At 35.5% G+C, this 72,089-nt stretch overlaps 2 protein-coding genes and 5 long non-coding RNA genes across 17 annotated transcripts; 4 read left to right on the top strand and 3 right to left on the bottom strand.

The window, feature by feature from the left end:
- Window positions 1-16,716: 16,716 nt before the first annotated feature.
- LOC118483811 lies at window positions 16,717-18,071 on the bottom strand. Its single transcript, XR_004871727.1, has 3 exons — window positions 17,974-18,071; window positions 17,395-17,460; window positions 16,717-16,792 (listed from the first exon to the last, which is right to left on the bottom strand). It is a non-coding gene; the product is annotated as an uncharacterized LOC118483811 (long non-coding RNA).
- Window positions 18,072-23,390: 5,319 nt separating this feature from the next.
- LOC118483812 lies at window positions 23,391-24,745 on the bottom strand. Its single transcript, XR_004871728.1, has 3 exons — window positions 24,648-24,745; window positions 24,069-24,134; window positions 23,391-23,466 (listed from the first exon to the last, which is right to left on the bottom strand). It is a non-coding gene; the product is annotated as an uncharacterized LOC118483812 (long non-coding RNA).
- Window positions 24,746-31,106: 6,361 nt separating this feature from the next.
- On the top strand, window positions 31,107-33,524 carry LOC110894542 (zinc finger MYM-type protein 1-like). Its single transcript, XM_022141763.1, has 3 exons — window positions 31,107-31,116; window positions 31,198-33,035; window positions 33,111-33,524. The coding sequence occupies exons 1-3, from the start codon at window positions 31,107-31,109 to the stop codon at window positions 33,522-33,524; spliced, it is 2,262 nt and encodes a 753-aa protein (XP_021997455.1).
- Window positions 33,525-33,841: 317 nt separating this feature from the next.
- On the top strand, window positions 33,842-40,775 carry LOC110920122 (mannosylglycoprotein endo-beta-mannosidase). Its single transcript, XM_022164359.2, has 11 exons — window positions 33,842-34,170; window positions 35,305-35,443; window positions 35,717-35,944; window positions 36,026-36,084; window positions 37,016-37,064; window positions 37,156-37,386; window positions 37,463-37,632; window positions 37,804-38,008; window positions 38,762-39,430; window positions 39,505-39,732; window positions 39,797-40,775. The coding sequence occupies exons 1-11, from the start codon at window positions 34,031-34,033 to the stop codon at window positions 40,583-40,585; spliced, it is 2,907 nt and encodes a 968-aa protein (XP_022020051.1). The 5' UTR covers window positions 33,842-34,030; the 3' UTR covers window positions 40,586-40,775.
- A 1,448-nt stretch (window positions 40,776-42,223) lies between these two features.
- On the top strand, window positions 42,224-47,138 carry LOC110920099. Of its 10 annotated transcripts, none has more exons than XR_004871730.1 (8): window positions 42,224-42,404; window positions 42,489-43,037; window positions 44,031-44,098; window positions 44,169-44,273; window positions 46,192-46,296; window positions 46,378-46,429; window positions 46,530-46,595; window positions 46,684-47,138. It is a non-coding gene; the product is annotated as an uncharacterized LOC110920099 (long non-coding RNA). The 10 variants fall into 10 exon arrangements; XR_002581638.2 differs by having other exon boundaries at window positions 42,489-42,670; XR_002581641.2 differs by having other exon boundaries at window positions 42,489-42,571.
- A 1,188-nt stretch (window positions 47,139-48,326) lies between these two features.
- LOC118483813 lies at window positions 48,327-51,092 on the bottom strand. Of its 2 annotated transcripts, none has more exons than XR_004871734.1 (3): window positions 50,936-51,092; window positions 49,275-49,359; window positions 48,327-48,478 (listed from the first exon to the last, which is right to left on the bottom strand). It is a non-coding gene; the product is annotated as an uncharacterized LOC118483813 (long non-coding RNA). The 2 variants fall into 2 exon arrangements; XR_004871735.1 differs by having other exon boundaries at window positions 48,327-48,656.
- Window positions 51,093-59,365: 8,273 nt separating this feature from the next.
- Window positions 59,366-60,335, top strand: LOC110904894. Its single transcript, XR_002572835.1, has 2 exons — window positions 59,366-59,714; window positions 60,084-60,335. It is a non-coding gene; the product is annotated as an uncharacterized LOC110904894 (long non-coding RNA).
- Window positions 60,336-72,089: the final 11,754 nt, after the last annotated feature.

Raw genomic sequence — 72,089 nt, forward strand, 5'->3', positions numbered from 1 at the left:
GAATTAGGAGGTTATTGTTAAGCTATACTACTTCTGATTATCTCATTGATCGTGTTTACCCAACTGTTGCAGGATTAGAAGCTTTTCAAGACGAGAAGCCAAGGAAGAAGAAAGACTGTGGTAAGAAACCGACTGTTAGCTATAACAAGTGTCCGCCTCCAATTTGGGAAGGGTATTCTCCTAGGAAACCAAACGAGGAGCAACTTGAGAAAGCAGTCAATATAAAGCTAAAAACCGACACAACTGACGTTTTACCCGATAACATTGATGTCACGTTTACCTCGTCCGATACCGATCATGAGTCTGAGTTAATTAAAAAGGTGGTCGATTAGGTGTTGGATACTGATGAGGAGTCTGAGTCAAAATCTGAGTCAGGAGGGTCAAATTCGTCAGTCAACAGTCAAAATTCGTCGGTTAAACGGTCTTACAGTATAGAATTTTTGTTATCAAAAGCAAATTTGGATGATGAAACATTTGAAGTTGCATACACTTTAAATGATTCGAACAAATTATACTATGACAAAGAATTTCCAATAAGAAGTGTTCGTTTTGACATGATCAAAAAGGTTTTCAAAATGACAGAAATCAATATTTCTGAAATAAAAGATTTAAATCTTACTGAAAAACCTAAAAAGTACACTTCAAGAGTTCAATAACGTCTAAACAAGAAAAAGGGTTACAATTCTGGTTCTGGTTTTCAAAAGAAACCTAACCAAAATCGTAGCTACAAAAAGAAAGGTTTAGGTTTTGTTCCACCAGAAAACTATAAAAATGATAAAAATTCTAAAACAAAAACAAAATTTGTGTCAGGTGGAAGCTCAGATGAGGAACAGAAGAAACCGTTCTGGAGACAGTCAAACCAGGAGTTTCTTGCTGAGAAGAAGAAAAATGGAGCTGAAGTGTTTTATCAAAGAGAGACTCGTACCTGTTACAGATGCAATGAAACTGGTCACATTACATGGAACTGTTCTGCAAATGCAAAAACAAAACAGGGAGTTTCTTAGAAACTAAAAGAAAAAGTTGTTGATGTTGAACCACCAACCGATAGACTTAAATGTTTTGAAAATTCAAAATACGAGGTTGGTGAGTGTTCGAAGAAAAATTTTTATAAAAAGAAAGAAAATGACAACCAAGTGTGGGTTGCTAAAAAGGTTGATGTGAATGTCGGCGATGAATCTGGTTCCACAAAGCCAGAAGAGCCACATGTTGAGGAGAAAATTTCAGTGAATGATGAAGAGTTTCCATCACTGAAGTTTGAGGAAGTTAAAAAGAAAGTTGGAATAACTGAGATTTCAAATCAGTTTTACAATGTGAAAAAAGATTTTGATGTCGAGAAAACATTCAACGGGAATGTTAAAAAGATATTTGGGAAAATGTTAAGTGGGAGAGCAAAGGGGGTTAAAGATTTTTATGCAACTAAAAAGGCAACATACAACCCCACTTCGCAAGAGTTGAAATCCATCAAGTCTGAGAAGACTTGGATGGAAGTGTGTTTCCCATGATAGTCTAAGGACTACGCCGGAGATCCCAAGTTTATATCGTGGATCAGGAATCGGCATCATTCTAGTGTTTAAAAAAGTTTGTTTGAAAGATTTTGAATAGTGTTTGAATGTTTACAGGTTGAAGGACTACGCCGGAGCTTCCAGGTTGGTAATTGAGAAGCAGGAATCGGCATCTTTCTGGCTAATTTTACAAGTGGTAAAGAGCTACAAGTGATATTCTTTGGGTTTACCTACAAGTGGTATTTTTGATCTACAAGTGGTATTTGTGGTTATACTCTGAAGAATTTACATTTACAAGTGGTACAGTGATTCTGAACTGCAAATGATAAATCAGGGACATTAAGTTGTACTTGATTTATTATTCATATGAGATTGATAAACAAGATGATGAACCACATCCCCATGCTTTATTAGTGGTAAACTTAAAAGTGGTACACACAAACTTATTTTCCGGAAAAATCATTTCGATTAAAACAAACTTAAGTGTTTTGAAATCTAAATGAGAAAATGGTTTGTTGAAAGGGGGAGTTCAGATTGTTTATGCCGAGTGAATGGAGATTTGATGTGATTCGATATCAGTTGTCAAGTTTCTGTACAGTTTGTGTTGATTTCTATGTTTTCAAGTGGGTAAATAGTCTAGTAGTTTTCAAATTTCCTTTGAAATGTGTTTGCATTTTAGGGGGAGTAGAAAATTTCAGAAAATCCAAAAACATTAGAAAAATTTGAAAAAGCCAAAAACATGATAAAATTCAAATATGAGTTTCGTTGTGAAAAAGAGGAAATGATAGTACATCAGTGAGCTATCACAACATGCTAAAGAAATGAAAAGATAAAATGTGATAAACAGTCTTACTGTGGATATGTCAGTAGATTTTTACACATTTAGTAGATTGTGACGAGATATAAATCTAAATGTTCAAACTTGCTTGTTCTGTGGGTTAACACAAACTTGAATATATAGGTAACCCCTGAAATCTTGTTTGAAAGGTCCCTTATTCTGAGATACTAGGTCTTTATACTCAGTGATATCTGGGGTATTATCCCGGGACTTCTGCTGTATGGAAGTACTGACCTAGTCCCTGGATAATGCTTTCCGTAAAGCTTTGAAACATAAGCGCCGCCCTCAGCAAGCTGATGAAACAATAAAATTGATAGTCGCTGCTGTTGAAATTAAAAGATCCTCTAAAGGGGACACACCAAAAGTCGAAGCCATCATCTCTCTGCGTATACGGAAGTATCGACCTGAGCTCTCACGGCCCTCGCATCTAACCCTATACAGATATCAGCTGTGGTATACTCACCTGTAAGACTGAATATTGGGATCTGGATACGGGAGTATATTCAAGTAGTGGGACACACGGATAAGTTTAAGTTCTTAAAACATTAATATCGTATCTCGGATCAGTTGAACTTTGTGTGAAAATTTCAGTGGACCGATATACTGACAATCTAGGTAAATTGTTTAGAACTGAAAATGAAATCAGCTTAACGGTGTTAGTGACATGTCTCAAAAACTGATATGATCCTCTTACACGAACTCACAAAAATTTGTTTGTAAATATTTTTTCTCTGCATTTCATTTCTTTTCATTGAAAAATCCAAAAAGATTTTGTGTGTGTTTTAGCATAAATTTTGAAAAATTCAAAAAGATTTTCGACAAACTGATGTTGGAAAGCTGATTTTCAAAATTCCGAGTGCTAAACATGATGACATTGTTGTGAGGGGGAGTGCTTTTAATTGTCAATATATGTTTTTAAACCAACAAATGATTCATCATATGTGAATGATCTGAGAGAGAGTCTGAGTTGGTGCAGGGGTATATGTTTGAAAGATATATGTGTGGAAAATTTACTTTGAGGTAGAGCGTTTGCAGGAATAGATGAAAAGTTGTGACATGTGAAGGCCAGACAACGATCCTGAAGATGTTGCTGAAGAACAAAGGAATACCAGCAAATCGAGAGGGGGAGTCTGAAGACAGAGAGAGAGAGAAGCTCAAAGGACTGATAAAGACTGAAGTCGTTGAAAACTCGACACTTAAGACTCGTCAACATCTAAGGGGGAGTCTGTTGGTGCAGTCATCTATCGTCTTCGTCTTATGTCGAGTCTCATTTATGATGCGGATCTGAACATGTGTGACATCATCATGTGACATCATATTGATGACATCATCATTGTGTCATCACATAAAAGACAAAAATCAATGTGGCCGTTTAACTACATCATTTGCATGTTCTCATATAAGACAAATCAAAGAGTGGCCCAATAGAAGGTTGCCATATGAAGGCCCAATAGATGGATGCCATTTGAAGATCCAATCGCATGTTTGGCTGCCGTTTGAATTGAAGATATCCATTTGAAGTTATGTTGACCGTTTGAAGTCATGGCAGTTTGAAAGTTCAACCGCTTGAAGCCCACCGTTTGAACAAGACCGTTTGAATCATGCATCCGTTTGACTAGTTCCTTCGTTTGAACAGTGACCGTTTGAAATGTTTTCAAACGGATAGGTTAGACTATAAATAGGCTTCATGTATTTTTCATTTGAAACGGTCAGGAAAGTTGTACCGAAGTGCTGCCGGTATTGTTTCTCGTTGTAAACACTGTCATATCAATGCAAAAGAGTATTAAAGTGTATTTTCAGCTGTTTTTCACATTCGTTTCTTAGTTTCCGCCTCTGAAACGAACTAGAGCTCTTCCGACCGACTCATTCGGGTCGAAAAACGATCCTACATAAGTACAACACTAGACTGGGGGGACTTGAAGGGGTAAGGTCCCAAAAACCCCATAAAAAGCGCTAAGGACCATACCAAAACCTTACTGATCAACCTCGTACCCTGCGCAGCCGCGTACTGGTTTCACAAAAGAGATTTAAAGAAACAGTCAAACTATCAAACACTTGCGCGCCCAAAGGAAATCATAAACCTTTACGCTTCCTCCCATAAACAAAGGATAAAAATCCTAAGATGAATACTCCCGCCTTTATATCCAGACTTGGATATTATTTACCCAGACTTGGGATTTATTTATTCACCTGTCTCCACACGATAAGGTGCCACACCAGATTACAGCAGTAATCTTCTAGAAGAAATACAATCGTGCACCACCAAGACGGTTACAACCGTCTGGACACGTGTCACCATCTCATGCATCCCTGAATTCACAACGGGAGCATGCAATTGGAGAGTAATCGCCACTTAATAACTTTACACGTGGCAAATTCCCAGCCTTCGATCTAAGTCACGATCCGTGTGCTCTCACACCGGATCAAGAAGCTTGACGGAAGGGAGTGTAACCGCTTACGGGGTTAGCATCTTCCGTCAACTTTTCACTAACGGGTTTTCCCGCCTAAAATGACTCCCGGCTATAAATATGAGAAAGAACCCAGGTATGAATCCAAGTTACACACACTCACAAATACATCTTCTTCTTCATTACCAATACTGATTCTCACACCGGAGTCGGGTCAAGGAGAGAACCCCCTTTCTCCCCTTGGCGAGGCTAATGGTGCTCTTTTTTGCAGAGTTATCGGAGAAGAAGATCAATCGGATCTGAATCAATCGAGTGGAAACCAACCTTTTTATGCAGATTCAAACCCCCTAGATATCTCGGTTCCGACCATTTATCTAGTGTTTCTTCAACCCCCATCCTTGGGAAGGAATAAAATTACTAAATAATTAAGAAGTGTAAATACGAAATAGTTGTCTAACTATTTCCTAAAAACTTAAACCTTAAGCCAAGGCACGGCCGTCTGTCTAATAGAAGTTAGCATGTGTAGGTCGTCACGTAGCAGGTTGATTGGGAGATACTATTTCGAGACGCACTTCTGTGAGTTCATGTCCCCCTTTTCTCTTAACTGTTTTCAGTTTTTATACTTTGGGGGTGAAATACATGTTACTATGATTACGAATACTTTTTACATGGTATGGTTAGCGTAAGGAGGGTTACTACTTAGATCATGTGAGTGAGTAGGCTGAAACTGGAGGCCATTAATCCTCATTGTAGGACCGAGGGTCATTAGCGGTAGATCTATCTGGGTGTAGCGAGCCCAACTCCAGGCCCAACAGAACGGACCTCGGGGTGACTTTGTACCCAACGCAAAAATCTGCTAGGTTTGAGTCTTCCTACTGCACTTCACACATATCAATGGCCTTGCAAACCATTGGTGATCTCTTTATTTCCTTATTTGCTACATACCAGGGATTTTTATACTTACAAAGGTTTTACATGTTCACTTTACATAAACTCGCTCAACTTTTGTTGATTTTTCCAACTTACATGTATTTCTGGGAATTAGGGATCTGGCGAGGTATGCTACGTTTTCACGCTGCGTAAGGAAAATGAGGTCATCTAAGTTTACGGGTTGTGGCTTTTACCTGGACGAGTCACAAGTCTTAAACTGTGTCTATTTCATGTTTGTGGTTGTGTCTTATGAACAATGTTTTTATTTTGTTATGTTGTAATCCCGTTGCATGTGTCGACGTTTTAAAACAATGTTGTGGTACTTTTATTTTAAAACATGAAGTAATGGATGATTATCACGGTTTTACTTTCATATAGCTTTCTTGTGATTAAGCTATGGTATTAAGAAGTCACACCAAATAAACCCACACTTCCGCAAAGCCAGGGTGTGACAGAAAGAACTATACAAACGTTAGTAGATATGTTGAGGGCTTGTGTCATAGATTTTGGGGGTAACTGGGACGACCATTTGTCGTTGGTAGAGTTTGCGTATAATAACAGTTATCAGAGTAGTATTCAAATAGCGCCATATGAAATGTTGTACGGTAGAAAGTGTAGGACCCCTGTGTGCTGGGGAGAAATCGGGCAGTGGGAGCTCGCTCCTAAAGATGTTGTGGCAATAACGAATGAAAAGATTGATCAAGTACGGGCTCGTTTGAAGGCAGTGCAAGACCGACAAAAATCTTATGCGGACAAAAGAAGGCGCCCTATTGAATTTCAGGAAGGAGATCGAGTGTTCCTGAAGGTCTCGCCATGGAAGGGTATAATACGGTTCCGCAAACGGGGTAAGTTAGGTCCTCGGTATATTGGGCCGTTCAAAATTTTGGTTCGTATTGGTAAAGTGGCATACCGATTAGAATTACCTCCGGCTTTAGATGGAATCCATAACATTTTTCATGTGTCACAACTAAGGAAATGTCTCGCGGATGAAATGGCGTATGTCCCACTTGATGATATTGAGCTGGATGAGAAAAATGAACTATGTTGAAATGCCGGTGGCTATCAAAGATTCCAAAATAACGCATCTACGAAACAAAGTCATTCGACAAGTTCTAGTTCAATGGCAACATCGGAAAGGATTGGATCTAACATGGGAATCGGAAGATGAAATGCGAAAGCACTACCCATCTCTATTTGGTACGTATTAAGGTTTCGGGGACGAAACCTCCTTTAAGGAGGGTAGACTTGTAACACCCCATAATTTTGCAAAGATAGAGTATTTGATATCTAATGTTTATATAATTAGTTAAGTCTTAAAAATATAAAGAAAGCTTATAAGACTTGGAAAAAGGTTACAAGTGACAACAAAAGATAGATTGGGGGTTGAATGTGTAAGACTTGATAATTAACATAATAAAAATTAAAAACCCAATACTTGGGTGGGGGTATCGCGACCAGAAGGAGGAAGAAGGGGAGAAACCCTATTTGTTCATTTGAGGTCAAAATTCAGCAATTTAATGGTGGTTCTTGACACAAATCGAATGCATGTAACCAATTACTCCCTAATCCAAGTATTGTGAACATAAGGTAAGTTAGAGTTTCATGTTTTGATGCGTCTTGATGAAGTGGGTTTCGCCAATCCGTGAATTAGTATGAAATTGATGTTTATATATGAGTTAGAATCATTAATTAGATGGTGTATTATGCTTGAATTTGATTTGCAAAAGATTTGGGGGAAAACCCACTTGTTCTAGTAGGATGATGAATATGTAATTTGAATAAGTGGAATAATTTCTATGAATAAATGTATGTATACTAGAACATTGTTAGATTATTATGTGTAGGATGAATGATTTGTGCAAGAATGGTTGAATTTATGAATTATGATGATATCTAGTGAAATCATGCATAGAATACTTATACATAATGCTTAATATGTTGTACGCACACTATGTGTTTGATGAAATGCCTCAATGACAATCTAAGTAGTTTTGAATGAGATATGAACAAATGGTTTTGTATGAGGGAATTGATATATTGCCAATTGTGATATAAAATAGGAATGGTACTTGAATGTAAGCGTTATGGTGCAAGTGAAATAATCTAAATAAGAATGAATTATGTGTAGGATTGAAAGAAGAAGGAGCTAGTTCCGGTTCACAACCAAAGGCTCAAGATCGAGGTAAGTTGGTTTACTTACAAACTTATGTAATGCTATTAATTGTATAATTATTGCTATAATTCCATGATTATTGTTAGTCCTATAATTCGTTAGTTTCTAGTTGAAGTATAGAAGGTATATTTCAAGTTGTATGAGAACTCAAAAGTAGGTTCCTTATTGATTCGTGATTAACGGGTCAATTGGGGTTTGAATAGGAACGTGTAAGAAAGGAATTTATGTTGATGATCCGTTATGCACGGGTTACTTAGAATGAAATGAGAAAGTAAAAGAATGGTACCATGCCGAACCGTTACCAAACGGGTCGAGCAGTAAGAAGGAAAAAGAATGACAAAAGAAAGTTATGTATTATGTTGACCCGTTAGTTATAGGATTAATGAACTTGTGACAATATGATTATTCAAGATTTAATCTTATGGCGAATTCATGGTTAAGAATGTTAGAGTTGAATATAGTTTCATGTGATTATTCCTAATGCCCTTTTATTGTTGAATGATAGGTAAATCATCTACTTAACGGCCGCACTTTGCTCGGAACGAACACGAACCGCGACGCCTTCGACACGCTTCCGAAAAATTTAGTGAATGCACGTGGGTCAAAACATTTTGGTTATGTAGTAAATTATGTTTAGTACTTAAAAACTCTAAACTTGATGTTTTAAGTTATTTTGTTAAAACTTTAGTTGTAGTGGATGTTTTGAAAGGTCTTGAAAATGTTATGGTTTTCATTATGTTCTTTTGGAAGGCGTTGTAGGATTAATTGTTTGAATATTGTAAAAACAGGGGATTGTTTATATTACGAACGGGTCATGCCCGAATTTTGTTAAATAATAGTATAATAATATTACTTTTTCGTATTAAGAAATTTGGGCGTTTAAAAAGACTAAAATACTCTTGGGTAATCAGATTTAACAAGAAAATCTAACTGGGTTAGGGCTAAAGGACAAGACATGTAACAATTTTGCCTATAAAGGGCAAAACCTATCAAAATTCGTTGAAAATGACACCGCCTGAAAAAGATATAAAGATAAAGAACAAAACGTGTAATTTTTCCTAATCTATACTATATAATAAAAGAAACCATTTTTGGGACACTTGTTATCATATTAGGCCATGTCTTATAGATAATTATTATTTAGTTTAATCTCTTATTGATAATTATTATTTAGTTTAATCTATTCTAATTAATTATAGATAACTCGATCTCCTACTAAATATTATTTAGTTTAATCACCAAAACTAAACTTTGTGATAATATATTATTTATTTTTATTTTCATTATTAAAAAAATTATTATATTGATTTTATTACATAATTTTTAAACAAGCTGTATGTAACTTTTAATATTACTTTATATATAAAACTAGGATTGCGACCCGCTGCAATGCGGCGGAGATTCTTTAGTTATAACTAAGTCAATCTAGGACCCGCACGTTATGTTAAACCCGTCAAACGGGGAAAAAACAGACGATGTAAAAATGTTCACCCACACACGCGCGTTGCGTCGTGTTAACTCGCAAAATTTAGAACGAAACATAAAAACGTTAAACCAAAGACGCACGTTGCGATGTGTTAAGTCACAAAATTTAGAACCAATCATAAAGCGAAAAATTTGCGGAAAATGAAAACTATAAAGGATCAAAGTTGAAAGTACAAAAAGTTATGAGAATAGATTACAAAAGATAAAAAGTTTTGGGTTGAAAGTAAAAAAACAAATAGTTTTGGGTTAAAAGTAATTTATGAAATACTTTTGGGTGAAAAGTAAAAAAAAAAATCAATTTTTTTTGGAAAACCCCCAAAGCCAACGTTACGACAACCATATGCATAACCATTTTTTCTTTGAAAACCCCCCAAAGCATACCGCGCGTTGCGGCGGGGCGTAAAACGATGTGTCAAATAGTACTAATGCCACACAACCATCATCGACGACCAACACTGACTCGACCTAGGATATGCGTGTTGCGACGAACCTATCAACATAAAAAATTAGAGGTAAAAACATTGAAACACACATGCACGTTGCGTCATATTAACTCGAAAATTTTAGAACTATACGTAAAACGAAAATTTGCGAAAGATGAAAAGTATAAGTGACAAAAGTTGCGAAGTTAAATTGCAAATAATTAAAAGTTTTGGGTTAAAGTTAAAAAAACAAATTATGTAGGGTTAAAATTAAAAAGGTAAAAACCTTTTGGTTAAAAGTAAAAAATTCAACTTTTTTTTTGGAAAACTCATAAAGCACAATTTACAAGTTGTTATGCACAAAAAAGTTGCAAAGTTATATATGGAATAATTAGATTTATTACGGGTGTTTTAAAATATAATCTATTTTATATTTTATTACTCAAATAGCTGCTTATTTGCATCTTGAATAACATGTTTGACTACTATATATTCTTTTCAATAATCATCTCCGTAATCACCATATCTATGGCGTACCGAGTATATCCATTAGTTTTTTTTTAAATATAATTTTCTTATTATTTGGTTGATATATAAAATAATATTTATTCAACCCGTGTAATACACGAGGGTTATTAAAGGTATAATTTTTTTGTTATTTGGTAAACAATATTACATTTATTCAGCCCATGTAATACACATGGTTTTAAAGATATAAATTTTTTTATTGAGTTAATTACATAGTTTGTCCCTGTGGTTTGCACAAAGTAACATACTTAGGTACTAATAGTTTAAAATCACATTCTAGGGTATTAACCTTTCATTTTATAACGTTTGGAGGTATTAACGTTATTTGTAGGTTTAAAATCACATTCTATTAGTACCCAAGTATGTTATTTTGTGCAAACCACAGGGACTAACTATGTTAATACCCTAGAAGTTAATATCTCCAAACGTTACAAAATGAAAAGTTAATACCCTAGAAAGTGATGTTAAACTATTAGTGTAGGATCGTTCTCGGCCCTGTTTGAGTCGTTCAGAGAAGTTCGTATCCGAATTAAGAGGCGGAAACTAATAATTCGGTGCTATTGAAGCTGTATTCACTTTAAACTTGCTGTTTTATTGATATTGAACTCGATTACAAGATTTGACAGCATTTCGGCAGCATACCGGAACAAACACCTTCAACTATGTGTTTTTGACTCACTTTGTTCGCTCATAATACACCCACTATATATAGTATAGTTGGGTTCGCTTATATGGACAACCATATAAGCGAACCAGTCCCATGTACATATAAGCGATCCATACAAGACCATAAGAGCGAACCTGACACTGCCTAATGAGCGAACCTGATCTGATCAAGGACATATGAGCGAACCTAGATCTATAAACATGAATAAATCTATTACAATCTAGGGTTTCTAGGCTTCCGTGTCATATCTGATTTCTTCATCTCCCCCTCGGATGTTGACGGAGTCTTCATAGAGTCTTCGCACAAGTCAATCTACAATCTTCATCAGTCATCAAATTGCCTCTGAAATATCTGTCACTTCAAGAACCCTCGTTCTCTATCTTCATCATTGATAACCTCTTCTCTTTCAACTGTTGACATGGTGTCTTCAGACTCCCCCTCTCACACAGCTGGGATCGTAGTCTGGAATTCAAACTTTCACTGATTCTAAGATCGTAATCTGGCATTTCAATCACAGAATCGTTATCTGGTTCAAGACCTGCACAATCTCTACCAAACCATAAGTTTCTACAAAGATTAAAACTTTTCAACAATTTAGAAACTATGTTGAATCAAAACAATAATGATTTTGCATTCAAGAAATGATTACTGGTTCTTATCAAAACAACTTTACCATCTACACACAAACACTCCCCAAACCAGTTCTTTAAGTTTAGCACTTTGAATTTCGAAAATCAGCATCTCAACACCAGTTGTCGAAAATCTTTTTGATTTTTTTTCAAAATTTATGCTAAAACACACCAAAAATCTTTTTGGAGGATTTTCTGAATGTAATAAAATGCAGAAAATGAAATATTTACAGACAATATTTTTGTGAGTTTGTGCAAGAGGATCATATCAGTTATGAAACATATCACAAACACCGTTAAGCTTGATTACATGTTATGTTCTAAACAATTTACCTAGATTGTCAGTATGTTTGTCCACTTAAAATTTCACACAGACTTCAATTGATTTGAGATACGATATTAATGTTTTAGAAACTAAAACTTAATTGTGTATCACTCCACTTGAATATACTCCTGTATCCAGATCCCAAATATTCAGTCTTACAGGTGAGTATACCACAGATGATATCTGTAAAGGGGTAGATGCGAAACCGTGAGAGCTCAGGTCAGAACTTCCGTTCAGCAGAGAGATGACGGCTCGACTTTTGGTGGGTCCCCTTTAGAGGATCTTTTTTACAACAGCAATGACTATCAATTTTATTGTATAATCAGATTGCTGAGGGCGAGCTTATGTTTCAAAGCTTTTAGCAGAAAGTATTATTCGGGGACTAGGTCAGTATTTCCATACAGCAGAAGTCCCGGAATAATACCCCAGATATCACTGAGCATAAAGACCTAGTATCTCAGAATACGGGACTTTTCAAACAAGATTTCGGGGGTTACCCATATATTCAAGAATAGTTACCCACGAATTAAGTAAGTTTGATTTAGGTTTATATCTCGTTTCAATTTACTAAATGTGTGAAAATCTACTGACACGTCCGCAGTAAGATTGTTTATCACATTTTGATTTTACAAATCTTTAGCATACTGTGATAGTCCACTGATGTACTATCATTTCCTCTTTTATGCAACAAAAACTCATTTTTCTGTTTTATCATGTTTTTGGTTTTATCAAATTTTCTGATGTTTTTGGATTTTCTAAAAATTCTTACTCCCCCTAAAATTCAAATACATCTAATGAAAATTGAAAACAAACTGTACAGAACATGACAACTGATATCGAAACACCTCAATTCTCCATCCGTTTGACTTAAACAATCAGAACTCCCCCTCACAACAAAACTATTTTCCCATAATGATTTCAAAACACTTAAGTTTATTTTAATCAGAATGGTTTTTCCGGAAAATAAGTTTAGTTGCTTTTACCTTTTGTAAAAATGGGGCAAAATCATCACATTGTTTACCAATTTCGTGAATGATAGTTAAATCAATTTCAATTTAATGACCTTGATTTAACCACATGTAAGATTTACAACAATCACAACCATACAACCACTTGTAGGTTTTGCAATAAAACATTTCAAACCTGTTTTTCAACCAATTACCATCTTTTGGTTGAATTCTCAAAGTGCCGATTCCTACTCCTCGCTTACAAACCTGGGAGTTCCGGCAAGTCCTGCAAAACTTCAAACACAGATTTAGAAGGATGCCGATTCATGATCCACGATACCATCTTGGGATCTCCGGCAAGTCAGAATTTTATTCTGAAAAAATATATCCACCCAAGCCTGACCTTCCTTGGGTGTAACCTCATCGTTTTCATCGTTCCTTTCAACCGACTTGTAAACCCATCCTTTGGAAGCATAAAAATCCTTAATGCTTTGGGCCTTACCACTGACCATTTTTCCAAAGATGCGTTTCACATTTCCGTTAAAAGTTTTTTCAACATCAATTTTCTTCATGTCAGAATAAAATTGATTTGAAATTTCAACTTTTCCGATTCTAGATTTGTAATTTTAGCATTCAGTGGCGGAAAATTCACATCGTCCACGTTCGGAACTTTTCTTACAATCTCTTTCTCAACATGTGGCTCCTCTGATTTTATGGAATCAGAATCATTACCAGACTTTTTACCTGAACCTTTTACAACCCATTTCTGATTTGTAGCATTGTCTATTCTTTTGGAAGCACTCTTTGAACATTCTCCTTTTTCATAAGTTGAATTCTCAAAACCTGTGAACTTCCGGGTTGACAGTTCAGTTTTCTCAACAATTTTTTCTTTCATTTTTCTTGAGACTTCTTGTTTTGGTCGAAATGTCTTTGGACAATCTTTCGCAACATGACCCACAGCTTTACACTGAAAACAAGATCTCTTTTCAACCTTCTTCGGATCTTCCTTCTTCTTCATGTCCTCTTGCTTCTTAGCAAGGAATTCTTGATTTGTCTGATTCCTGAAAGATTTTTGTTTTTCAGCTTCTGTTGTTTTTCCTGCAACAAACATTGTTTTTGGTTTATAAATTTTTTCATTTTTATAGTTTTTCTGTGGAACAAAACCAAGACCTTTCTTTTTGTAATTACGATTATGGTTTAGTTTCTTTTGGAAACTATAACCACAATTGTAACCCATTTTCTTGTTGATTCTCTGTTGATCTCTTGAAGTGTATTGGTTGGATTTTCCATTAAGATTTAAATCTTTTATTTCAGAAATATAAATTTCTGTTATTTTGAAAACCTTTTGAATCATTTCAAGTCTGACACTTCTTATTGGAAAACTCTCGTCAGAATATAATTTGTCAGAACCTTTCAAAGTATATGCCACTTTGACCGATTCATCATTCAAATTAGATTTCGAAAGTAAAAATTCTTTATCATAAACCCGTTTGTCCTTTTTGACTGTTGGCTTTGACACACTGGACCCAGACTTTGACTCGGGTTTTGACTTCGGTTTTGATTCCTCATTGTCATCTGTGTCTAACACCTGATCGACCATACTTTTTATCAACTTTGACTCATGATCAGTGTCTGATGACGTATATGTGACATCAATACTTTCTGGTAAGTTATCCGACGACCCAGACTCCCATTTCAAATTGATCGCTTTATTGACTCTTTCTGAATTTGGATTTCGAGGTGAATATCCATTTTCGACCGGGGGCGGACATCTATTGTAGGATACACTCGGTTTCTTACCAGAAGCTTTCAACTTTTCTTCAACATTTGTCACACACTTTTCTTCATCCGATGTCTCCTCTTCTTTGAACGTCTTTAAATCTTTCATCACCGGATAAATCCTGTCAACCACAAAAGTAGAACATGAGTAACTATCTAATAATTTCTTAATTTTCTCAGTTTCTATCTTTTGTGTTGCCAACTCAAGCTCGAGATCTGCACATTTCTTTATGTTAAAGTTTGTCGTATCAAGCTGTCTCAAATAAGCTATCTTCAATGTATTCATAGCTTCAGCTTGTTCACCATCAGAATCTGTATATTTGTTTATTTCTCTGTTCATAGTACCATACGATTCTTTCAACTTATGAATATTATGCAGCAGCTCATTGTTCTGCTTAATCAGCGAATCACAGTTTAAGCACTTTTCAGAAACTTCAACTCGTTCTGCATCAATCTTCACTTCATATTCTGGAACTTCTTTGACATTTCTGCTCGGTTGTAAAAACTCAGCTCTTCTTCTTTTCTCAGCTTTCGCTTCTTCTTTCAATCTCTCTTCCTCTTCTGCCTCTTCTCTGTTCCTTCTTCGTTTTTCTTCAGCAGCTTCCATGACTTTTCTGCACCTTTCTGCACATTTCAAATCATAAGCATTAGCAAAGAAAGCATGAGAAGTGTTTTTGGACATCTCTTTGGCCATAAGATTTTGATCTGGACAAAAATCATCCCAAGTAAAACCTTCTGCCAACTTCTCATCATCTTGTTCAGCCAAACACACTTTGCTGTCTTTCGGAAGATACTTTTCCCAGGTAAAATTATCATATTTTCCCTGACTAACAACACATGCTCTTTTATCAACCACATCTCTCCCATGAACTGTTTGTGTCTGTTGTTGTGTTGGTGGTGTGATTTGATGATAGATGGCCTTCTTGTGATAGTCGTTGTTTCCGAAAGGATTCTGGGCTCCGGTAGCTTCACGGTTTTTGCACTCCCTCTTGAAATGCCCCTTCTCTCTACAACGAAAACACGTAACTTTAGATTTATCAAAACCCAAAGCTGAAACATTTGCATCACGAAAATCATCACGGCCTGTAATTTGTTTAAACTTTTCAGCACGTCTCATCACACTCGCCATACACCATTTTATATCCATCAATTCCATTTCCTCAGCATCAATTTGATCGTAATCCTCTTTCGTGAGCATTGGATTTCCGATCTTTCCTGCAACAAAACAGCTATAAGATTCTAAAATCATCCCTAACAAAGACATTTGATTTTTAGCAATCTCTTCAGTGTAGTCTTGGTCATTTTCAAGGCTTAACACAATGTTACACTGAAGTTTTCTACCATTCTTTGTTACAGAGATGTTAGGATCGAAAGATGAAAATCTTGTGCTGTTGCTTGATCCTTGAGATGTCTTCTTCTCAGGAGAATCTTTAACACTGTAAGCAGTTTCGATCTTAGGAGAATACTTTGTTGAATCAGTAGCACCATGCTTGTAGTACAGACTGATATCCTGTTCTCCATCGTAGTTCTTCATCCTAGCGATCTTCCTCTGCTCCATCTCTTGAGCTTCCAGATGCTTTATGAAGTCTCCTAGTGTCATCTTTTTATATTCTGCTTTGTTGGACCTCAGCATCATCAAAAACGTTCCCCATGATTCATATGGAAGCGCATCTGCAAGTTTTTCAATTAATTCATCAGTATCTTTCTTAACACCAAGTTTCGTCATATTTCTAACCAAGTTACAATATCTATCAATAATTTGCTTGGTGTTTTCATTTGTCAATCCCCGAAACAAATCAAATTCCTTTTTCATGAGAGACATTTTGTTCTTTAACATATCATCACTTCCCGTAAACTTTGCTTCCAATTCTGTCCACATTGAATATGCAGTTCCGTCATGTTTGTTACACCCTTATATTTATACTAGAATTAATAGCTAATTTATACCAAAAGATAATAGCTTAACATAAGTTTCGCAAAAATGTTACACATCTTAGTCTACTAAGGACTAAGGTAGAACGTACTAAGTCGTTTAAGAATTTGTTTACAACCAAAGAACAACAATTTAACAAGTTCAAACATAGCGGAAGCTTCGAAGTGGAGTGTTCGGTTCATCATCAGAATCACTTGATCGCCATCCTTGTGACCCACCTAATTACCTATGATCAACCAATAAATCATTAGCTTTGATGTTTGTAAATAATAAGATATCAAGGTTTAACATCGTATTGAGAATAACAAAAATATAAAAGTTTTCCAGGCTCCACCGTAACTTACGGTGCCACCGTAAGTTACGGTGAGTGCTGGAAATTCTTGGATCCACCGTAATACAGTAGAAAACCACCGTAAATCATAAATCTCTACCGTAAATTACGGTGACACCGTAATTTACGGTAGCACCTAGGAATTCATGTTTTTGTTTGGTTTAGGCATTTCAACCAAAATTACAACTCCCGGATTTCAGTATTCTGCATTATCAATGTAATAAAAGTCTGATATTTCTAGCACGTCATAATATAACCAACTACATACAACAATCTATCATATTCCGGAATGTAGATCATGTATTACGTGATTATTTGACCCGTTTGGCTTGTCTATGGAATCCCTTCCTTTATGACAACTACCAACGAGTTTAGTTTATTATTCAACCAAGTATTCAATACAACAATGCCATCGCTTCAATTCATAATAACTAGTAATTTTGATAATCATCTACAACGAACTAATTTCACATAATGTAACGAGTCATGTTACATACCTTGGCGCACACCCTTCAAACGAGAATCACCACCGGCTTGTCCGCTCGACGTCCCGGTATCTTGTCCTATAGAGTTCATTTACAAGACATGTTTAGAACCCTCTTAGACATCATTTCGCATAATATACCGAAGCATCTTAATTAGGCGTTAAAGCTTCAAATTTCTATTTGTCAGCCTTCTTTGAGGCATTTCTACAAACATCAAGGGGGCAGAATTTCTATATTATTCATATTCATGTTTATGGATTGCTTAGTAGTTAACTTAACTTCAATTAAGCCATCATATATCATGTAAACATCACATCTTTTCTGGAACTATCTTCTAAGGTCGAATTTTACTAGAATAACCACTAAGAACCCTAGAATTCATCATCATCTTGTAAAACCCACAACCCACCTTCAAGGTGTTCATGGAGTTTTCTGAATTTGGTCATGATTTCACATGTAATTGGTTGAGTCTAACCTCTAAACACCAAATTGATTCTAAACTAACCAAATAACACTCATGCAACATCAATTTTCCAGATTTCACAACATCATGAGAAATTCAAGTTAAGGGATTTCACTAATTTTACATACCTTACAATCCTCTTGTGATGAGGATTATGATTCTAGGCTCAATTCTTGATTTCTACTTGGATTAATCCTTCAATTTGCAAGATTATTGAGATTTTAGGGTTTGGAAGTTCTCCTGGTCGCCCCTCTCTCTCTCTGTTCGATCGATGCCTACCCAAGATGGGTGTGTTTTGTGTTTTGTTCACTAATTAGTATTTCAACTTTCAATTTTGACAAGTTCAGCCCCTTAACTACCATTTTCTCTAAGTTAAGTGTCTTAACCATATTATAAGTTTATTTCAAGACTAAATTTTTAACTAGGTTAAGTTCCTAGTTGGTAAATTCTTGTTTATTAATTTCCTTGAATTTTCTAATATGAGGGTTTATATTTTCGGGGTGTTACAAGTCCACCCCCCTTAAAAGGGTTTCGTCCCCGAAACCGAATTACATACCAAATAATGTAGGGTGGAGTCGCCGCATTTCTTCCTCGGACTCCCATGTAGTGTCTGACCCTTTTCTGTGCTCCCATTTGACTTTGACTTGGCTTATTATATTGTTCCTCAAACTTTTCTCCTTACGATCTAAAATCGCAATTGGTTTTACCGCATAGTTGAGGCTGTTATCCACCTCGATGTCATCGTAGTGGATATGAGCAGTTTCGTCGGCCAAACATTTTCGAAGATGTGATACGTGGAATGTGCTATGAATTCCATTCAACTCTTCGGGTAATTCAAGTCGATAAGCCACTTTACCAACCCGTTCAGTGATTCTAAATGGCCCAATAAATCTCGGGCTTAACTTTCCCCTTTTTCTGAATCTAATGATACCCTTCCATGGGGAAACCTTTAACATGACCATATCGCCAACCTGAAACTCAATCGGCCTATTTCTTTTATCTGCGTATGCCTTTTGCCGGTCTTGAGCCGCTTTCAAGTGTGTCCGAACTATGTCGATTTTCGCATTTGTAGCTCGGATTATATCAGTTGGTGCTAGCCCTCGCGGACCCACTTCTCCCCAACATACTGGAGTCCGACACTTTCTGCCATATAATAGCTCATACGGGGCCATTTTAATGCTCGCGTGATAGCTATTGTTATATGCAAATTCGACCAAGGGTAAATGAACATCCCAACTACCCCCAAAGTCAATAATGCAAGCCCGTAGCATATCACCCAATGTTTGTATTGTTCTTTCGCTTTGCCCATCCGTTTGTGGATGGTAAGCAGTGCTAAGGAACAATTTAGTTCCCATCTGTTCTTGGAATTCACGCCAGAATTTCGAAGTAAACCGGGTATCTCTGTCTGACACAATGGAGATCGGTACCCCATGCCTTGCTATGATTTCATTGGTTTAAACCTCCGACATTTTCTCAGATGTATAAGTCTCACGAATGGGAATAAAGTGAGCACTTTTAGTTAACCTATCCACGACTACCCAAATAGCATCAAAACCACGACTTGTTTTAGGCAGTTTGGTCAATAGGTCCATCGTAATTTGCTCCCATTTCCAAACCGGAATTTCTAACGGTTGGAGTTTACCATATGGTTTTTGGTGTTCCGTCTTGACTTGTAGGCACGTCAAACACTTTTCCACGTATTTCACGGTGTCCCGCTTCATTCCGGGCCACCAATAGTTTTGCTTCAAGTCATGATACATCTTGGTCGCTCCCGGGTGAATGGAGTAACGGGATTTATGATCTTCATCAAGTAGAAGCTTTTTAACCCCACATGTGTTAGGGACCCAGATTCTATTAAAACGAGTCTTCAGGCCGTGACTGCCTACCTCTAGGTCCTTAACTTGGCCGATAATTCTTTCCTTTTTCCAGTTTTCTGCCTTTACAGCTTCATCTTGTGCTTCTCGAATTCGTTCTAGCAAGCTTGAAGTCACAACCAGTTGCATTGATCGTACCCGTATTGGGGTATAATCTGTTTTGCGGCTCAGCGCATCGGCCACTACATTAGCCTTTCCTGGGTGATAACGTATTTCACAATCGTAATCCTTCACCGTTTCCAGCCACCGCCTTTGTCGCATATTTAACTCCTTCTGATCGAAGAAGTATTTCAAACTCTTGTGGTCGGTGAATATGGTGCACTTTACTCCGTACAAGTAGTGCCTCCATATTTTTAATGCAAACACTACCGCCGCCAACTCGAGATCGTGCGTAGGATATTTCTGTTCGTGTATCTGTAATTGCCTCGAGGCATAGGCTATCACCTTGCCCCGTTGCATCAATACACATCCGAGTCCCGATAGTGAAGCATCCGAATAAACCTCCATGTCTTCAACTCCGTCCGGTAGTGTTAGTACCGGAGCTTGAGTTAACTTTTCTTTTAGCGTTTGAAACGCTTTCTCTTGTTCAACACCCCAGATGAATCTTTCTGTCTTTCGGGTCAGCTTGGTTAGTGGTGACGCAATCTTGGAGAAATCTTGAATAAATCTCCTATAGTATCCCGCAAGTCCCAAAAAGCTTCTAATTTCAGAAGGGTTCTTTGGGGAATTCCATTTTGACACCGCCTCAATCTTTGACGGATCCACCAGTACTCCGTGGGCACTTATAATGTGGCCAAGAAATTGTACCTCTCGTAACCAAAAGGCACATTTAGAGAATTTTGCGTATAGCTTCTCTCGTTTAAGGGCTTCTAACACTTCTTGTAGGTGATGTGCGTGTTCAGCTTCACTTTTCGAATATACCAATATATCATTGATAAACACGATGACCGACTTATCCAGCATTGGTTTGCAAACCCGGTTCATGAGGTCCATGAAAGCCGCGGGTGCGTTTGTTAGCCCGAATGACATCACAAGGAATTCGTAATGTCCGTATCTCGTGCGGAAAGCCGTCTTCGGCACATCTTCTTCTTTGACCCTTAATTGATGATACCCCGATCTAAGGTCAATTTTGGAAAACCAGTTCGCACCTTGTAGTTGGTCGAATAAATCGTCTATCCTCGGGAGCGGGTATCGATTCTTTACCGTGAGTTTGTTTAACTCCCGGTAATCGATACACATGCGCATACTCCCGTCTTTCTTCCTCACGAACAATACCGGTGCGCCCCAAGGAGACACACTCGGCCTTATGAATCCCTTGTCAAGCAGGTCTTGGATTTGGGACATCAATTCTTGCAATTCTGACGGCGCAAGTCGGTACGGGGCTTTTGCTACGGGTTTCGCGCCCGGAATCAATTCGATCCCGAACTCTACTTCCCGTTCGGGCGGTATCCCCGGCAAATCTTCCGGAAAAACATCTTCATAATCTCGTACTACCGGTACATCTCCAATCTTTCGTGATTCTTTTTCGGGTTCATTAGCGTATATCATAAATGCTTTGCATCCTTGCTTCATTAGCTTGTATGCTTTCAACATTGAGCATACAATGGGATTGCCTCCTTTCTCGCCATAGATGGTGACGTGTTTCCCACTCGGAGATGTCAGTTTTATCTCTTTACGGAAACACACGACCTTTGCATGGTGTCGAGATAGCCAATCCATCCCAACGACGACTTGAAATTCTCCCATCGACATCGGGATTAGATTTATCAAATATTCTTCATCATCAATGCTCAGTTTGCAATTTTCACATACATCGCAAACAATAAAACTTTTATTATTACCTATCTCTACTTCTAAGGGCACAGGTAATTTAGTTAGAACAAATGAAGGATGTCGAATAAATCCATATGAAACAAAGGATTTATTCGCACCCGTATCAAATAACACACGTGCAGGAATTGAGTTTACAGTAAATATACCTGAGACCACGTCAGGTTCAATCTTTGCTTCTGCGGTGGTTAGTTGAAAAGATCTTGCCTTTGCTTTAGGGGCTTCACCCTTCTGTTCCTGCCCATCCTTCTTTTCAACCAATTCCGGGCATTCAGATTTCTTATGACCCGTTCGATAACAATTGTAACAAACCGTTACCTTCTCCGGGCATGATATGGCTATATGTCCCGTTTTCTTGCATATAGGACAAGGCTTATCCTTGTAACGACATTCGCCCCTATGGCCCTTCCCGCAAATTTTGCAACTCGGTGACCCGCCTTTCGTATCAGGTTTCCTTGAGCTCTCACTTGTTCGTGCCTTTTTAGTAGGGCTGGGATTTACATCATGTGCTCTCCGTTCACCCCTTTCGATACTCTTTTTCAGCTCAATTTCCCTTTCCCGAGCAGCATTTATAATCTCGGTAAGGGTCTCGTATTTGGAAGGGGTGATAAACTCCCTATACTCGGCACTCAACATGTTATGATAGTAGTATATCTTTTGTTCTTCGTTTGTCACAAGATCGTCACAAAACTTCATTTTGTCCATAAACGTTGCCCTGATCTTGTCTATGGTCTCGTTTTTGTGCCTGAGCTGCATGAACTCTTCCTTGATTTTATTCATAACCGCTTTGGGGCTATGATGCTTCAGAAATGGCGTCTTGAATTCATCCCAAGTCATGACCTTAACAGCTTCAATACCGATCTCTCTCTTCTTGTTATCCCACCAATCTTTTGCTTGATTTCTTAGTTGACCCGTACCATAGGCTACATAGTCATTTACATCACAATGGGTTCTCTCGAATACCCCTTCGATATCACTTAGCCATCTTTGGCACACTATTGGGTCAACCTCCCCATTGTATATCGGTGGTTTACAAGCCATGAATTCCTTGTATGAACAAGGTTTCCGTCCTCCATGTTTTTCCTTTCAAGTTTTGAGTCGTCTTCTAATTTCTTGATTCTATCTTCTACCATTGATAGAACTGTGTTTTGAATTCTATCAATGAAGCCTGTCAGACTGTTTTCGATTGCCTTTCCAACCTCTTCGGCAATCGCCTCCCTCACTTGTTCGGTGACTCTTGGCACCGCATCATCATTACCTTTATCAGCCATCTCTATTTCTGAAATGTTTACACAAGTTGTTAAAACATTCCATTTATAACACATGATGTTCTTGTTTGATTCAATCAAGTTCATAACTTGATTTAATTGCTCTTGCTTTATTTCAATCAAGTCCACGACTTGATTTGATCGTTCTTGCTTTTGATTCAATCAAGTTCACAACTTGATTTGATCGTTCTTGCTTTTGATTCAATCAAGTTCACAACTTGATTCAATCGTTCTTGCTGTTGATTGAGCTTACTTGCTCTTTTCATGCATATTTGTTCATTTCTCATTCTTTACGTAATATAAGATTTATTAACTGAAATTAGTTCTTACCGGATAGTCGATCAAGCTTGAACCGAACACTTATTGACAACCTGAGGCTCTGATTACCAACTTGTTACACCCTTATATTTATACTAGAATTAATAGCTAATTTATACCAAAAGATAATAGCTTAACATAAGTTTCGCAAAAATGTTACACATCTTAGTCTACTAAGGACTAAGGTAGAACGTACTAAGTCGTTTAAGAATTTGTTTACAACCAAAGAACAACAATTTAACAAGTTCAAACATAGCGGAAGCTTCGAAGTGGAGTGTTCGGTTCATCATCAGAATCACTTGATCGCCATCCTTGTGACCCACCTAATTACCTATGATCAACCAATAAATCATTAGCTTTGATGTTTGTAAATAATAAGATATCAAGGTTTAACATCGTATTGAGAATAACAAAAATATAAAAGTTTTTCAGGCTCCACCGTAACTTACGGTGCCACCGTAAGTTACGGTGAGTGCTGGAAATTCTTGGATCCACCGTAATACAGTAGAAAACCACCGTAAATCATAAATCTCTACCGTAAATTACGGTGACACCGTAATTTACGGTAGCACCTAGGAATTCATGTTTTTGTTTGGTTTAGGCATTTCAACCAAAATTACAACTCCCGGATTTCAGTATTCTGCATTATCAATGTAATAAAAGTCTGATATTTCTAGCACGTCATAATATAACCAACTACATACAACAATCTATCATATTCCGGAATGTAGATCATGTATTACGTGATTATTTGACCCGTTTGGCTTGTCTATGGAATCCCTTCCTTTATGACAACTACCAACGAGTTTAGTTTATTATTCAACCAAGTATTCAATACAACAATGCCATCGCTTCAATTCATAATAACTAGTAATTTTGATAATCATCTACAACGAACTAATTTCACATAATGTAACGAGTCATGTTACATACCTTGGCGCACACCCTTCAAACGAGAATCACCACCGGCTTGTCCGCTCGACGTCCCGGTATCTTGTCCTATAGAGTTCATTTACAAGACATGTTTAGAACCCTCTTAGACATCATTTCGCATAATATACCGAAGCATCTTAATTAGGCGTTAAAGCTTCAAATTTCTATTTGTCAGCCTTCTTTGAGGCATTTCTACAAACATCAAGGGGGCAGAATTTCTATATTATTCATATTCATGTTTATGGATTGCTTAGTAGTTAACTTAACTTCAATTAAGCCATCATATATCATGTAAACATCACATCTTTTCTGGAACTATCTTCTAAGGTCGAATTTTACTAGAATAACCACTAAGAACCCTAGAATTCATCATCATCTTGTAAAACCCACAACCCACCTTCAAGGTGTTCATGGAGTTTTCTGAATTTGGTCATGATTTCACATGTAATTGGTTGAGTCTAACCTCTAAACACCAAATTGATTCTAAACTAACCAAATAACACTCATGCAACATCAATTTTCCAGATTTCACAACATCATGAGAAATTCAAGTTAAGGGATTTCACTAATTTTACATACCTTACAATCCTCTTGTGATGAGGATTATGATTCTAGGCTCAATTCTTGATTTCTACTTGGATTAATCCTTCAATTTGCAAGATTATTGAGATTTTAGGGTTTGGAAGTTCTCCTGGTCGCCCCTCTCTCTCTCTGTTCGATCGATGCCTACCCAAGATGGGTGTGTTTTGTGTTTTGTTCACTAATTAGTATTTCAACTTTCAATTTTGACAAGTTCAGCCCCTTAACTACCATTTTCTCTAAGTTAAGTGTTTTAACCATATTATAAGTTTATTTCAAGACTAAATTTTTAACTAGGTTAAGTTCCTAGTTGGTAAATTCTTGTTTATTAATTTCCTTGAATTTTCTAATATGAGGGTTTATATTTTCGGGGTGTTACAATGTTGAAGCAGTATCAAGATATCTTCTTTTATAGCTTGCTGACGCAGACTCACCATAAGTTTTTCATCGCGATATTTCTTTTTATCTGCTGTACTCATCTCTCTAAGTGTTAACGGAGTACCGTTCACAACATCATTCTTTGTGGGCTTAACATATGGCTCTTCAGTGTGTTCCCAAGCATCTAGATGATAAGCTTCAACCCAATTTCCGAACCGTTCTGACCACACGTTATAATCATCAATATCCATGAGTTTAGGTGGTCTTTGAGATGTTCCGGTTTCACTATCGATCAAAGCACTTTGAGTAATCGAGGTTGAAGTAGCAAAAGCGTTATAAAATTCAGTATCCATCGTTCACAACTATCAAATTTTAACACTTCGTTCACAAAAGCAAAGCTGACACAGGAGCGATACTATAACTGTTCCCAAAAGTGAACCAATATAGTGTCTTTATGCGCGGACCAACTATTTGAACAAATGAGGGGATCAATGAATTAGCCAAATAAGCGGACCAACTGAACAAACCGGTCGAGCGGATCTCTTGATTGGACCAGAAAAGCGAACCAAACAACTAAACCATTCGAGCGAACCGATCAATTTACCAGATAAGCGGACCAGTTGATTTTGGAGCGGACCAATTCTGATGTCTTTGGAGCGGACCAGTGTAGTAATTTGGAGCGAACCTGTCCTGTAATTTCAAGCGAACCAGTCCCTTTGAGCGAACCAAATATGCTGATGTCACTTTTTGAGCGAAACCGTAAAAGCGAACCCCCTAAAAATCAACTTTCTAGGTCGATTTTAGATCTGAAAACTTCTAGGGTTTGTTAATTCATGATTCCGAGTGCACTGTGTGATTTTGAGCTTGTTTTACCGTGAAATTTTTTGAAAAAATGAAGAAAGTGTAGAAAATCAGAAGAAATGCAGCTAAAATGGCAAGAACTCCTCCTCCTGAGCTCTGATACCAATTGTAGGATCGTTCTCGGCCCTGTTTGAGTCGTTCAGAGAAGTTCGTATCCGAATTAAGAGGCGGAAACTAATAATTCGGTGCTATTGAAGCTGTATTCACTTTAAACTTGCTGTTTTATTGATATTGAACTCGATTACAAGATTTGACAGCACTTCGGCAGCATACCGGAACAAACACCTTCAACTATGTGTTTTTGACTCACTTTGTTCGTTCATAATACACCCACTATATATAGTATAGTTGGGTTCGCTTATATGGACAGCCATATAAGCGAACCAGTCCCATGTACATATAAGCGATCCATACAAGACCATAAGAGCGAACCTGACACTGCCTAATGAGCGAACCTGATCTGATCAAGGACATATGAGCGAACCTAGATCTATAAACATGAATAAATCTATTACAATCTAGGGTTTCTAGGCTTCCGTGTCATATCTGATCTCTTCATCTCTAAGACTCGATGTAAGACGTAGTCAGCAGACGTAAGTGCACCAACAATTAGTACCTAAGTATGTTATTTTGTGCAAACCACAGGGACTAACTATGTAATTAACTCTTTTTTTATTTGATATATAAAATTACATTTATTCAACCCGTACAATACATATGGTTCTTATAGATATAACTTTTTATTGATTGATATATACAAAATTAAATTTATTTAAACCATGCAATATAGGAGGTTTTTAAAGATATTTTGTTTTATTATTTAATATATAAAATTTTTTATTCAACCCGTGTAATACACGAGTTTATAACCTAGTAATAATAATAATAATAATAATAATAATAATAATAATAATAATAATAATATTTAGTGGCATTTTAGTCTTTTAATGAAAAACTAATTGAAAAATCAGACGGGGTTAAAAATTTGGATTCAAAGGGTTACAAAAAGAGCGGTTAGGGACTCTAGGTTAAACATTTTGATTTTGGACTCAAGTGGTTAATACTCCTAAAACACAGGGAATCAAAAAGTAATTTTCTCTAAACAAGTCATTTTTTCCCTTTTTATCGCTTTTCATAAAAAAAAAGAAATCAAATCCCTTTTTTTCTCTTGATAGCTTTAATAATAAAACACATTGGATCAAAACTAGCTTTATTGATAATTAGATGTTTTAGGTTATAATAAATTATAAGCGTTGATCAACAAGTAAATATATTTAAAAATTCTCAGGCTTGTAATTCGGTCAATTTCCCTCTAACCTTTGTAAGTCGATCAGTTTTCACCTGAACTTACGCATAATTAGTCTAACACAAAATAATTATTACTAGATGTATGAAAAGCATAGCTAATGAATGTTTTTATTTTTAACTAGTTGAACTTCCCTGCGCTTTGCGGCGGGTTTTCAGGCAGTATTGGTCCGGTTCATTAAAGTACGATATCGGCATTTGGCATAGCAATCAACACGTGTTTTACATTGATTAAAAACTATAAAAACAGATATTTGTACCGGTGTTGTTCGGTCAATGCTGGCACTCGATATATGTTATGATACAAAAAAAAATTACATGATTTTGAATACAACTCTATGTTTAATTAATTTTATACAGCCACGTCGATAAAACCATAAAAACGAATATGGTACATGTATCGGCGTTGTTTGTTTGGCTTGTGACGATAAAAAATATCAACTATATTTGACCCATTCGAATAAAAATTGTATTGAAGAGATAGCATATTTGAAATTTTATAAAGCGTTATATATTAATAAAAAACGAAAAAGGGTAATCGACATCATTCTACAAAAGAAACTAAACCGTTGTTATATTGTACCTGTACTGATGTTGTTCGGTTGGTATTGATAATATTAAAAAAAATCATTAAAGTTAAAATTAAAAATCTAAATATGTTTAAGGTTAAAGGTATAATATGATAAAACTATATAATATTAAAATATTAAAAAAACTATATATTATCAAAATAAGTTGGAACTACTGTTCATCCTCCCTTTGTATTAATATGTACTTAGTCTTAACCCCCCGCATTGCGGGCGAAAGGCGTAAAACCAGGCTAAGAGCAACCAAACAACGACCAAAACTTGGAAAAGAGTAAAACAAAATCACGATTTTTTAAAATCAAGTGACTCACCTAACATGAAACATAGACGAAATCGAATGTATAATGACATGGATTAAAATTTTGAGGGGGTAAAAAAAACCTAAGAGGCCAAATGTGACAGTTAAATACCATGCTAAGCAGCAACCAAATGACGATCAAATCCGGAAAAAGGTGTAAAACAAAAACTAATATAAAAAATGTTGTCGCAAAATTATAAAAAAAAACACAGTGTTATTACAAATATATAAAATCTTAAAGTTTAATAATAATAATAATAATAAAACAATAAAAGACAAAACCAAATAAAATAGAAAATATTACTATTCCTGAGTTTATTATGAATTAATAGATAAGGAAATTTGGACCAATCAAAGCAGATGTAAAGCCGGACCCTGTCATGACATCATGGCGTTTTGATGAAGAAACAGACATGGTGAGCGTTACATACGACAGCGGAGAGTAGGAAGTCTACTGGCTTGAAAACATCATGACAAAGCAGTGGCTTGGTTTCATGGAAGAATTGCATAACGCCACTTGTTTGAACACAGAATGGACTCAAAATTGGAGTTAATGCAAAACATGTTCAAGTGGAGGCTTCAGAATCTTCAGGAACAAGAAGCCGATGAAGGTGAAGGTGATGACATGGATGAAGATCCAGATGAAGATTCCGAGGAAGAAGATGACGCAAGTGATGGATACTTTTCGGATAAAGTACCTTCTGACGAATGGTTTTATTTTTTTTTTCTTTTTTTCTCATCTGTGTAATCTTTTTTTATTTTATTTTTAAGATAATTAAATGATATATTTCTTATTTATTTGCAAAACGCCAAAAAGTACTAAAAAAGGTTATTGCTTACAAAACGCCAGAAATAACAAAAAATATTTTTCCTGCTTAATATTTTATTTTCTCCGTTATTGTATTTTGTCATCTTGGTCTGTATAACGCCATTAAAAAAAGGCCAAACTTAGAAGATGGGACGTCTATTACCTATAAACCGATAAAGCTGATCAAAACAGTAAACACAAAAACAGTAACTGAAAAGACGGTTACTTTATTACTATCATTTATTACAGTAAAAAATCACGCCTAAACTACGTGCCAAAAAACTCCTACAAGAGAGGGGTCTATACACAATGAATTGATCACACCAAAAAAAAAAAAAACAAACGCCATATCCTCTAGAAACCACTCACTTTAAAACGCCAAAAAATGTTAGTTAAAATAACCACATATGGCAAAGCTTTCACTGAATGGATTCTTCTTCTGAGGGGTTATCTCAATAATATTTTGCTGAATGAGATGGACAAATATTCAAGAAAAAGAGACTGATGACAGTGATATGCCATCATGTGAGCTTTGTTCTTGATGAATATCGACATGGAATAAAGGGATCAAAACAAGTGTAAAATGCTATTTTGGACTTCATTATTATAAATAGCATCAAGCAAGAGTTGATCTTCAATGACATGTCACACCAAAACACAGGATGCCACTAAGCAGCTTCGTCTGAAAAAGACGGGGTTTATGTAGGAAAGTTGGCATCTAGCTAAGGTATTCAAAAAGGTTCAAAACGCCAAAACAAATTCAAGAAGAAAGAGACTGATGACAGTGAAGATTCGGAAGAAAAATTAGATTACCATTTTTAATTATTTTTTATTTTTATTTTATATTGTTTTGTTATCAAGTTATATGTTGTTTTGTTATCTAATTCTCTACAAATAAAATACATTATTATATAAAACGTAAAAAACTACCAACACCAAAACGCTAGTAATATGAAAACTGTGAGAACGGGTGCTGGCAAAGCACCTTGTCAAATGTATTAAACGCCAAAAAAATCACTAAACGCCAAAAAAAAACATTTGGTCTTATTGTAATCTTATGAAAATATTAATGACTCGTAGTGAATCATTATACAAAACGCCAAAAAATTGACCAGGAAACGCTATAATGCCAAAAAATTATCTATGTGACACAAAAACAATTAATTCAACGCCAAAAAGTTTAATAAATACAATTAACGCCAAAAAAATCTTAGACGCCAGAAAATGTTATAGCGCGTTAGGAAAATAAAAGAAGATTGAAAAAACAAAAAAACCCCTCGAACCCTGATCATGTCCCGAGCCACGTGTTTGGCCAGAATGCGTTCTCACCGTTCTCATATTTTTTGACGTTTCTCCTAATCCTGTTTCTATAATTATAATCACCATTCAAATTAAATAATGAATAATCTAAAACAAATACTTCAAAAAATGTTATCACTATTCATCATAAGTTTAAAATTTAAAATTTAAAATTTAAAATTTAAAATTTAAAATTTAAAATTTAAAATCACATATGTATAGTATAGTATAGTATAGTATAGTATAGTATAGTATAGTATAGTATAGTATAGTATAGTATAGTATAGTATAGTATAGTATAGTATAGTATAGTATAGTATAGTATAGTATAGTATAGTATAGTATAGTATAGTATAGTATAGTATAGTATAATATAATATAATAATAATAATAAATTATAAACATATTTTATTTTTCGCCTAAATATCAAACATGCTATTTAATAGTGGCGGAGCCACATACTCGGCAACGGTGTCGGCCGACACCATTCATATTTGCGCTTTATATGTATCGTATAATAGAAAAAATACGAGCGACACCATTGTTTTTTTACAAGCGACACCATTGCTTTTTTTACGAGCGACACCATTGCTTTTTTTAGAGCCACTTTTATTTTTTTCAAAACGTTTTACATAATAAACATATTTATACTTTAAAAATTAAGCCCAATTAGATTTTATTTATACAGTAAGCTTTAAGTCATCAAAAGGCCCATATTTATCTAACTTTTATAACCCAATAACTATTATAGGCCATATTGTTAAACCTAACTTGAAAAAAAAATGCTGCGTGATACTGATTGATCTCCTCCCCTCCCTCCCTCCTGTTGAATCGTATCATATTGCCAGAATAATACCAAAAGTCTCGTTGCCTTGCTTGCCTCTTGAGTGACAATTTTGACTTTTGATCATTATTAATCAAATATGAGTAAAGGTTAGTTTTTTCAAATTTTTTTTTCATTCAATATTTGATACATATGTATATTCAATATTGGTTGTTTTTGGCTTTTTTTAGAGTTTCTTGATCGATTCCTAAAGAGAAAGTCAACAAACTTTGATTCTTCAACTTCAAATAGTAAACCGAGTAAGATTGATTTAGATGATCTTCCATGGGATCCTTCTGAAAGGAAACCGATTTCATCTTATCATCCTGATCAAAAAGATGAAGTTAGACGAGCATATTTGGCTAAAGGTCCATGCCAACCAAAAAGCCATGATTTTCCGGTAAGAAATTTGAGTGATGAAGATAGACGATTTAGTGTGAAATGGTTTGAATCATATCCAACTTGGTTGGAATATAGTGAAAAAACGGATCGAGTCTATTGCTTGTTTTGTTACTTATTCAAGGAACCTGGTCAAAAAGAAACATTTGTTAGTGAGGGCTATTATTATTGGAACAAAAAAGACAGACTTAAAACACATGTTGGTGATAACAATAGTTTCCACAACAAGGCCGTTAAAAAGTGTGAAGATTTACTTAGACAAGATCGATCAATACAATTTTCATATGAAAAGTATACTGATAAGCAAAAAAGTGAGTATAGGATCCGATTACATTCTACCATCATCGTTTCCAAAGCTTTACTTAATGGTTCATTACCTTTTCGTGGCCACGACGAGTCCGAAAAATCCTTGTATAAAGGACATTTCCTAGAGTTGCTAAAATTATTGGGGGAGGTGAATGAATCGATTCGTAAAGTTATATTAGAAAACGCTCCGAAGAATAGCCAAATGACGTCTCCACAAATCCAAAAAGAAGTAATTAATTGTTTTGCCCAAGAAGTTCTAAAACAGATATTTGAAGAACTTGACGATGATGTATTCTCTATATTAGTCGACGAGTCGAGGGATTGTTCTAAAAAGGAACAAATGGCAGTGGTGTTGAGGTATGTGGATAAATTGGGAGTTGTTAAAGAGCGATTTGTTGGCCTTGTTCATGTCAAAGAAACAACTTCATTATCTCTTAAATATGCTATTGATGAGTTATTTTCTAAATATAATTTGAGTTTAACGAAGGTAAGAGGCCAAGGATATGATGGTGCAAGCAACATGGCAGGTGAGTTTAATGGATTGAAAGCTTTAATTTTGAAAGAAAATTCTTCGGCTTATTTCGTACATTGTTTTGCCCACCAACTTCAACTAGTTGTTGTGGCCCTTGCAAACAAGCATGATGATATTTGGAAATTTTTTGAAGAGGTGTCGAATTTGACAAATGTGGTTTGTGCATCTTGCAAACGAATAGATATGATTCGAGAAAGTCAAAAAGATAAACTAAAAGAAGCAATAGGTCGTGAAGAAGTTGAAACTGGAAGTGGTTTAAATCAAGAACTTTCCCTTGCAAGAGCTGGAGATACACGATGGAGTTCGCATTATAAAACACTGGTGCGTTTAGTTCAACTATACCCAACAATTATTGAAGTGCTTGAATATATTCGAAGTTCCGGTCAAATTAATGTTCAACAAAGACAAGCTAATGGAATTTGGAAATACATGAAGTCATATGATTTTGCATATTATCTACATTTGATGAAGCACGTCTTAGGGGTGACTAATACATTGTCTCAAGCTCTTCAAAGAAAGGATCAAGATATAGTGAATGCAGTTGAGATGGTTAATGCAACAAAACAACAATTACAAACGTTTAGACTCGAAGGATTTGATTCACTTGTGAAAGATGTGGCATCATTCTGTGATAAAAATGAAATTGAAATGGTCGACATGGATGCCGAATACATTGACCCAAAATATAGAAGGAGAAAGACTAACATCACTAATCGTCATTTTTATGAGGTTGAAAATTTCAACACGGTGTTAGATATGCAAATTCAAGAGATTGGCAACCGTTTTAGTGAGGTAACCACTGAATTGCTAATGTGTATGAGTGCTTTGAGCCCAAATGATAATTTTAGTGCATTTGATGTTTGAAAGATATTAAGGTTGGCCGAGATGTATCCGCATGATTTTAATTATGAAGAAAGAGATTATCTTATGAATGAGCTCGATATCTACATTAATAACATAAGAGGCGATAAAAGGTTTGCCAACGTGAAAGATATATCTAACCTTGCAACAATGATGGTGGAAACAAATAAACATGTTGGATATCCATTGGTCTATCGTTTATTGAAATTATCATTAGTTCTACCGGTTGCAACGACAAGTGTGGAAAGATGTTTTTCTGCTATGAAGCATGTGAAGACGGATTTACGAAATCGGATGGGTGATGAGTATTTGACAGATGCTTGCATTTGTTATATTGAAAAAGAGTTCTTTGCGAAAGTTGCGATTGAAGACGTTATGAATCGTTTTCAAAACATGAAAACACGTAGGGAGCAACTATGAAATGTATTTTATTATATATATTATAAATGACTTTGTATTTTTATTTTGGGTTATTTCAATGACATGGCACTTTTATTATGATAGTGATTTTTATTATGTAATTCGACCCGACTCGACCCGACCCGAAAATTTGGACTCCAAAATTTTACAAATCCGAATATCGAAAAAAAAAAATGACACCATAGGAAAAATTTCCTGGCTCCGCCAAAGCTCCATATACTTACTTGAGTTGGTTCAATTTGATTTGATTTGATCTGGTATTTATTTCATGTCTGATAATTATTAATAAGTGTTTATTACGTTATTAACGTTATGTTTAAACATCGACAAACAATCTTTAGATGCTCCGTCCCACTAGACAACGAATCAACCGACAGACTATGAAATATGAAAACCCCCAAATATGGCAGTAACTCCTGCAGGTGAATCTGAGTAGGTCAATCATCAATAACATTATATCAAAGTTAGGGTTTTACAATATCCCTCCTCTGTCTTCAACTTCAAAAATGGGAAAGACGGTGTTGGAGGACTCATGGTTAGCTGCTCGATCCACCGATGTTCACTTCACCGGAGTTCAGCTCACCACCACCAATCCTCCCTCTTCCGATGATCATGTTCTCTGGATGCCTGCGGTGGTTCCTGGAACGTAAGGAATTTGTTTCTATATCTTTTCTCATCTTGTTTCGACAATAATATTAGCAGATTTTTTAATGTTATTTTCTTTATGCTGAATTAGTAATTATTATAATACATTTATAAAGTGGACTATGCTTCACAAGATTCCAAAATTTCTGGTGGATTAAACTATGAGTTTAGTATGATTTTGCAATTATTTATGAGTTATTGGATCTAAATAACCCAAACTTTCACCGTTACTCCGATAGCGCTCCCAACTTACGAATTGTACCACGCCACTCCCAACTTTCAACTTATTTTTCTCTGTCACTCCGAAACTAACTGAACCCTAACCCAATTGACGTGGCACTTATTTAGTGATGTGGCACTTGTTTAGTGACATGGCATCTAACGTCAGCTAATTGGGGTTAAGGTTTAGTTAGTTTGGGAGTGTCGGAGGAAAATAAGTTGAGCGCGGGGAGTGGCGTGGTACAATTCGTAAGTTGGAGTGCTGTCGGCCAAATGGTGAAAGTTGAGGTTATTTTAATCCAATATTCCATTATTTAATTAGAAAATATGAAATTGAAGAATTTAGATGATTTGACGTAAAATAGGTCTTGTTAATTCATATGTAAAGCATATGGATTAGAATTGCGTATATGGATTTGATGAGCACCAAGCAAAGTTCGCAGCGGACATTATCAAGTTATTAGTTCTAATTAAAGTTCGGATTATGATAATGTCTCATAGGATCCAATGTGTTTTTTTTTTTTTTTTGTAAACCGATCTTTGTCGTAAAATCCATGTGGAGTGGAGCTAATACTACACAGGAACAAATAAGAGAATAATTTACATAGTTATATACATTGCCATACATGAATGATGGTAGTTTTACAAGGTTAGCATGATGATACGGAAATACAACAACAACCATACCCAGTAAGTCCCCCAAATAGCAAGCCATTGGTAGGATCTGGGGACACCTTGATGTGTGTGTTTTATCTTCAGGCAAGATCCATGTACTGGGCATGTTTTATTTAAGCTGTTTAGTTCAAACTTCGACAAGGATATTGGTACTAGTCAGAATGGATAAAATTGAGCTAGAAATGTCGATGTCTTCTGATAATTGTATTGCATGCATAGGCTGAGATAGTTTTATTGGCAGTGTTTTGGCAACCCTTGTAAAGAACAAACGCATTCCAGATCCTTTCTACGGGTTGAACAATGAAGCCATCATGGACATTGGTGATTCGGGCCGGGAATACTACACTTTCTGGTTTTTCACAACCTTCGATTGTAAGCTGGTACGTCCAACATTCTCTTATAGTTATTTTATTTGTCTTTAATTTTTTAACCTATTTTTTCTATTAGTAGGTGGCATAGTTCTTTTTAATTCATTTTTATTGTATTCAAATTTCCAAATATTTCACAAGTTTAATTTATTGCTCTGCTAAATTCTGTGTGAAGAGCTTTTAATCCCATTTAATGTAAAAAGACTAATATTTAAATTGAAAAACATTGAATTTCAAATAATTAGTAAGAAATTAATTCTTCATAATGTGTTGAATTTTTTTCAGTCAACTGATCAGCATGTTGATCTGAATTTCCGGGGAATCAATTACTCTGCTGAAGTATATGTGAATGGACACGAAATCGTGCTGCCAAAGGGGATGTTTCGCAGGCATTCAGTTGATGTGACTGATTTCCTTAATCCTGATGGTCAAAATATGCTTGCAGTTCTCGTTCATCCACCTGATCATCCTGGTACCATTCCTCCTCAGGGAGGCCAAGGCGGTGATCATGAGGTAAGAATAATTCGGCCCATTTACCTGACCCGCTTATACATATTTTTAAACACATGCTACTAACCTAATGTGCCATACCAGATCGGGAAAGATGTTGCCACACAATATGTTCAGGGGTGGGATTGGATGGCTCCCATCAGGTAATGATGTCAATATTCTGACTGATCGAATTTAGCAACAAAAAAGACATCTGCAAATGATTTGTTTCAGGCTGTTGTGTATTCACTTTTTTTTGTTTGTTATTCAAGTTTGAGATTTTTCTTTTTATTTCCTGATACTTGGGCGACCACAGCCTAGGGGGGTGCTAAACGGGATGTCAAACATGACCCGTTTAACCCTTTTTCTTTACATATTCGTACTCATAATTACAAATTTAAACAAAAAATACAAACGTTTATAAAACATCACGTGTAAATTAAAAAAATTGATGTCATTTCTCTGAAATTTGAAATTTTGATATAAAATACTAACCATTTCAAGTTATGACGTAAATACACATTTAAAAAAAAATTAAACGGGTCAACCCACGAACCGGCCAGGTCCATAGTTGTTAATGGCGAATAGCGACAAATAGCGATAAGGTACCTATCTATATGCTACATAGCGATTAGCGATAAATAGCGGTGGCTATTTTATAAATAGGGATCCACTAATTTTTTTTTTTAAATTTTATATGTATATTATATCAAAATACCCTGCTCTATATGCTATTTTACATGTATATTTAACAAAAACCTATAATCCAGCTATTTTATAGCTATATTTAATTGCTATTTATAATAAAAAATAAAAAATAAAGTGTTGCTATTCTCGCTATAAGTCACTACAACCTTAATAGCGACACTACATCGATTTGCTACGTAGCGCGCTATAGCGATCGCTATAGCCGCTATTGACAACTATGGCCAGGTCAACCAGAAACTGACCTGAGCCCATTTAGACTATACCCGGACCCACAAATTTCGTGTTAGGTTCATGTCGTGTCATAAATGGATCCGTTTTCTATTTATAATTTTATATCAAAGAGAGTATGGTTATTATGTCTCCTTCTTTCTGGCATAATTGTTGCAGGGATAGGAACACTGGCATTTGGGATGAGGTATCCATCACTGTTGCTGGGGTGAGTTCATGCTTAAATGTCAAAGATTATTCATGTAAAGGGAGCATTGAATATATAATTCTTGCTTATAGTTTTCATCACAACATTGCAGCCTGTGAAAATTGTAGATCCTCATTTGGTTTCATCGTTCTTTGACGGTTACAAGAGGGTTTATTTGCATGCTACAACAGATTTGGTAAACAGAAGTGGTAAGGCTGCTGATTGTTCCTTAAGTATTCAAGTGTCAACCGAGCTTGAAGGAAATACAGTTTTAGTTGAAAATCTCCAGACGAAACAAGTGTCTATCCCTGCGGAATCACATGTTCAGTTTACATTTCCTGAGGTGATGTTTCTGATGTCAGAATCTTTGTAATTAATTTGTTATTTTAATGGCAGCACTTAATGATTTATGATTGCAGCTTTTTTTGTACAAACCAAATTTATGGTGGCCAAATGGCATGGGCAAGCAATCTCTTTACAATGTTGAAATTACGGTTAATGTTGATGGTTATGGAGAGTCTGATGCATGGAGCAATCATTTTGGGTTCCGTAAAATTTATAGTGAAATTGATAGTGCTACTGGTGGAAGGTATGGATCGTATTTAACTGGCTATACAAAGAAGTAAATAGATATATATTAGTTTTGTAATCATATATGACGCCCATTTTTTTGGGACCAAAAACAATTCTCGTTTGACCCAGTACCTGACCCACCCATTTTGCTATCTCTGCCTATGCTTATCATGGGTTCCTTTTGCAGGCTGTTTAAGGTGAATGGAGAGCCGATATTCATTCGAGGTGGAAACTGGATTTTATCTGATGGTTTGCTTAGGCTTTCAAAAACACGTTACCAAACAGACATTAAGTTTCATGCCGATATGAACTTTAATATGCTACGCTGTTGGGGCGGTGGATTGGCTGAGAGACCCGATTTTTATCATTACTGTGATATTTATGGTTTACTGGTATGTCTCTCTCTCATCCTTAGGGTTGTCTATACTAAAAAAGTGAGTATATTACAAAAATCATCCTTTATGTATGTCACTTATTGCAAACTGTGTCCTTAGTCTTCAATAATTACAGAAAACGTACTCGATGTTTGCAAACCCTTGCAAGTTATGTCCTTTAGCCCTAACTCAGTTTTTTTGTGGTTAAATCTGACCAAATGGACCCCACATGAGGGTATTTTGGTCATTTTACTCTCATGTGGGGTCTATTTGGTTAGATTTAACCACAAAAATACCCTCATGTGGGGTCCATTTGGTCAGAATTAACCACAAAAATTAACTGAGTTAGGGCTAAAGGACATAACTTGCAAGGGTTTGCAAACATCGAGTACGTTTTCTGTAATTATTGAAGGCAAAGGACACAGTTTGCAATAAGTGACATACATAAAGGACTATTTTTGTAATTTACTCCAGTTAATTTTTGTGGTTAATTCTGACCAAATGGACCCCACATGAGGGTATTTTTGTGGTTAAATATGACCAAAATACCCTCATGTGGGGTCCATTTGGTCAGATTTAACCACAAAAAATTAACTGAGTTAGGGCTAAAGGACATAACTTGCAAGGGTTTGCAAACATCGAGTACATTTTCTGTAATTATTGAAGACAAAGGACACAGTTTGCAATAAGTGACATACATAAAGGACGATTTTTGTAATTTACTCTAAAAAAGTTGAATAAGATATTCTGTGTGCATCAATGATGTTATAGGTTTGGCAAGAATTTTGGATCACTGGGGATGTTGATGGTAGAGGAGACCCGATCTCCAACCCAAATGGGCCGTTAGATCATGAACTTTTCTTGTATTGTGCACGGGATACGGTCAAACTTCTAAGAAATCATCCTAGCCTTGCTCTATGGGTTGGAGGAAACGAACAGACACCACCAGATGACATCAATGAAGCTTTGACAAACGACCTAAAACTTCATCCATTCTTCCTAAAAGTCAATAAGTCAACAGAAAAGGAAGAAACAACAGCCTTGACTTCGATGGATCCCAGTCAATATCTAGATGGAACACGAGTTTACATAAAAGGGTCATTGTGGGAAGGATTTGCAGATTCGCAGGGTGGATGGACTGATGGGCCTTATGAAATTCAGAATCCCGAGGACTTTTTTAAAGACGACTATTATGCATACGGGTTTAATCCCGAAGTGGGTAATGTGGGAATGCCGGTTGCTGCTACTATAAGAGCAACAATGCCTTCAGAAGGATGGGAGATTCCTTTATTTAATAAGTTACCTAGTGGATATGTACAGGAAGTCGCAAACCCTATATGGGTTTACCATAAATACATTCCTTACTCTAAACCCGATAAGGTTCATGATCAGATACTATCCTACGGTAAACCCAAGGATCTTGATGATTTTTGTCTCAAGGTAATTTTCATTTGCCTTTTAACTAGATTTTTTATTGATATTTGCCACCGTCTCATTTTTTATTTGTTTCCAAGGCCCAACTGGTGAACTATGTTCAATATAGAGCATTATTAGAGGGATGGACATCGCGTATGTGGACTAAATACACGGGTGTGCTGATCTGGAAAACACAGAATCCTTGGACCGGTCTACGTGGCCAATTCTATGATCATCTTCATGACCAAACTGCTGGATTTTACGGCTGTCGCCACGCTGCAGAACCCATACACGTTCAGTTAAACCTGTCAACTTATTTCATAGAGGTACATCCTTCTTTTTTAAATCATGTTATAACTTGATTAATCGTTAACACATAATCACATCCAGGTGGTTAACACCACGTCAAGTGACCTTGCTGACATGGCAATTGAGGTGTCGGTATGGGATCTTGAAGGAGCATGTCCTTATTATAAAGTTACTGAAAATCTCTCGGTGCCATCAAAGAAAACAGTACCAATGTTCGAGATGAAATACCCCAAGTCCACAAATCCTAAACCCGTCTATTTTCTTCTTCTCAAACTTTATAACCCGTCAGATTTTCGTATAATATCAAGGAATTTTTACTGGCTACATCTACCCGATCGTGATTATCAGCTACTCGAACCGTACAGAAAGAAGAAAATACCTCTCAAGATGACTTCTGACATTTCTATTAGCGGGTCAACTTATACTGTTCATGTCAACGTGAAGAACACATCAAAGAAACCGGAAAAAAATAGTTCACTCTACAAGAACAACTTCATTGAAAGATATGACGATGGTGTTGACTTTGACTCTGACTTGACTTCATCGTACATTACAAAACCAGAAGCTGGTTTCCTGCAGAAGTTCTACAAACAATTTTCAAGAGTAGAAAACGATAGTAGAGTTTCTGAAATCAACGGGGCTGAGGTTGGGGTTGCATTTTTTCTTAGTTTCTCGGTTCATTCTACTAAACAGGATCATCAAACAGGGGAAGACACTCGAATTCTTCCGGTTCATTATTCAGATAATTATTTTTCGTTGGTTCCGGGAGAGGAGATGGCAGTAACGATTTCTTTTGAAGTACCTAAAGGTGTCACACCGCGAGTTTCACTTCATGGCTGGAATTTTGATAGTGCACATACTGTTCATTAATCCCGACCCGTCATTGCCTGTGTTTGTTTGTGTGTGTGTTTAACTAAACTAATGATTTTTTAAGTTAATCACTATTACAAAATTCGGTTGCCCAGTCTGTTGTTTGTTGTAATAAAGAGATTGTTGTTTTGTTGTTGTATATGACTCAATAATTTTATTTCTGGTGTTGCATGTATTTTAGTTACTACAAGGATTGCTTTGTCATTATAATAAAGATCAGCGACTGAACGTGTAAATAGCTAAATACCAACTTGACTAACCGAGTGTAACATGAGTAGTTACATTCAAGGGGTGATGTATTGATAAGCAGCTAACTCCTTTCAGTAGAAGTCTTAGTTTGAATCTTGCTTCAAATGGATTCCTATTGAAAGCTAGATTACTTTGTGATCTACATGATCCCATTGTTAAGCAAGATATTGACGAGGTCTTATGAGTTTTTTCGGTAGTAGGTTCTTTTGGTAATTACTCGTCAAAATATGTTCTGTTGAGGGGTGAGTCCCTATCCAACAAAGCTCCATGGCGATAGGACCGTGTAAGGGGATAAGCTTGTAGGCCAAATCGCTCAACGAGAATGGAAAATATTAACCAACTTGTATACAGGGTGAGTTTCTCAAACAATACAACTCCAGGGATAAGCTTGTAGCCTCGACAAACGGAATATTCACGTGCAGCTTCTTCAACATCTCTATAAATCTACCGTACTGCTCTGCATTCTTACCTTTCGCTAACCTACCAGGGTAAGGGGTGTCGGCTTATACACCCTAATTGGCTCCTTCTTTGCCACCTTCTCTCCTGAAGACCCGGTGGACTGTGTTGTACTTGCTCGGCACAACCTCGCGTCCACTTTGCCAGCAGGGGTCTCCATCTCAATCTCCCCGTCGACCGGTTCTTCGTCAACTACCGGTCACCAGGGTCAGTAGTAAATTGTGGTAACATAAAATATCTATATCAAATTTTAAGTTAACGTTTTATAATGTTTATAATATGTAGTTTCTCTATGTACGTTTATTTTTATTTTTATTTGATAATTAATTTTAACTAGTTTTTTATATCGCGCGTTGCGGCGAAACCAAATAAATGATAATGTAAAATAAACATGATTTGAAAATAAAGCATGTTGTTTAGAAAGTCAAACCATTAAACGATTTAGTTTATCATCGTACCGTTTTATGATACCAAATAAATATTTTATTTTGAGTATAACCTCGTTTTAACAAAACTTATAACGGAATGACAGAGAAAGAAATCTAGCACAACTACATACTTAAGTTTTTAGAAAAAAATTATAAACATAACTTATTAAAGAAGTATCAAATTAATCGATAAATTAATATATGTTAAAAAAAGAAAAAAAACAATTATTTAAAAAAGGAAAAGGAAATAAATATTTAAAAAAAAGAAAAATATGTTATTAAAAGTAAATATAATAAAAAATATTATTGTATATTAAATAATAAAATAATAAAAAACTATATATTATTATAAAAATAAAGTTACTATTCATCGTCCCTCGAAATCAATTGTATATTAAATAATAAAATAATAAAAAACTATATATTATTATAAAAATAAAGTTACTATTCATGGTCCCTCGAAATCAATATATATAATTTCCCTCCCCAAATTCCAATCATATACCCATTTGACCATCTCCCCCAAATTTTATAATTTCCCTCACATTCTCATATTTCCCTCTCCTATCAATTTCCACCAGCGCACCACTTGTGAATCGTGGCTGAGTGACCGACGAACCATCATCGCCGCCAGTTGTCGCTCCGCACTTCAACGCTTCAATCCTCACTTTAGCCCTGGGGCGCAGGTAATTGTTTTCTCATGTATCAACCGTGCTTCAATAACATTTAGGGTTTCAATTAAAATTATTGAGTTTGGCGGTTAAATTCAGGGAAGATATGTGTTTGAGGGTGTATATCATGTCAGGAGGATTTCAAATGGTTTCAACAATCAAGTTATCATGGGATTCAAATGGTATTTATTATAGATAATTGAGATCTTCTGACATCACTAGGAGGACAAATGGTATTTCGAGATCTTACGACCTCAGAAAAAACAATATGGAATTTTAAGGTATCTAGAGATCTTGAGTTGGAAGTAATAAGAGGTTATGGCTGAGAATTATCATATATGAAATATACAGAGCTCAAGATGAACAAACACATCTATTACAACTTTAGGTTTATCATTCTGGAAAATTATATTAGTGTGTTTATTTGCCCTAGCTATTGAGTTAATTTGTCAAATTTTAGTTATGTTTTGATTAAGTTTTGGATTATTGCTTTTATTTTTACATATGGTTAACTAAGCTTACTTGTTTATGTTCTATGTGCTTAACTATATAAACCATCTTGTAGCCATAAACTCGAACTTCTGCAAGACTTATGAACTTTATTTTGACCAATGTTTTCATTTATGTGCAACTGAGGTTTATGCCCAGGTAAGTTGTTAAGGTTGTATGCAAGATTTATGTGAACTTAATTGGGATCACATCTTAGCATGCTCATATTTTTTCTTAGAGTTAAATGCCTGGTTGGTCCCTATGGTTTGTAAATATTGCAGACTTGGTCCCAGTCGTTTACTAATTACAGAGTTGGTCCCAGTGGTTGCAAATTTTGCACTCGGGTGATCCTTATTACTAACCCATGTTATATTTTCAGTTAAATGTATGCGAAATGACTAGATTGCCCCTGAACAATAAAAAAAAAAGATGGCCCACCCTCATCTTCTTCCTCCCCTCTCTCTCTCTCTCTCTCTAAAACCCACCACCACCGCCACCACCTCCTCCACAGGTCCAACGACACTCTAACCGTCATAGATCCAAATATTCCAGAACACGTTTCCGGTAAACCCTAAATCAGTATCTCCGGTGAGATATTATTTTTCGGCAAAGGTGATTGAATGTGGCTCAAATGGAAGGATCATTCTTTTCTTGTTTTGACTTCCCTCATTATTTCTAGATGTTAATTTAACAGCTGCATCATTATTGCAAACCACAGGGACCAAGGGACCAACCAGGCATTTAGACCGTGGGGTATGGTGGGGCTTGGGTTGGGGCATTTGTTGACACGTGGAATGGGAGCCCAAACCGTTTGAATTTTAAATTCAAATTTTGAATGTCCGCTATGACGTGGCGGGTGAGCGAATGGGAGGCAGCCAGCTAGCATGGCCATACCACCCCACGCCCGGCTTGAAAGCCAAGCCCCAAGGGCCACGCCCCAACCCAAGCCCCATACCCTATGGCCTTAACTCATTTTCTTATGTTTTAAGTTTGGAAACAAGATAGTTGGACCCACTTGTATATTTATTATTAATTGTCTATTACAAAACACTACCAGTAACTTCTTGTGATTGATTTTTTTTTTGTATAATTTCTATTTCCTACACTATTAGTTGTGGGTTTTTAACCATGTCTTAACCCATCGCTGTTCAGGAAATCAAACTTGAGCCATGCGTGATGTGTGAACACCTTGACAAAGAACCTCACTTTAATCTAGACAGGTACCCCGCTCAACCCTTTTATCATTAAATAGGCGTTGCATTTACATCTAAAAAATTAAATCCTTTTTAGATCAAAGATGGAGACATTATTTGCTTACAGGAACTTCCTAAAGCTGATGAAAAATACTGAAATACTGATGTTGCCTCATTTCTATGATATGTGAAAAATCGTCAGGTGTGTTATGTTTCACCATATTTATATATATTAATTTAAACTTGTCATGAACAGTATTTTAGTTTTATTTTCTCAATATTATTTTTTTAAGTTTTCATTATTTTGTTGTTTTATTACATTTATTGATTTTAAACTTAGTTTTTTCTCATATAACTTTTAACATACGATCAAAGTATCTGTTATCAAATAGGAAATCATAAAAATAAATGTGAGTCGTACCTGGGGTTGTTTGCTTTAATTCAGTACAATTTGGTGGTGCTACAGTGTCTGCTAATCAAAAGTAAAAACAATAAAAATAAATACTTGTACCGATGTAGATATGTTCAATCGGTTTCGATTTGCCTTGGTACTACAGCGGTACAATATCCATTTTCGAAAAAATATCGCAATTAACTAAAATAAACATAGTATGCAAACGAATCGAACCGATATCAACTAAGCAACATCACTAGATATTCATTTTTATTATTTACAATTGATGTGATGTTTTCTCTTTCGATTACTATAGCCAGTGTCGGCATCATATCGAAGCAAATTGGAAATTGATACTGATTGAATTCCCACCGCGAAGCGCGGGAGAATCTCACTATATATTTTATATATATGAATTGAATGTGGTAATGAATAATAAAAGAGTAACCAAGAATTTTTAAATAATTGATTTATTAATAGTATTTTATTGATTATACAATTTGATTGCATTTGGTATAGAAATAATTGTTTTACATAGTATTTATTGATTATACAGTTTTATTACATTCAGTATAGAAATTATTATGTGTTTATATCGACCGAAAATGATAAAAATGAACATTGTATCAGCACCGATGTTGTTTTAATAGTATCGATAGGTTCAAACTGTCACAATACCGGTACCGATATTTGTTTATCGTGGCAGACGGAATTGTATAATTGAATTTTTTTTTTGAACCGGAAAACCATAAAAATGAATCTATGTACCGATACCGATGTTCGGTACGATGACGATACGTATTAGTTTATTGAAAGAGAAAACAATAAAATAAATATCGGCACCGAAACCGTGGTTGTTAGTTCGTTTCACTACGGAAGCGGCACGGTATTCGATATCAAACAGTAAACCAAAACAATGAATACATACAAGTACCATTGTTGTTCTGCTCAATTTGGTATGATATGGTAGCGATATTGTGTTAGGTTATTGAAAGCAAAAGCACTAAAAATAGATACCAGTATCGAGACAAATGTTGTTCACGGTTCGGTTTGGTACGATAGCAGCAGAGTACTCTTTTTCTATAAAAGATAGAACGCAAACAAACTAGGACAGTATCATTTGAACAACATCAATATCAGTATCCATAATTGTTTTTATTGTTTTCAATCGATGTAAGGCTTTCTTTTTCTATTCGAATAGCAAGTGACGGTACTGTAACGAATCGAATTGATACTGACCGACTTCCCGCTGCGAAGCGCGGGAAAATATCACTAGTTTTATATTAAAATATCCCAAGCTAGGAAGAAACGATCCTGAGTTTTCTTGCCATTTGTAGATAGTTCATTTAAGCTCTCTAGATAGAAGGAAGATGATTTATGTCTTGAATTGTGAGTTGGGCTTTCTTACTCATATACTAATATTGTAATCCTTATACGTTAATGGTATTGTAACAAAAATCGACAAGTCAAAATTGCATACATATGATAACGTGGTTGGCAGAGTTGGCCAGAAACTTAATCTGGATTACCCAACAAAAAATAGACTTCCTCCTTGCAACTATTATTCTCAGCAACCCAAACCCCACCCCCATCAAGTAGCGTTTTGCAGAACACTTGCTAGATTTGTTGGTTCACTACAATCCAGTTTCTATACTTTTGACTTTTCTTGAACATGTATTCATATGGCAATGGTGAAAATCTGAAATATAGTCTTTTTTCTACTTAGGTTCAGGTTCATGATATTCTTTATTATGAAGTGTTAAGACATCCCTCTGTTTGAATTATAATGTCAGAAAACTTTGAAAGTTGCTTTCCACCATGTAAACAAGAGGTATATGGAATCTTGAATGATATTTTTTACTGGTAGGTTTCTAAATCTTGTTAATTTGAAGCTTATAATACACAATATTAGGTTACCAAAGCAGAGCACTGTTGGAGATGCTCTAAATGAAATAAAGACAAAGGTGCTTTGGATTTTAAATACAATGCACTTTCATTTAGTTATATTCAAGGCTAAATTATTGAGTTAGCATTCCTGATTCGAATAACACATTTTTTAAACAGGTTAAATTATCTCATCTAAGTGATGAACTTAGACCAATTGCAGTATTTTCTCATAAGATCTACAAGGTAGTGTGATATTTTTTAAGTTATTTTTTGTTTCAGTTTCTAGTAGAATGATCAAATTTAGGAAATTTACCAACACACTATTTTGCAGGTCTTATTGAGAAGATAAATAATCAAAACTGGACATTACGAGCTGAGGAAGTAAGTTGGCCTCTACTAAGGAGATTGAGAATATAAACTTGTATTTACATTTTTTAAAGTTAAGAAAATATATTTAGAACAATATTGAAGTGTAGAAGAAAAGAACTCGAGCCCCAAGATCCTTGATTCATGCATTATCATTTCACGAAAGTGGTTGAAAAACGATACTGAAAGCTAACGACTGACTTTAGAAGCTATGATGTGGAAGGTTATGAAACAACTATCAGATATTGAAGATTGGTAAAAGTAAAATGCTTTCGTGTCTCTTTATTTAGTTATTGTAAGTTACACTTTGTGGTGACTATATTGTTATTTGAATTTGGACAAGTGTATTGAAGTCAACATATGACTATTAATGGTATATGTGGTTATTATTGTTTTGGTGTAATTCAATTATTTATGTTACAAAGTTGCATTTATTGTAAAAAAAGGTTGTATTTTTTTCATTGAAAAGATAATGATGGTTGCAATAAGTTTAGAAAAAAGTTGCATTGTTGTAACTAAACTGTAATAAAGGTTGCATTTAAGTAAAGTAAAAGTTGCGTTTGAGTGTAGAAAGGTTGCATTTTTGTAAGTAAATTGTAATAAAAGTTGCATTTGAGTATTAAAAGAGTTACTTTTGAAAGTAAAAAAAGTTGCATTAGAATGTAAAAAAGTTGCATATAAAAAGGTTGCATTTGAATATTAAATGCAACATTTTCAAAAAAAGTTGCATTAGTTCATAGAAAGGTTGTATTAGCTCTAATGCAACTGCTGCTAATGTAGCCCCCAATAAAAGATTGTATTAGCCCTAATGCAACTTTTTCAAGGCCTAATGTAACTTTTTCCTAGGGTTGCATTAGGTTCATTTTCTTGTAGTGGATGTTAGGTGATGATTTCTAATGCAGCCCCCAATAAAATGTTGTATTAGGCCTAATGCAACTTTTTCAAGGCCTAATGCAACTTTTTCCTAGGGTTGCATTAGGTTCATTTTCTTGTAGTGGATGTTAGGTGATGATGATGATGATATTCCGGATGCCGATCAAGCACATAGCAAGAACCGAACACCATAATGTTGAAGCTTCCGCAAGAACGATGTCTTTTGTTTAGTTTAATATGGAACATGTAACTCTTTATGTCACATTATGTTTATCTTACCTAGAAAGGATGTAAATTCTAGATACTTTAATCATGTCGGAGACTTTAATTGAGAAAGTTTTTGCAAATCCATATTATTCTTAAACTAAATGTGTATTTAGTAGTAATTTCATGATAAAATAAGATGGGTGTTACAAATACCCACTATAAAGCGAAACTCTGACTCGTTGTAAGTATTATAACCCTGCTATTACCCTACACGATTGATCTAGGATTCCGTAATGCATGTCCGCTCTGCCCGACTCAGTCATTGGAATTCTGTGTTGTAACGCCCATATTTCTTATTCCAAATAAGTATTATTATTTACAAAATTCGGGCATGACCCGTTCGTATAATGAACAATTCCCTGTAAGAACTTAAACATGATGCAGCGGAAAATATGAGCCCAAAAATTTTCTTTCTTATTTAGACCCATTACTTATTTAAAACCTCAAATACAAATGATAAACATTTACAAAAAAGGGATTAACAATAACCACATTAAAGTAACGCTTCAAGACAATACATAAATCGGACTATGTGGCCGTTCTTCCCGTACAATCTTTAATTTGGGGCTCGATCAATGCATGCTTATCTTCGATAGTAGTGGTAGAGATACGTGCAATACCTGTGAACATCACATACAACTTAACCATTAGTCATTGACAATGTTATACAACATGATTCTCATATAATCTAATGGTGAATAACATTTAACAATAAAACTTTGATTTATTTAACTCTCCTCTCGTATTTCCTTATTCAGAGTTCGACTTCAATACTTCAAGAACCCGGTGTTCATATACCTGCAATGCATTTCAATCTCAAACACACCATTAGCAATCATTAATACTCGAACAGAATGAAACCATTCCGTACCATTCCTTTATAAATTTATAACATTTCGCATTCACAAACGTATACATTCCTAATTTTTACGTGCATTCATAGCAACCACTTTCTACTTACATATATTTTTTTTTCAGCCCCTTCACCCGGTCGGGTCGGGTTAACCACCCGGCCGTGTCAACTAACCATATATTTTTCACAGAACCTTCACCCGGCCGTGTCAGCTCTGCACTTTTCCCAGCCATTAATTCTTACCGAAACGAACATAACTCTCTCATTTTTGATCCGTTTTACCCGATTCTTTTTCCTACGCGCCCGTAATTTAATTACGGATCCGTTTATCACTTCGGGTAGCATCAAAATCTGATTTATAAGCAAACGGCTTATAAACCCCTTTATACATTATTTGACCCGCCTAATCCTACTAGTTTACTTTCATTATAAACAACTCCTTTGTTATACTAAAATAATACTTACCTCAATACTTCTCATTCATTACATGATTCTTGCATATTTTTCTACACATAAATATTAAATACTACGTACATACTAAGAAGTGAATTGGAATCACTTACATCGTGTGTCCGAGTTGTGCATAGCTTCTTTATTTACCCTTGATCCGTTAGCCTTCCATTCTTGAGTCCATGTCAATTGGGATTCCTATCATTTCAAGTCATTACGTCCATATCATAGTTAGTATGCATGTTCGTTCATATCACATCCATTCCTAGCTCTTAGCTACATAGACTTTCATTAGTCAAGCTTATCATGCATATGACATGAACCGACAACCACAATATTCAACATTCACTCACTCAAATTTATTATCATACGTACGTACACATAATTGTTCTAACACATATACATGATTCTTTAAAATCTCATAAACATATTCATAAGTCTAATCATGCCACTCGCATATTCGTTGACTTTTTAGAAAGTCAACGGTTATACCTACTTATTCCCAACTTATGAACACACACACAATTATCTTGATATGATAGACTACTTGTAGTATCATTATACACATTTCATATTCATGTTATGTGGTACATACAACTACATGATTACTTGATTTTATATCCGATGTTCACAAGATCAATTTTACATATAGTAACGCTTTAAACACACCTTAACAACTGTAAACATTCACCCGAAGCAATATTTAGTGTTTAGTAAATCGGTGACTAGAAAATCATATGTTTTAACTCCATAAAACACATTATTTTCATTGCTGCATTTTTCACGCAACGGCTGTTCGGGGTCACTTTTCCCCTTTTTAATCACATAATCTGACTTCGACTTTCAAATAAGAATTGTAATATGCGAAACAACCTTTTCAACGATATAAGGCTCATTGTCTAACTCCTAATAACGAATGAGATACGGCCTTTACAAGATGACTATCTAGGGCTGTCAAAAGTGACGAATTTACTAACTTTTCATGCTGTTTTGACCCACTAAATCTCATAACCAGCCTCTTGTAACCAAATATGAAATGTAATATGTGAAACAACCTTTCCAACGATATAAGGCTCGTTGTCTAACTTCTAATAACGAATGAGATACGGCCTTTACAAGATTACTATCTAGGGCTGTCAAAAGTGACGAATTTACTAACTTTTCATGCTGTTTTGACCCACTAAATCTCATAACCAGCCTCTTGTGACCAAATATGAAATGTAATATGCGAAACAACCTTTCTAAGGATATAAGGCTCGTTGTCTAACTCCTAATAACGAATGAGATACGGCCTTTACAAGATGACTATCTATGGCTGTCAAAAGTGACGAATTTACTAACTTTTTAACACAAACTTGAATCAATTCAAGTTTCATGTAGGCATTTTATCAAACACTTGATGGGTTTCACATTAATAGAATATTTTGTACAAGTATCTTATGTTCATCTTCCTATTCTTGCCTATAAAAATTCAAATACTATTGAAATCGACCTAAAATCACACCATACTCAAACTATCAAACAAACATTCATCGCATACAACATGCTACATAAATTTTTGAACAAGAATTCGACATAGGTGTTATACCCATGTCGCCACTTTCGTTAGCCCAAGTGGGTTTCATCTTCAAACCTCAATTAACACCAAAATCTTGATAAATTCACAGTCCATATGATAATTCTAACATATATTCGTGCTCGATTTCATAAAATTTCAAGAATTGATCATAACCTAATTCATACAAAAATCATCAAATCCAAAATTACCACTTACCATGTGTTTTACAGAGTTGAACAATCAAGAATCTTGTTCATGCAAGTTCGATTTCAGCCAGAATCCATCCAATTTGGTCGATTAGGGTTTGAGAAGGGTTTCCCCCTTCTTTCTCTTCTCTGGTCGAACACCCACCTACGCCCAGGTGTGGGTGTGGGGTTTTTAATTTTATTTTTTTATATATTATCTTTTCACTCATTCAAAACTAACCCCTCATGTTTGTTACTTAATCATAATTGACCCAATTTCATTTCCTTTCTTGTTTTGCTAGGCATTTAACTAGGTTTAATAACCTAGTTATTACATTTCCTTCTTTTAAACGCGTTAACATACTGGCAACTAAGTAATTCGAATTTTGGGGCGTTACAAATCTACCCCCCTTAAAGAAGGTTTCGTCCCCGAAACCTCTTTCTTTTCTGCCATAACCCGTCTAGTTTTATTCTCGTTTGTTCATTCATTCGAGTTACATTGGAAGACTTACATAAGCATGTTGTGAGAATTTACACTAGTCACACATCCCATAGTCATCATTATTTCATTCATTTCTGCATACAATCTCGTTCACTCGTACGCATTCAACACATCGTACTCATTCATGCATATAATCATCTAACAATAGACCTACTTATAAACGAGTTTCGTCCCTTCGTACAAATAACATATTTTAACACATTTGTAGGTTCAAGTTCTATTCACATATAGGTTTTAGAGTCTAAGGCGAGCTTTCATTTTAAACCCGCCGCCATTTATGGCTATCATCCGTGTCTTACGGTTACTACTTGCTGGTTAAACTCGTTTCATGGTTTACTTATTAGGCACTAGCATTCATACAGCTCGATGACATTAAGTTCGAGTTGAAATTCATTCCTTGGTCGACCTATAAGAGTCAAACCTTCCTTTTCATGTCACATTTTATGCTATAAATAATTCATACAGAAGTTCAATCATTGCGTAAAATTTTATATTCATATATTAAATAATTTGCTAACCTTACTTCCTTGACGCAGTACTTGGACATGCAGCAACGAGTCGGTCCTCTTCGTCACCATCCATACCATGTTTCGGATTGACCTCATTCATCCGTGTGACGAGCTTTCGCTTATGAACATTCTTTCACTGACCTTACTAGGATTATCACATCCTGGTTTCTTATTTATATATTAATACTTTCTCAACTCCTTCGTAGAACATTGATGCGTTCCACCTGTACAAAACAGGTCCATACGTGACCATTTCTTAACATATCATTTTAGTTGTTTGACCCATTCACGATGGTTCAATACATAACTGTTCTTCCGCAATTCTTTAACTTATTTATCAACTTCTGCAGTTTGACTTTTCAAAGTCAACCTGCCACTTCTTTCTCTTTTATGAATACACATAACGAAGTACATGTTTGTACTTCTTGTCAATTCAAGCATATATTTAATTTCATCACTTTATGCTTTAGTGCTCCTCACGTACACTTGTCCTTTCCGTTAAAGCTTAGGTCTTTCGCCCGGGTCGTAACCCGTCCTTCACTTTGACTCTCTAGAGTCAAGTATCAACATATTTCACGCTTGTAATTTATCCAATGTTTATTTCTTACTGCTACAACTTCTTGCCACATCAACCGTTTTCTATGTTTCATACCTATTTAATGGACCGAACTAATGTATCCATTCTTTATTACTTGTTTTATTATTAACAATTCATCTTCATTCGGCTTCTCAAGAGTCAACTACAATCACCTTTTTACCCGCATTTTATTACTTGCTTTATTACTTATCATTATATTTCGTTTGACCTTCGGAAGTCTACTTTGTAAATACAATCTTACATATGCCTATCGATTATTCTATCCTGACACATCCATCTCTAGTCGAGTCATAAACTCCTATTAAATGTATAACTTTTATACATACCTGGCACAAGTCGAAATCCATTGACTTGTTATCCATATTTTGCTTGACTATTTCCTTCCCGTTTGTGACATTACATTTCCGTACATCATGCTCACCTACAATTAAATAACTTAACCATTTCAAACATTAACACCTGGTTCAAATGGTACTCACCATTCGACCCGCATAACTCATTTATCCTTTCAGCCATCCTTTCATACAATACTTGAGCGTAATTATATTCATATATTTACATATATATAAGTTCAAAACATAGCAATAATAATATCCGCTTCACAAGGAATATTTACTCGTTCTATCTATAATTATTAAAAATTTTGAGCTATTCACTCTTGTCATCCATTCTTACTTATCTTATTCGTGCCTATTTACAAATTTCGAACTTTTTCATCCTATCATTCATTCCCTTCTATGTTTCGAATCCGTCTCGCGGTTTCTAACATATCATTCATATCTTTCATCCCTTTCATGTTTCGAATCCGTCTCGCGGATTCTAACATATCATTCATATCTTTCATTCTTTGAATCCGTCTCGCGGATTCTAACATATCATTCATATCTTTCATTCTTTGAATCTGTCTCGCGGATTCTAACATATCATTCATATCTTTCATTCTTTGAATCCATCTCGCGGATTCAAACTTTGCATTCATATCTTGTTGATCCGTACTTTCTTACGGATTCAACATTCTTCATTCTTATCACTTATACTTTTTACTCTTACGTAGTATCCTCAATTTCCCGAGAGACTTATTACCCATTTCACTCGCACGCCCACCTGCTACCCAGTTCTACCAGACATACATGCGATAATTACCACGGTCTCACGAACGTCATATGCTTCTTGCGTACTGGCCAGGTGCGCAATCCACATACTAGTTTCGTGCCTTCGTGTAATCATCGCCTTATGTCCGAGAAGTGGGTTTCAGTTTCGTGCATATTTCTAAAACTTCCCCAAGACCACATCATTGTCTTTCGTTTAATAATTACCCTCCCAAGGAGATCTCTTCCTTTTTCTTTTAACATCGGTACCCATACATATTAATAGCGTGTACCTGGGGTTAATTTGCCTATTTGCATCTTTGCGTGCCTTAGTATTCATCCTATTCTGCATCCACGGACCATCCTCTTCAAACACTTATGCTTACCTTGCACATACAAAACCGTTAGTTTCTTTATTCACATGCATAAATACATACTTACATTCGCTTTTACCTTTAGATCTTGATCGAGTCCTGGATTGTACGGGTTCATGGTTACAAGAGCACGCAGGTTTGAGTTCAAGTATTTGCCTCCTCATACTTGATTTCCCTCAAACTAGGGCTCTGATACCAACTTGTAATGCCCATATTTCTTATTCCAAATAAGTATTATTATTTACAAAATTCGGGCATGACCCATTCGTATAATGAACAATTCCCTGTAAGAACTTAAACATGATGCAGCGGAAAATATGAGCCCAAAAATTTTCTTTCTTATTTAGACCCATTACTTATTTAAAACCTCAAATACAAATGATAAACATTTACAAAAAGGGGATTAACAATAACCACATTAAAGTAACGCTTCAAGACAATACATAAATCAGACTATGTGGCCGTTCTTCCCTTACAATCTTTAATTTGGGGCTCGATCAATGCATGCTTATCTTCGATAGTAGTGGTAGAGATACGTGCAATACCTGTGAACATCACATACAACTTAACCATTAGTCATTGACAATGTTATACAACATGATTCTCATATAATCTAATAGTGAATAACATTTAACAATAAAACTTTGATTTATTTAACTCTCCTCTCGTATTTTCTTATTCAGAGTTTGACTTCGATACTTCAAGAACCCGGTGTTCATATATCTGCAATGCATTTCAATCTCAAACACACCATTAGCAATCATTAATGCTCAAACATAATGAAACCATTCCGTACCATTCCTTTATACATTTATAACATTTCGCATTCACAAACGTATACATTCCTAATTTTTACGTGCATTCATAGCAACCACTTTCTACTTACATTATTTTTTTTTTTCAGCCCCTTCACCGGGCCGGGTCGGGTTAACCACCCGGCCGTGTCAACTAACCATATATTTTTCACAGAACCTTCACCCGGCCGTGTCAGCTCTGCACTTTTCCCAGCCATTAATTCTTACCGAAACGAACATAACTCTCTCATTTTTGATCCGTTTTACCCGATTCTTTTTCCTACGCGCCCGTAATTTAATTACGGATCCGTTTATCACTTCGGGTAGCATCAAAATCTGATTTATAAGCAAACGTCTTAAAAACCCCTTTATACATTATTTGACCCGTCTAATCCTACTAGTTTACTTTCATTATAAACAACTCCTTTGTTATACTAAAATAATACTTACCTCAATACTTCTCATTCATTACATGATTCTTGCATATTTTTCTACACATAAATATTAAATACTATGTACATACTAAGAAGTGAATTGGAATCACTTACATCGTGTGTCCGAGTTTTGCATAGCTTCTTTATTTACCCTTGATCCGTTAGCCTTCCATTCTTGAGTCCATGTCAATTGGGGTTCCTATCATTTCAAGTCATTATGTCCATATCATAGTTAGTATGCATGTTCGTTCATATCACATCCATTCCTAGCTCTTACCTACATAGACATTCATTAGTCAAGCTTATCATGCATATGACATGAACCGACAACCACAATATTCAACATTCACTCACTCAAATTTATTATCATACGTACGTACACATAATTGTTCCACATATACATGATTCTTTAAAATCTCATAAACATATTCATAAGTCTAATCATGCCACTCGCATATTCGTTGACTTTTTAGAAAGTCAACGGTTATACCTACTTATTCCCAACTTATGAACACACACACAATTATCTTGATATGATAGACTACTTGTAGTATCATTATACACATTTCATATTCATGTTATGTGGTACATACAACTACATGATTACTTGATTTTATATCCGATGTTCACAAGATCAATTTTACATATAGTAACGCTTTAAACACACCTTAACAACTGTAAACATTCACCCGAAGCAATATTTAGTGTTTAGTAAATCGGTGACTAGAAAATCATATGTTTTAACTCCATAAAACACATTATTTTCATTGCTGCATTTTTCACGCAACGGCTGTTCGGGGTCACTTTTCCCCTTTTTAATCACATAATCTGACTTCGACTTTCAAATAAGAATTGTAATATGCGAAACAACCTTTTCAACGATATAAGGCTCATTGTCTAACTCCTAATAACGAATGAGATACGGCCTTTACAAGATGACTATCTAGGGCTGTCAAAAGTGACGAATTTACTAACTTTTCATGCTGTTTTGACCCACTAAATCTCATAACCAGCCTCTTGTAACCAAATATGAAATGTAATATGTGAAACAACCTTTCCAACGATATAAGGCTCGTTGTCTAACTTCTAATAACGAATGAGATACGGCCTTTACAAGATTACTATCTAGGGCTGTCAAAAGTGACGAATTTACTAACTTTTCATGCTGTTTTGACCCACTAAATCTCATAACCAGCCTCTTGTGACCAAATATGAAATGTAATATGCGAAACAACCTTTCTAAGGATATAAGGCTCGTTGTCTAACTCCTAATAACGAATGAGATACGGCCTTTACAAGATGACTATCTATGGCTGTCAAAAGTGACGAATTTACTAACTTTTTAACACAAACTTGAATCAATTCAAGTTTCATGTAGGCATTTTATCAAACACTTGATGGGTTTCACATTAATAGAATATTTTGTACAAGTATCTTATGTTCATCTTCCTATTCTTGCCTATAAAAATTCAAATACTATTGAAATCGACCTAAAATCACACCATACTCAAACTATCAAACAAACATTCATCGCATACAACATGCTACATAAATTTTTGAACAAGAATTCGACATAGGTGTTATACCCATGTCGCTACTTTCGTTAGCCCAAGTGGGTTTCATCTTCAAACCTCAATTAACACCAAAATCTTGATAAATTCACAGTCCATATGATAATTCTAACATATATTCGTGCTCGATTTCATAAAATTTCAAGAATTGATCATAACCTAATTCATACAAAAATCATCAAATCCAAAATTACCACTTACCATGTGTTTTACAGAGTTGAACAATCAAGAATCTTGTTCATGCAAGTTCGATTTCAGCCAGAATCCATCCAATTTGGTCGATTAGGGTTTGAGAAGGGTTTCCCCCTTCTTTCTCTTCTCTGGTCGAACACCCACCTACGCCCAGGTGTGGGTGTGGGGTTTTTAATTTTATTTTTTTATATTTTATCTTTTCACTCATTCAAAACTAACCCCTCATGTTTGTCACTTAATCATAATTGACCTAATTTCATTTCCTTTCTTGTTTTGCTAGGCATTTAACTAGGTTTAATAACCTAGTTATTACATTTCCTTCTTTTAAACGCGTTAACATACTGGCAACTAAGTAATTCGAATTTTGGGGCATTACATGTGTCGTGTGTACACCCGATTGATCTAGGATTCTGTAATGCATGTCGGCTTTGCCCGACTCAGTCATTGGAATTCTGTCTCGAGTTGTACGGTTAATGTTATTTGGGTTATTTTACTAACACGTGTGCATTGTTTAATTTTAATAGATTATAACCAGGACATACAACATGAAGCTTTAGTTTTACCTAAGTAAACAATGTGAGTACATCTGCTTTTAACACATTTTTGTAAATTACTTTTATGAGTCAAAATACTTTACCAAAACCTCAAATGTTTTAAATAACACTTAACAGTGATTGAGTATTTGCGATTCTACAATTATTGCCGGTATGTTGGGGTTTTTTATACATTACTTGAAACTCGTTACTATTAGAATAGTAGCGTGACCAACCAGTCAGGAAAGACAGTACCAGGAAAAAGGGTAATTGGATAGATATAAGCAAATGTAATTGCGGATGCCCTCAATACTGTAAAAGTGATAAAACTGTTTTGATTAAACTGGGATGCACTCGCCAGTATTTTTTGCTGATAAAATGTTTTAAAAACGTGTTTCAGGTAACAAAATGTGAAAGCCATTAGAAGCTAGCTGGAGAGCACTAAAGGCTTGGAAAAGTGGCAATAAAAGTTACCTAAACAACAAGAAACTTTTGTTTTTAATAATTTAGGTTTATCCCTACAAATGTATTGTCAAATGAACTTGGGTTTTTATCCCAAAACATTATTATTATAAAAGTTGGTGGTTTACTCTGATAAAAATATTTCCTAACTACGGTCCTGATGTATTCCATTGCCAAATTAATAAACACCGATACCACCCATCTGGATCTCGCGGCGCCCGCTCTCGGGATAGGGGTCGGGGGCTGCAACATTTTCCTTTCGAAATTGCAGACCTACCTAGACACGTGGCAGACCTATGCCAAGTCAACCATCCCAGCGACACGTGGAAGGGAGAAGGGAACCGTGCGCGATGCGCAGGATGTGTCCAATGTGTGTATATATTCAGCAGTGTGGGGCTTGCTCAATTCGATTGTTTAAAACGTCGTCTTACTTCTTGTATCTCCGTTTCTTTCAACTAAGTCCCTAAAATCCCGAAACTCTGCCTTGTTATCAGGGTAATAACTCTAATCACTAACACGATACTATATCCGATCGATTGAAACCAATCCAATGGATGTTTAAGTGTTGTCGGTACCCGGCTATACTTTGTCATTCGTTGTGGGTTTGATCTCGTGATTTTCATTAAAGTTGAATTGGATTAATACGCTAATACGAGTTCCATTGTATCTAGAAATTAGAACTCATAACCAGGGGGCTGCTAAACCAGAATACTTAGCGATTAAGTAAACTTAGTGGTTAAGATAACTTAACAATTAAGAAAACTTAGTGGCTAAGAAAACTTAATGATTAAGTAAACTTAGCGGTTAGGAAAACTTAATGGTTAAGAAAAATTAGCGGTTAAGAAAACTTAATGGTTAAGAAAACTTAGCGGTTAAGAAAACTTAGCGGTTAAGAAAACTTAGCGGTTGAGAAAACTTAATAGCTAAGAAAACTTAACAGGAAAGGAAACTTAATAGCTAAGTAAGTTAATAAGTTAAACAATTAAGTAAGTTATTTTATTAATCGGTTAAGTTAATTAAAGTAAATTAATTAGTTAAACAGCTAAGATATATATATATATATATATATATATATATATATATATATGAGGTAGATAACATATAAGGAATGTATATGGCGAATATAATATCTAAGGAAGGTTTTATCTGGTGAAGGTATATATGTAAATTTCCTAGAAAATGTATAAGAAACTCCTAGAAAAGTATATGTAAATTTCCTAGAAAATGTATAGGAAACTTCCTAGAAAAGTATATGTAATTTCCTAGAAAATGTATAGGAAACTTCCTTGAAAAGTATATGTAATTTCCTAGAAAGTATATAGGAAACTTGCTAGAAATGCATACTCCTTATCTATAAATAGGAGCATAGGACTTCATTCTTTCTTGCTCATTTCTTCTCTTCTTCTCTCTATATGTTGGTGTTCTAACCAATAATCACCGATACGATATTCTGTCCGACCGATCCGAGAACTAACTAACAAATGCTAAATTGCTGACTGTATAAAACTATACTTTGTTGACTTACGTTATGGTTCTGATCTCGTGACCATCATTTGGTTTGATCTGGTTTTACACTAATACGTATTCTACTCTGTTAAACTATATGTTTAACTATCCAAAAGTTCAAAACTATAACCTTACTATCAAACAAGATGTTTAATCATCAGAAGATTCAGAACTATAAAAGTAGATGCTTAGTTATCAGAAGACTTAGAATCAGGAGGCTTGTTTAATCAAGACTATATGCAACAAGGTGAGTCATCCTCCTTTTCTCACAGTTTGTGAGTCATTTTTCTTTTTATCAAATTGCTTTCAAAACCCTACTTATTTTCACAGTTGTAATTACAGTGATTAAGTCTTTGTATTCTGCAATTACTGCCGATATGTGGGGTTTTGTATACACTACTTGATAAGCTTCACTATTGGACAACGGGTTAGCCAATGTGTGATATGACCATAGTCACAGATCCAGTCGAGTGACAAATACCGATTTGGGGTAATTGGTTGATATAAACATTGTAATCTCTCTTAATACTGTAAATTATAACAAATGTATTTTTGTAAAACTGAATGAACTCACCAGTATTTCCTGTTGATCAAATGTTTTTAAAACGCGTTTCAGGTGATTACAATATATTGGAATAAGAGTTGTGATACGGCACCGAAAGGCCTAAAGAAGTGGCTTATTTTATCAATTAAACTAAATTGGAATAAGATGTTAACCTGTAGGGGGAGAGGGTTGAGCAGGGGAAGCAAGTGGCCGTGGTTCATTAGCGCCTGCAATTTCACCACGGAATATGTTAAAAAATAATCCAAATTTTCAGTTTAAATTGCAGCATCAAAATCAAACTTACCTCAGATCATACTTGTTTAACTTAAGAGTATTCACAGTTATCCCAAGGTTTAAAAGAACGGAAACGAGTTTCGAGGCGTTTTCCCTTCGCCTCACTAGGCGTAAGGCCGAAGCTGTATTAATATATATATATATATATATATATATATATATATATATATATATATATATATATATATATATATATATACTATAAAAATAAGGATATTAACGTCATCATTAGATTCATTAAAATCATCAAAAACACACATAAAAAAGTCATGAAATGCTTGAAATTGACACAAAAGGTCAAAAACATCAAAAACAACTAACAAAATCCCCTGATGCGCACCTAAGGCACAACCTTCTAGCGCCTCAGCCCCTCTAAGGCGTATTAACACTAAAAACCCCATCAGAGTCATTTTTTTGGCCGATTCACCTCAAGGCACGCCTTGATGTGCACGCCTCAAGCGTGTTTTAAACCATGGGTTATCCTTATCTTTAAAATTTAGCAAAAAGAAACCACAGAACTACTCTCTATTCTTCTAGCTTCACAAATATTTTATAATAATTTAATACCTGAATGCTTGATAAACATTCAATTCACACAATACAGTCTTTGAAAGAAGTGACAAGTCTTTACAAATTCAACCGTATATATTTTAATCATTATAAAACTATGAGCATCCAAGTAAATATTGCCAAACAAAAAACAACACCGCCAATCCGCCATCTACGACAGTTATTCCTTTTCAATTACACTCTTGCCTACGTACCGTTATACAGTTAATGATTTAATTACAGTTAACAATTCCAAATCCCCAAATCAATCAACCTCCCAAAACCCTAACCTAAAATCGTCTTCGCAAATAAAACTGTATTGAAAACAAACTAAGCAAAAAAGAATAGAACCTGATAGGATGGCGCCGCTGGTGCCCACTGAACAACGATCAGACAGCGTAGTTAGTTTGCCTACGTCGATAGGGAAGTCAATAATGACGGAGCATACAGCGGCAACGTCAAGATTGAAAACCTCGTCGTAGATTCTGCAACATGAGGCCGGTGGTTCACCAGGTTTGGGGAAAGCCGTAAAGAAATGGATACAGGGAGAAAACCACACCATAGCCGGTGATGGTGTCTCCACGGCGGCGATAGCCGCCTGGAAACACAGTAGTAAGGCGGTTAGTAGGGTTGTTGAGGTGGTTACGGCGGAGGGTAGACGATACATGAGACGGTTAAAAGTTCGAAATTGTTGGTTTGGTAAATGTGAATACATGTAAGCTTGTGTGTATATAAATGCTAGTTTTTTTTGCCCAGCCCGTGTTCCGTGCAGTGCTCGTACGTCTATGGTTTGGTTACTTGTATATACTGCTCATAACACGATCTTAAAAGATTACATCAAGTCAATCAATTAAAACAAGGCACTACCATAGTTTTTTCAGAAAAAAAAAACTAAAACGATGGAATGACTGTAATTTTACACTGGGGGCAAAATCGTAGTTTGACAGAAAAAAACAAAAACGAATGTAAAACTGTAAATTTGAACTGAGGGCAAAATCGTAATTTTGCTGGGAGAGATAAAAACAAAAAAATGGCGAAATTGTAAATTTAAACGTGGCAAAAGTCGTAATTTGACTGGACCAATGGGGAAGTGTCAGGCAGCTGTCTGACACTATTCCCCTCCATATGATTTGTAATATAGTTATTGCGCCACCCGCGTTACGGGGCAACAAGCCGAATATTTCTATCTCATAACATATATGTTTGTTTTTCGGTTACTTGTACCCACTACTCATAACATGTTCTAAAAAAAGTCAATAAATTAAAACAAAACGCTACCAAACTTTTGCAAAAGACAAATAAAAAGAAACTAAAACAATGTAAAGACTATATTTTTAAACTGGGGCAAGATTGTAATTGATCAAGACAAATGAGCGTGTGACAGGCAGCCGCCTAGCACGAATAAAATTACACCGAGTCTACCAACTAAAACAAAACACTACCATAGTTTTGTCAAAAAAAAAAAAAAAACTAAAACGATGGCATGACTGTAATTTTACACTCGGGGCAAATTCATAATTTGAAAGGAAAAAAACAAACGATGGAAAAACTGTAAATTTGAACTGAGGGCAAAATCGTAATTGGCTAGGAGGAAAAAAACCAATGGTAAGACTATAAATTTAATAGGGGCAAAATCGTAATTTGACTGCACCAATGGGGAAGTGCCAGAGTCTCTGGCAGTATTTAAAAGAAAAAAGAATAATGGATTTTAATAATCCAAACTATTAGGCGTTGGCCGACAACCGTTCCAACTTTAAAAATAACCCGTGGTGGTCCCACCTTTCACATATTGTAAACTAATGGACCTTTACTAACATAACCTTAATTTCCTTTTGTCCCCTTATCGTTTTCGATTTAGTAAAGGTCTATTGGTTTACAATATATGAAAAGGTGGGACCACCACTGGTTATTTTTGAAGTTGAGACTGTTGCCGGCCAATGGCTAATAGTTAGGATTATTGAAATCCATTATTCCAAAAAAAAACCTAAAATGATGACATGGCTGTAATTTTATACTAGGGGCAAATTCGTAATTTGATAGAAAAAAACAAAACCGATAGCAAAACTATAAATTTGAACTGAGTGCAAAATCGTAATTTGTTTGGGAGGAATAAAAACAAAACGAATGGCAAAACAGTAAATTTAAACGGGGCCAAATCATAATTGGCTGGACCAATGGGGAAGTGTGACACAACTCAAAAAAAAAAAAAAAAAACTAAAACGATGGCATGACTGTAATTTTACACTAGGGGAAAATTCGTAATTTGATAGGAAAAAATGAAAACGATGGCAAAACTATAAATTTGAACTGAGGGCAAAATCGTAATTTGGCTTTGGCTGAAAGGAGAAAAAAAACAAAACCAATTGTAAAACCGTAATTTAAACGGGGCAAAATCGTAATTTGGGTGGACCAATGGGGAAGAACTGCCTGGCACTATTCCCCTCCATGGGAATTGTATGATATATAAATATAAAAATGTTGTAAATGAACCGAACGTTCCGTTCGGTGGGAAGTTCGTTTGCGTTCATTTGTTAAATAAACGAACGAACATGAACAAGAAATTTCGTTCAATTAGTTAAATTAGTTAAATGAACGAACATGAACAAAGGTCTCATTCGTTCAATTGTGTTTGTGAACGTTCGGTAAGGTGTTCGTGAACATGTTTGTGAACATTCATTCATTTACCTTCGTTTATTTTCATTTGTTTATATTTTAATTAACGATTTTTTGTACTTTCATATCTTTTATCTATACTTTTTATATTATTTAATTTTTATTTGTTTATTCTATTACCTAACAATTAAACTTGGAAACTCTATTTCCGCCTTGTTTATGCATAATTCCCCTTTCATTTCTCATTATTTACATTGACGAATATGATCGACCTCCATTACACATTTAGGGCTTCAAGTTCTAGTGCTACTATATGGGCCATCTATCTTTAGCCTTTCTCGTGTTCGCCTAAGTTATTTGTGTCCGTGAACATGCTCATTTTCTTAACGAACGAACGAACGAACATGAAAATAAAATCACATTCGGTAGGCGTTCATAAACCGTTCGTGAACACATTCATTTCCTTAACGAACGAAAACGAACTAGACGTTGCCGTGTTCATTCGGTTTGTTTACAAGAAAGGGGTGACGAAAGGGATACACGGAGAAAATGACACCATAGCACAAGACGGTGACGGTGATAGTGCTGGTGTTTCCGTAGCGGCGATAGCCACCGGGAAACACAGCAGTAGGGTGGTTATGGTGGTTACGTTGGAGAGAAGACGATGCATGAGACGGTTAAAGTTCGAAATTGTCAATTAGGTGAATGTGAAATCGTGTAAGCTCGTATATATATTTGAGTTAAATGCCTCATGTCCATGTAGTTTGCAATTTTTGAAGAGTTGTCCATCGACTTAAATAATTACATAGGTGATCCTAGTGATTACAATTTTCAAATTTTGGATGATCCTTATCACTAACCTATGATAGATTTCCCAGTTAAGTGTGTGTGAAATTACTAGATTGTCCTTAAACTAGAAAGCAAAAACACTTAAAAATATTAAAAGAAACCAATGGGGGCGATTTATTTTTCAGATGAGGGTTACCGTACAAGAGGCATTTGGTGTACGAAGTGTACGCGACATCCACGTCCATTGATTCCCTAAGATCAATGACTAAAAATAAAGCAGTGAAAATTACGTAATCTAAGGGTATGTTTGGCTAAGCTTATTTAAGTTAAAAAGGACTTTTTATGAAAAGGATTTATTGACTTATAACTTTTTGAAATGGAGTTTTTAAAAAAGTGTTTGGATTAGCTTACGGGGTGGGAAAAGCCAATAAGTCAATAATTTGTTTTTTGAAAAGTGTTTGCCTTAGCTTATTGATGTAAAATGACTAAAAGTGTTTGAAAAGATATAAGCTCCTCAAAAAAGTCACAACATCCTAACTTCTCAAAAATGACTTTTTCTCCTATACAAAAAGTCATTTTGAAAAGTCCTTTTGGGTTTGCCAAACACTAAATCTCCTTATTAGCTTTTTGTAAAAGTCATTAAGTTATAAGTTGGGGTGGAAAAGCTTAGCCAAACATGCCCTAATTGCTTCTACAATTGAAAAAACAAACAGAAAAAGGGTATCATAGTCTTTCCTCCTGAAACTACTCCCCACTTGATTTTTCAAACGACTATAACTATTTCATATGATAATATTTAGTTAAAGGCTTTTACAATTGAAAAAAAAAACATATAGGAAAAGGGTATCATGCCCCCCTAAACTACTCCCCACTTGATTTTTCAAACGGCTATAACTTTTTCATACGATAATATTTTGTTAAAAAAATTACACCATATTAACGAGTATTTCATTCTCTTTAATTTGAATATATGTCAGTGTTATAGTTTTCTTAATTTAAAAATAAATTACAAGCTATAAAGTTACGTGATTATATTACGTTATGTGATTATGTTCTAGTATGTAACTAGAACATAATCAACGAATACCTAAATCGCGTACCAAATGTGCAATCAGTAACAAATTCTCAAAGTAACACTGCATCTATAGTCACATACTAAAATGATCAATGAATACCTAAATCACGTACCAGATACTAAAATATATACCTAAATTTAGTATCACGTACCATGTGTGCAAAAGCAATAACAAATACTCAATGTAATAATCATGTACCATGTGTGCAATACAATAACAAATGCTCAATGTAATAATCACGTACCATGTATGCAAGCAGTAACAAATGCTCAAAGTAACACTACATCTATAATCACGTAACAACTTATATTACATATCTAATCACGTAATAGCATAAAACACAATTAAGTTCTCATTATATTGAATGTATAATCACGTAGTAAGCATAAGTTTAGTAAAAAAACATTATACAATCAAAAAAACTATAATAACGTAATTACGTACTAATACATAATCACGTGGCATTACACTTGTTACTGATAGTACGTGCTTATAGATGTAGAGTGACACTGAGCATTTGTTATTGCTTTCACATATGGTACGTAATTACGTACTAGAACATAATCACGTAACATTACACAAATCACGTAACTTTATAGCTTGTAAAAAAATTAAAATTCAGAAAACTATAACAATAATCTGCTCAAACTAAAGAGAATGAAATGCTCTTTAAAACGATGAAGTAGGTTCAAGGGCGAAAAGACCATAATACTCTCCCTTTCTAAATTGAAAAGGACACCTGTCATAGAAAAATTGTCACGTATCTTCGTATTAAATTGTTCTCTTGTACTTGGTCCATTACCTTATTCGTTAATCCCTACCCCCATTTTAAGAATTTATGCAACTAGGGACCCCCATCGGAGAAACGAAAGGCCACCAAACCCACCCATTTTAAGAATTTATGAAAAATGTTTTGGACATGACAATCCATTAGACTCAAGAAGGATGGCAAAGGTTGAGAAATAATGTAATATGATAATATAAAAAGGAATTATTTTAAAAAATATATGATATAGGAGAAATGTTATAGCTTTAATATATTTTATTGATCATATATCTATACAGCTTAAGTTCTGTAATACAACATTAAGATGAAGTATGCTTTTGTGATTTGTCTTTCAATGCAAGTGAATGTTTATATGGTGAAATTGTACATGATAATGTAGTAGATGCACTAAAGAATGAATGGCCGCTCCTCAGACACACGAGTAGGTTATGATTACATGATTAAGCTCCTTTCGATCGATGATAGCGGTAAGTGTTTATGATCATGATTTGAATTTGATAAGTTTATGGATGTGTGAGGACTAAGGATTGTTAATAGTGATTTGGATTGTGGTTTTTGTATTGGTATGGATCTAGGTTGATATTGTGATAGGTTGTGAATTAAGTGTGTTGTTTAATTTGTTGTGTGTTTAATTGTGTTTTTTTACTGTTTGTGAAGATTATGGAGTGTTTAGTAATGGGTCGAGTCTGTTTTGGGCAAAAAATGGCTGGTTTTGTAACGCCTGCGTTTCGATACTTTTATTATCTCGGCAAGTCTTATCATACTTCCGATCCAGTGATACTTGTACACTCGAGACGACCGATCATAATGGAAAATGAGACTGTTTGAATCTTAACTATGATAAACTATGTGAAACTATTAATTACTTTATGTGATTCTTCTTAAACGTGAGCGATATGTTTAATCAGATTCTTGACTCTTGTGATGCTCTTATATGTGAACGATGTATTTACCCTAGATTCTTGACACTTTTTATGCTTTGATACTTAACGAATTAGAAATTAGCTTGAACGCGAACTTGAAACACAGAAACTTCTTGTGTTATTTATGCTATTTGAACATCTAGATGTAATAATACTAAAATAATGATTACTCACAATAATATGCAATGCAACACTTAACCTCACTTGCAAAACGAACCAAAGTTGGAAAATTTACAAACGCGAACTGGCCGTCCGAATAGACATCCGCTCGGATGACCATCCGCCTGGATGACCATCCGACCGGATGGCCATTCGACCGGGCGTAGCCATCCGACACATGCCACTCTCCACCGCCTTAACCCATCCGAACGAAACCAATCGAATGGGCAGGTCACTGTCATTTATAAATAGAGCACTTGAACCTTCATTTGCACTTTTTACCTCTGCCATTCGCTCTCAAGCTTCCGGACGAGATCCAAGGAGATTCTTGTAAGCTTTTCACTAATCACTTCTACTCCATTTTCTCCATCAAAATCACATGAACACTTCAACTTTTTCTCGAAAACCAACTGATTTGGACCTCTTGAAGGTGGTTTCCACTCGGTTGCTTATGCAAATTGTTGTGGAACACCATTTAACCAAGATTGGTTCCAGATCTAAAGGATTTTCACATTTTTATACAAGATCTTAAAGATTTTCACATGTTTTTGGATCAGATCTAATGAACTTTCATGTTTTACAACTTATTTCTAAACTTCTCTTCTGTTTTTACGCAAATAAGGATGGAATCGGGACTCAAACAGACTCTCGACTCGTTTCTTAGTCGAGAGCCGGCTTGAAAACAGAATTCCACCGGAAAGATGGACCGATTAATGGGTCAAACATGAAATATCACCAAGAACAGCTCGTCTGTCTGAAGGGGTGGTACCCATCCGACCGAATGCAATGGATTTGGTATGTTTCCGTTGTTTGACACGTCGTCATGCCGTCTCCGTTAACTCAGAACTTCTACTTAGAAAATTTTACGGAATTTCAAACACTAACCATCTGTCTGAATGGCCATCTGATCGGATGACCATCCGACCAGATGATTTGCCCATGATAACTATTGTTGTTTACCTTTGTAGGACAATTGGTCAAAACATCGAAAACTTTAATGTTGGTGCATATGTCTGTTGACTTTGTCTTGTATCGAGTCGTGTAACTAGATTGGATAGACAGAGCTCGGTATGCTAGAAAATAGGAGTTTTATAGGATGGAGTCCAGGTCGCACGACCTGGTGAAGTGTGGTTCGTGCGGACTGGGTCTTCTATAAATAGGAGAGCTTGGTTTCTCATTTGTAACATTCTGATTCCGGAGACGAAGTGCTGCCGAAGTGTCGTACGATCTGTAATAGCTTTCAAAACAATCTAAACGACAGTTAAAGTGATTCTAAGTGTTAAACAAGCTGCAATCATGTCCGAATCATTGAATTCCGCCTCTGATTGGTCTAGAACTCTTCTGATCGACTCGTTAAGTCGAAACCTCGATCCTACAAGTGGTATCAGAGCTCAGGAGGAAGAGTTCTTACCATTTCAGCTTGTTTTCATTGTTAAGATCTTATTTCTTCTCATTTCTACTCATTCTTTTACACATTTTTTTTTTCAGAATTTCAACGAATTTACGGTCAAAATGATCTGATTTTGTGATATAACACGTAAAACATAGTTTTAATCAATCCGTGAACAAATCAGACCTAAAATCAACCTAAAACTTGATAAAATTGACCAAACCGCATGAAAAACATGTCAGATCGTTCGAGATTCATTCAGTTCGTGTGAAAAAGTGTCCAGATCGTACGAGTTGATCAAGCCAAGTCGCACGGTTTGATCAATTAGTGAACCAGCTCGCATAAGGTTGTCAATTCGCTTGAAATTATATCAGTTCGCACGGTATGAACTAAGTTCAGGTCGCACGGATTGAGGTTTAGGTCCAGGTCGTTTGGAAGTTAGCCCAGGTCGTGCGAATTGATCCAGTTCATTTGAGTTTGGTCCAGCTCGTTTGAAAGTATATCAGGTTGTTTGAGATTGTGATCCAGGTCGTGTGGGGTGAACTATAAGCTACAAGGTCGTTTGAACCAGTTCGTTTGAACTAGATCGTTTGAACTCAGTTCGTTTGAAACTCCAGCTTGCTTGAACATTGTGCTTTTGAGAACTTTCAACACCGAAACATGGATTCTGAATTTTATAATGCGTTTGCTACTGCCCCAACTACTCCTGTTACTGTTGCCGAAACTGTTGGAATTGAAAATGAAACGGGAACTTTCCAAAAGCCTCCAAAGATTATGTACATTGAGGACTTTAAAGGATGGCAAGATCGTTTTGAGAACTGGGTGCAAGCAAATAAGTTTGATGCATGGGTTTCGTTAGAAAAAGATTATACTTTACCGAAAGATGATCTTGAAAAAGAAAAACCATTAAGTCAATTTACACCGGAAGAAAAATTAAGATACACCAGTGAAAAGATGATGATTAGCATTCTCCAACAAGCGGTAAAAGAAGATATTTTCGTTTTGCTTCAACATGAGGGAACTGCTAGATCAATTTGGAGAGCATTGATTAAAAAGTTTAAGGGTAGTGCTGATATGATAAAAAATAAACGTGCATTACTAAAGAAATCTTTTGATGTGTTTACAGCTTTTGAAGGTGAGACGACTAGGAAGATTATCGAGAGATATTGTCATCTAGTCATGGAGATGAAAAGATTGGACATCAAGAAAGAAGATGATGAATGGGTTGATAAGCTAGCCGATGCGTTACCACAGAATGAATGGGGAACATATCTGTTGATTTTAAAGCATAACCGACAATTTGAGGATATGAATTTGAGTAAATTCATTCAGAAGCTTGAAGAACATGAATTGGCTGTTAAGAAAACTGCTATCATGAAGAATCCGGGTGCTCAACAAGATGTTAGCTTGTATTACAGAGAAAACAAGATTGAGACCACTCCGAGTACGAAGATTCCGACTGCGTTCAGTGCTGATGGTACTTTCGGAACAAATACAAATCAGAGTGGTGGATATTCTTCATCGTATTCAAGTTTTGAACCAAATTTCTCAACACCGAGTTCTCAACAACAAAATTCAACAAACGGTCAAGTATTGCAATGCAATGTTACATTCCATATTCAGAATGATCAGAAATTTACTCCAGATAATGCGAAGCAACACATGGCATCCCTTGTCACTGTGTTAGAATCGTATGAAAGCTTAGTTGCTGGACGAATCAGAAATCCGATGCTTACCAAAGAAGATTATGACCAGATTGATTCTGAGGAACTTGAGTTGATGGACATCAAGTGGTGTTTAGCTAGTGTTTTGAGAAGAGTAGAAAAGTTCAAACAGATTACAAGAAGAGATGATCTTCGGGAAGCTGCAACATCTCAGCTAGGTTTTGACAAATCGAAGGTTACTTGTTTTCGTTGTAGAGAAAAAGGGCATTTTAAACGAGAGTGTACAAACAGAGAAGCAACTGGAAGACAAGATCCTTTCGAAAACAACGATTATCACAGAAAAGCAATTTATCATCAGGTTGCTCAACAACCATATCAACAACAATCTTCACACTCACGTACTATTGAAGAATCAAAGGGTAAAGCTTGTTATGGTCTGATAGACCAAGAAGATGAAAGGATTCCAAAAGTTTTCACTTGGGATGATTATGATCCTTCTAGACCTTCAGTTTCTAAAGCATTTGTTGCTCGAATCTTTGAAGACTCAACCTCAGGAGAAGAATCAGTCAAATCTAAGAATCGTCCTAGAAGACAACGGATTTTTAAGTCATCAGGAAGTGATGAAGACACTGATGATGTGGAAGAGTATATTAATAAAGCTAGAAAACAATTGGATTCTTATAGTTTTAATTTGTTTTTTGCAGATAAAATCGAGATGTTCAAAGAGAAAAGGGCTGTTAGACTAAAGAAAGAAATAGAAGCAAGAAGGGTTGCTGAAGAACAGACTAAAGTTTAGATGGAAACTGATAAGGCAAAAGTTGAAGAAAAACCAATAGAGAAGGTCGAGGTTGAAGATGTAACACCCCAGTGTTTTGAAAGTCAAAGTCAAAGTCAAGATTGAAGTCAAAGGATGAAAAGATCGCTAATTGCAATCTGTCTCTCCTTGCTCAATCCCTGATTTGACTTCTTTGACTGTAGTTAGTCCATTTTGTGTTTTTACGTTAGTTGTATTATGTGAAGTAATTAATTAATTACAATCGAAGTAATCGACTTGTTTATCGCTGCGAACCGCTTTACGACTGTGAATAATATGAAGTAACAATGCGATAAATTAATTAAACGCAAATCGAACTAATCTAATCAACATCGCGCTCGCAAACTCAAATTACGCATTTTGGTGTTTATATTACGTGTGTGTGTGCGCCTTATGTATTACTGTTAGTGCATTTATGTCTATAGCCTTCGTCAATCCGAGCCATAGCGAGAAACAGAAGAAAATGAGTCGTTATATTAGTGATAGCTAGACAAATAGGCAAGGTGGCATAATTGTAATAATGAGAAATCTCATTAAAAGTCAAGGCCTATAAATAGGGAGGTTATGTTTAGTTTAGGAACTTTTTGCTCATTTGACATTTAGAAAGCTCTAGATCTAGAGAGAGATTCTAGAGAGAGAAAGTGATTCAAGGTGCTTGTTCCTGTTAGATTTCTAATAGAATCACGTTTATATTACATCGTGTGTGTTAGGTCGCGTTCGTGTACGGATTCCGCACGTCATACGTTCGTTTCGCAATCGTTTTGGAGTCAAAACCGGTCCTACAAGTGGTATCAGAGCAAGAGCTCGATTGCACTGATCCAACACACATTTCTGCTCGTGATTTCATCGATTTCAGATCCGGATTTCATCTATTTCTTCATTTTTTCATATTTTTCACGTTTTTACTGATTTTCGTCAAATTGAACAGGATTTTACGGTCCCAATCGGCTGAATTTTTTGATATGTTGTGCGTAAACACTTGATCTATAACCCTGCCAAGTTTCAGATCCTAATTCCTAG

Source organism: Helianthus annuus, chromosome 11 (genome assembly GCF_002127325.2).
Source record: "Helianthus annuus cultivar XRQ/B chromosome 11, HanXRQr2.0-SUNRISE, whole genome shotgun sequence".
Classification (NCBI taxonomy): Eukaryota; Viridiplantae; Streptophyta; class Magnoliopsida; order Asterales; family Asteraceae; genus Helianthus; species Helianthus annuus.

Bases quoted from the DNA above. Each gene is read 5' to 3' on its own strand.
- LOC110894542 (XM_022141763.1), top strand. The intron at 33,036-33,110 runs GTAACCACTGAA...GATGTTTGAAAG, and splicing joins TTGGCAACCGTTTTAGTGAG to ATATTAAGGTTGGCCGAGAT.
- LOC110920122 (XM_022164359.2), top strand. From the start codon at position 34,031: ATGGGAAAGACGGTGTTGGAGGACTCATGGTTAGCTGCTCGATCCACC. The intron at 37,387-37,462 runs GTGATGTTTCTG...TTATGATTGCAG, and splicing joins TTCAGTTTACATTTCCTGAG to CTTTTTTTGTACAAACCAAA. The intron at 39,733-39,796 runs GTACATCCTTCT...AATCACATCCAG, and splicing joins TGTCAACTTATTTCATAGAG to GTGGTTAACACCACGTCAAG.